The sequence below is a fragment of the Cyprinodon tularosa genome, unplaced genomic scaffold (genome assembly GCF_016077235.1).
Source record: "Cyprinodon tularosa strain WSP-4 unplaced genomic scaffold, ASM1607723v1 ctg273, whole genome shotgun sequence".
NCBI lineage: Eukaryota > Metazoa > Chordata > Actinopteri > Cyprinodontiformes > Cyprinodontidae > Cyprinodon > Cyprinodon tularosa.
In genome coordinates, this window is record NW_024038978.1 from 578,417 (window position 1) to 650,505 (window position 72,089).

The 72,089-nt window shown below is 37.8% G+C and overlaps 2 protein-coding genes across 2 annotated transcripts; both read left to right on the forward strand.

Moving 5' to 3' along the window:
• Window positions 1-331: 331 nt before the first annotated feature.
• Window positions 332-17,550, forward strand: ampd1. The gene is made up of 16 exons (XM_038289866.1): window positions 332-496; window positions 2,507-2,515; window positions 3,510-3,675; window positions 3,833-3,986; window positions 6,328-6,493; window positions 6,633-6,852; window positions 9,524-9,653; window positions 9,828-10,022; window positions 10,315-10,446; window positions 11,953-12,116; window positions 12,266-12,392; window positions 12,545-12,708; window positions 12,801-12,921; window positions 15,728-15,901; window positions 16,130-16,240; window positions 17,168-17,550. Exons 1-16 carry the CDS (start codon window positions 475-477, stop codon window positions 17,321-17,323), a joined length of 2,211 nt encoding a protein of 736 aa, XP_038145794.1. The 5' UTR covers window positions 332-474; the 3' UTR covers window positions 17,324-17,550.
• Window positions 17,551-20,410: 2,860 nt separating this feature from the next.
• dennd2c (DENN/MADD domain containing 2C) lies at window positions 20,411-56,352 on the forward strand. The gene is made up of 19 exons (XM_038289865.1): window positions 20,411-20,653; window positions 27,408-28,507; window positions 36,960-37,084; window positions 37,571-37,650; window positions 38,843-39,001; window positions 40,632-40,710; window positions 40,932-40,976; window positions 41,190-41,380; window positions 41,555-41,664; window positions 42,177-42,246; window positions 42,668-42,745; window positions 46,064-46,204; window positions 46,549-46,697; window positions 48,549-48,726; window positions 49,020-49,061; window positions 49,464-49,572; window positions 49,741-49,983; window positions 56,071-56,157; window positions 56,238-56,352. The coding sequence occupies exons 2-19, from the start codon at window positions 27,606-27,608 to the stop codon at window positions 56,267-56,269; spliced, it is 2,820 nt and encodes a 939-aa protein (XP_038145793.1). The 5' UTR covers window positions 20,411-20,653; window positions 27,408-27,605; the 3' UTR covers window positions 56,270-56,352.
• Window positions 56,353-72,089: the final 15,737 nt, after the last annotated feature.

The window sequence follows — 72,089 nt, forward strand, 5'->3', positions numbered from 1 at the left end:
AATCTATGAATTAAAGGAATTTCTGTGGAACAGAAAGCTTCCTATAGAAGGATTAAGGTATCTTCATCCTTTCTTTTTAATGGACACCAAGGTATACGTATCATGGACACTCCCTTCATCACCAACTAAGGACCAACCAATCAGGTTTGTCATAACGAACACAGCTGTTTGGATGTTATGTAACACAGACTGCCCAATCCACACTCGCCTATCTCTTTATAAAAACATTATGCCCGTCATTTAGTCCTGGGTGCTCATAGATGACCTAAAATAGATGCTGACACATATCAGGTCCCACCGCCTCAATTACATCAGGGCACGTTCATGTGGGCACAGCATGTTCTGACTACTCGTGAGGCAGAGGGAACTAAATAGTGCAGTCACCAAGGAGTGGGCTCCACTCTTCTACACGGCAGTGGTCCAGTGCCACCCATCACCGGTCCACAGGAAGCCTTTGCCTGCTACACCGCCACCATGCCTAAAGTCCAGGTGCCAGGTGAGTGTCAGCAGAGTGACCCCAGGCTTTCCTTCAGCAGGACTCCAGCTTTTTGAATTGAATTTTACTTGGATGTAGCCTCCTGCCCAAACAGGTTAAAACATATTTTATGATGCAGATGATGGAAACACCACAGAAAACTTCAAAAAAGATTAAAGCATCAACATTTGTTATGCCTGCTTACTTAGTAAATGCATTCTGCAAGCAGATCCTGTCTGGTGTTTATTGCTGGTTCTCATGCACCTAATTTAAATATAAAGATATCTTGAGTTAAACATCAATGCATACATTTGCATTTCTGATCTTAGTCACATAATTTCAATTTTAAGATAAAGTTCTTGGTATTTACTTCTGCAGGGAGCGGGACATGATACACCTCAGAGTTCGGTATTAGATTCAGGTGGAGCAGAATATAGAAACTGATTCAGTATCAGCTGGGAAGCCTCTTCCAGAAGGAATATGATGGATGTGACCTGTCAGCAGAGTCTTCCTATTAATATGGGATGAGAGGAGATCAAGCAGTTGGTGCTTCTTATCTGTGGTTATCTAACCTCTTCGGATATCACTTCACTTTTTTATTCCAGCTGCAGCATGAAGAAAAATTTAATAGTTTATTCTGCCAAAATGTATCTAATTACAGGCGTTCCTTTGCCAGGCATGAGGATAATTTCATGTCAAATTTATATTTTTTTAGTTTTTAGTGGAGAATGGTTAATTGTGCAACAAATGAGACCAAAGAGGGAGTTGAACAAAGGCAGCAAGAGTTTTAACTCATCAGATGAGTCTAAAATTTCCAAAATATTTCAAGTTAGACATAAGGAATCCCAATTCTTATAAGCAGTTAATGATTTTGATCATATGCATTGGATTGCTTGGTGGAAAGGGGGTCTGTCTGCAAAAAAAAAAAAAAAAAAACAGTACTACTGAGACTTATTTGCAGATTTAAAACAGTGTGAACTTCATTTAATCATCAAAATCTGAAATACTTCCGGTAGCTTCAAGCTCAGCTAAAAGAAATCTTTAAAGAACAGCTAGAAACTTGATCAAATCTTTATTATACTTAAAAAAGCAACGCACACTAGAAAAGGTTTAAACGCTTTGAGACCATAAGGTAAAAAAAAAAAACCCTGTATAAATGAATGGTTCAGACTTGGAGTCAGATATCCCACAATTACTATAAATAACTTTATTTTAAAATCCAGATAAAATCCCACAGATTTCCATAAACTTATATATGTATAAATATCTACATATTGTGTTTCACAGTAAACTGAAACCCAAGTGAAGCTTAACGAACAAACCACTGGGAAGTGCTTCATCAAACATCTATAAATGCATGTGCAGGTTTAGAGGCTTTAACAGAGCCAATCCTTTGCTGTATGTTTGCTCCACTTAAACATCAGAAATATTTTGCATGTATTATTAACCCCTTAGTGCCTAAATCTGTATACATATATATAAAAACAATATTTGGGTTTTTTTGTTTTCAAATTGTTGCCAAGTTAGGATAAGTACATTTCTAATTATTTATTCTGCAATGTTGGTATATTGCAAATTTGCAAATTAAATGATAGACCAGGGACCAGTCGTACCAGAAACAAGTGTTTGGCAAAGGTTCCAAAGTTCACATGGATGTTGAATAGCTGGAATTAGGAGAAATGCAGAATTTAATTTGGCTATTTTTGTCAAACAAACAGTTTGATGCATATTTGCAACAATAGGCATTAAGGGGTTAAGATGCAGTTACCAGTTCTTAATGAAGCGACTGCATTCAGCTGTTGAAGAAGCCATAAGATTCATAAAGGCCTCATCATTCTCCATCCTCACCTTCCTAAACCCTCATCTAACCAAGGTTCTCATCCCTGTTAGTAACTCTCCCACATGATCCAAACATCTATATTTCTTTTTTTGGCTCACATGATAATGACCTTTTCTAACCGATATGTTTCTAACCCTCTCTTTTTGTGATTTTATCCTTGTTGATGCTACTTTCCTGAATGATACAATCAGTTCAACAGAGTAAGTACTGAAGCTGAGAAGTGCTGGATTATTTGTGTTGTATTAGACTATGTTGGCTGTAAAGTAGGTGCATGTTGTAGGCAGAAACTGGTCCTTCTTTCCCATATCTTCTATCAATCAAAATCAGTTACAGCAAAAGTATCAAGCCATCCATTGTTCTCTTGTCTAAGCCATTCCTTTAGCCAATCATTTGTGCATTTCCTTTGGTTTCCAGACTTTCTGAATGAGATTCAGAAAGCCTGGAGACTGCTATGAAATGTCACAAAAAGAAATGAGACCAAAAGCAAATATATTTTTTGCAAGAGCTTTAAAACTGAAAACTGATTCTGAACTTGTGCATTGAAGATCTTGTATCCATACAAGCCCACTGCACTGGGAAAAATATCTAGAAATAAGTAAAAATTTGTTAAATTAAGTGTATTTACCCTTGATTTGAATAGGCAAATGAGATAGTTTGCAAATGGAATGAGTATTTTTACTCTTAAAATAAGATAACTGGATAATATGCACTTGGAATAAGACAATGCAATTGTGTTTTCTTATCTCAAATCTGAATTGTCTGAAATGTCTCTTTTATCTCCTCAATTCAAGAACAAATGCACTTATTTTAAGAAAACATGACTTATCTAGATTTCAATTTTTTCCAGTGTGTGTGTTTTTCGGTGCTTCATCTCTGTCGCTCCGCTGTGTGAAAAGGACACATGTTGGAGGTCAGAGTTGCTGTTTCTTAGTAGCTGAGTCGGTCTTTAGTCACATCTATTCAGCGCATGTTTTAGAGACTGTATGCATCAGTTTAAATGAGGTAAGTGCTTTACATGTCATAGATGTAGACCATTATGTCCAGCGCACCCTTGTCAGAGAGCTGGCATGTTTATGCAGAGTAGATTAGAAATAGTTCAGCTAAAAAGTCCTGGCTGCAGTTTGTCTGGTGTAGTTCAGTCATGGAGGATGCTTGTATGTCACTAAAAGCTCAAAACTTTGACCTACCTGGCAGAGACCGATGACAACATGAGGGCCTTCGCTGAGAAGGTCTTCGCATCGGAGACTAAAGATGAGCAGGTCCGAGATGAAATCTCCCTGTTTGATGTGGCTGATGACTGTCCCATCCTGCACCAGGAGATGGCCCACCACCTGCATGCTGATGATAACACAGAGAAACGGTGAGATGAATACTGTTTGGGATTTTGATGCTGTAAAGTTAAAAATAAACAAAAGATGAGGATAATTTCCAGGTTTCAGATTGTGGACGAGCTAAATGATCGCAGAGGCTGAGCAGAAGTTTATTTAAAACGTTTTTCATCTTTGCTTCTAAAACAGCAAGAGGCTCCAGCGCAGCCGGACGGTGGTCGTCCCCACTGCTGCGCCTCAGGCAGCGGCTGCCCCTGTGATGTCGGTGAAGGTGGACACCCCTACCTATCTGGAGGTTCCTGACTTCCAGAGAGTGGCCGTCATTGGAGACTGTGCTGCTGGGGTACAGTTTGATTTCTTAAATGATTTAAAAGAGTAGCACAGTAGCTCAACTGCTCTATTATTCCTATATAAGTCTTTAAAATAAAAATTACAATCAGAGACTTAATATACGTTTCTCTTCAGGGAACAGAAGAACTAAATCTTTTTTTTCTTTTTCTATAATTTTACTGTCTTTGACATTGAGGTTAAAGATCCAAATCAAACTTAAATTTTAGGTATTCATGACTGGAAGGCCTCCTTACCATTACCCTAATCCAAAACATAAATATTATTTCCAGTTAGAAGAAGCATAAAATTAAAACTCTACGAGAATATTCAACCCAAATCTTCCAAAGGAATTAAAACATTTTTATCTCAAAAGGCCAAATATGTTCAAATAATAACAATAATGATGATGATAATATCTGTTATCTTAAAGGTTACTGGCTACAACCTTCACATCAAAAATTATATATATCTATAAAAAAAAAACATCCGCCCACAGAATGTCTAGGGTTGTGCAGAATATAAGTATTAATTGAAACTGAAAAACATTTATATTAATTTGTGATTAGTCCAAAATAGATAAATTGTAATTTTAACTTAGAAGGGACCCAGTAATCAGGAAAGACAGATAGTGTTTATTAATCCAAAAAGTGTTTATTAAAGCTACGACAGATGGTTTGTGGATCTGCAGCAGCAGTGGCTAGGGCGACCGAGGCAGGTTACTCTAGCGAGAGGAAATACAGATTAGTGACCATGAAAACCTAGCGGAGGATGATCTGAACGTGGAGTTACTAACCTGGTTTAGCGGTCACTCCGAGCCAAAGAATGAGGTAGATGCGAGCTGGTCAGCTGACAATACGCAGCGCTTGCCGCACAGAGAGTTCCAGACGCCGAAGCCTTGAAGGACACAGAACTGAATGGAGATCAGATCTGAGCAGATGACGAAGGAAGGCAGGATAATCCAGAGGGCGAGGTCAAGAGGCAGATCCGGATTCAGTCCACAATAGAATCCAGCAGAATCCGAAGACAGGTCAGGCAAACAAATAAGTACAAGGGCAGGTAGGCTCAAAGGTCCGAATACAGAAATAGGTCAGGGAGTCAGAACACAATTAGAAACGCGACTGGGAGCAAGCAGCTTAAATAAAGGCAGGAGCAGGTGAATCAGCTGCGCAGTAATGAGGAACCGGGGCAGAGTTAGACAGGTGAATGAAATGAGCAATTAAGACACTCATCAGTGCCAAGATCATGACATTAATATTTACATTTGGTTAGCTTGCCAATGTGGACACAGTATTCTGCACCAGTAGAAATACTAGGTTAAAGTCTCATAAGATGGTGCTGAAATAGGCAGACAAGCTCAGATGGCACACAGCTGTTAATGATTTACTTTTGATCTGGTGAGTTAAATGTTTGATTTGGTTCACATTAGCATTGGCAATATTTTAGAATATTTAACTAGCATTTATATCAAATTTGAAAATATATGCTAGTTTTTAAAAAAACAAAACAATACATATATATACATACATACATATATATATATATATATATATATATATATATATATATATATATATATATATATATATATATATATATATATCTTAAATGTTGTAGAGATTTTACTCCAAATTTTTTGCTGCCTATAAAATCATATCTGTTGCTTGTGTCTTAACTTGAATTTCACTGACTACATGTTCCTCTGGCTGAGCCCCCAGGCCTGCTGCTATTAGCAGAGACACGGGGGTGGGACTGATGTGAGAGCGAGCCAGAGTTCAGGTTTCATGGCGATGAGTTTGCCATTTCCAGTTCCTGGAAAGGAACACTTTAGCTGAGCTGGTTTATTATATGCACTGCAGCTGAAGGTCTCACAGTGAGCATGACCTCAGCAGCTGATTAAAAACACACATTCTGCAGACATTCTTGTAATTTGAAAATTTTTTAGATCAACCTTTTGTTAATTCGTATGCAGCTTTTTAAATAAAAGTTCTGCAACTATTATTTTTTAATCAAATTTTAAAAAATATATTAATGATACACTTTCACAGGAATTCTGTTTTCCCAAAATTACATTAAATTGATATTTATTGAATAAGAAACAGATTACATATCATCATTCTCTAAAAAAAAAAAGAACAAAATCAAAATGGCGCTACTTCAACTGGAAAAAGGAAAACACTGACCTCATTTTTTGTGTTCCTTAAAACAGTGAGTCAATAACAGACAGTATTTTGTTTTATTGAGATCTTGGTCCTTTCACTTTCTACTTATTATTTTTTCCTTATTGGGGTTTCATATACAGTAAGGTGAGCTCTACTTTATATGTTCCATATTTCTGTTTGTTTTTGTCTGACCAGGTGACCATGGATGACTTTGAGCTGTCGTGTAAGGGTCTGTACCGCGCCCTAACCATCAGGGAGAAGTACATGAAACTTGCCTATCAGCGCTTCCCAAGAACCGCCTCCCAGTTTCTGCGTCAAATAGAGGGAGAAACATTTAAAATTGACGATGAGGTGCAGCCAGGTGACAAGAGAAAAGCCACATCATGCGTGATGATGACACACTATGATTTTTTTTTTACCCTAACACTGACAAATATCATCAATTAAAACAATTAGTATTCTGTGTGTTTTTTTTTTTAACCAAATCCTTTTTTTCTCAGTTTTCAATGCTCCTCCAAAGGATGGAGAGGATCCTTTTGACACCAAACTCCTGCCGAAGGACCTCGGCTATGTGGCCCGAATGAAGGACGGTCTTATGTATGTGTATAACGACGCTGCAGCTGCAGACAAGCACCAGCCCAAAGATCTGCCTCATCCAGACTACAACACATTCATTGATGATATGAACTTCCTCATTGCTCTGATTGCACAGGGCCCAACGTAAGTATCGTTTAATTTATTTTTCACTTTCTAATAGTTATTAAGATAGAAATTCATCTGACAGGAGATCACAGAGAGTGCAGGCTTCTGTGGAGAACCAGATAATTTCAAATTAAACAATGACATATACTGTTAACCTAAAGCTCATGATCCTTCTCAGGTTTAAGGATGTGTAATGGGACATGATTATTAAGTCATAATGGTTACAATATTTGGATTAATGCAGGCTGAAGATGATTTTGCTGAGTTTGATTTGAAATTTTGAAATACAAAAGTTGTTATAAAAGCAGAGGAAAGACGTTCTTGTTGGAATAAATGTGAACTTTGATTATTACTTATGAGCTGAAATCAGATGTTTACTTACAGTCCATAAAATTATGTACTTTGTTTTACTTTTACGCAGCTTTAACTTGGAAAGTTTAAAGTCATTTAGGAGCACTATTTATTTCTGTTCGCCAAATGCCACAAATTGTTAAAGATCTTAAAGTTATTTCTAACCTTATTTGAAGATAAAACATTACATTTGTAAAAGGAGTGAGAAAGTAAGCAAGAATGGACCCCTAAAAGTCCGGTTCTTCATCAGGTCAAAATTAAAGATGTTTGAATTCAGTTGGTAAAACAATCATACCAAAGTATAAAGAGCAGGGATGTATCCAACATCACACTGTTCAGGAGGAAAATGTGAAGAAAAGCAAACCAAACGATGCTCGCTGATCCTGTTAGGAGAGTGAGGAAGAAGCCATTGATCCAGCAAGTTCACAGTTGGCAAACTCTGGTGCAGACACTTCGATTTTGGAGACATTTCCTGTCCAAAGCTGTGTTTGGAAAGGCTGCACAGTGATGCAGTGGGAAGCGCTGTTGCCATGCAGCATGAAGGTTCTGGGTTCGATTTCTATCACGGGGTCTTTCTCCACGGAGTTTGCATGGTCTCCCTGTGAATGTGTGGGTTCTCTCCAGGTACTCTGGCTTCCTCCCAAAAACATGACTATTAGGTTAATTGGCTTCTTAGGTTTGAGTGTGTGGATGAAAAAGGTTGTTTGTCCTGTTTCTCTCTGCATTGCCCTGTGACAGACTACCGGTATGTGCATTGCAGATTGACTGCCGGAGATAGGCACTGGCTCCACCGCAACCCCGACAATAACTAAGCAGGAAAAAAGTGGATGGATGAAAGATTGGGGGAATATTTTGGGAAGATAAAAATCTGAGATCACTATTCCCACACAGCTGAGTCATATGGTAGAGGCTGCATCATGCTGTGTAGGTGTTTTACTGCAGGGGGACTGTTGCACATCACAAACTGATGCCAATAAGAAAAAAGAACAACATTGACATTTTTATAGGCTGAGATTTGATTTTTATTAAGTATTTGTCACAGTATTGAAATAGAAATGTTATAGAAATAGAAAATAAAATAGAATAGGTTAATCAGGACATGGACCAGTCTGAGATAACAGGATGAAGAAAGGAAGGATTGTAAAAGGGTAATGAAATAAGGAGCTTAAATACTGAGAAAAGAGGTTGAAAGCATAAAACAAAATGAGATAGTAAAACATGTGGAAAAGCTGTGAAAGAATAAAAGCAGGAAAGCAAGGGTTACAGCTTAAATTGAAAATTTAAAGACTCCAAATACAGAGCGTTTAATTCTCATCTGAAGATTTGTGCTGTTATGTCATTAGAGGATGATCTGCATTTCAATAAAGGTATACACACATAGAAGGTTTGTATTAGCTGCTGGTTGAATTTAACAGGGAAATCACTTTTCCCCTTTTTTTGACTTTCTGCTCTATGAAGGCATGTTTTAATACATGCAAACTGGCACAAAGAAACTGCAAGCGGAAGTTCACTTCCATTTGTAAAGACAAAGGAAACTTTATTACCAATAAAACAAACAAAAGAAGTAAAATTATTCTTGCTATATCTAAAAAAAAAAAAATAAATAACAAGAAATTAATAATCTACAAATGAAAACTGAGAAACCCAAAGATTGTAAGAAATCTGTTAACAAGCTTGTAAATTAATGCTTCTACACAAAATTGGTATTCCAAACCATCAGACCTGACTCTGGGGCTCTGGTTCTGTTGGGAAGAATGAGCCAAAAGCTCCCTCAACCGCCAAGAAAAGAAAAAAAAATCTTACAGAAAACATTTGACCTGAGTCACACAGGTTCTGAAAGCAAACATAGAAATATTTGCTTAGATTTACTGTAAGATGTTTAGCTAAAAAAAAAAAAGGATTCTGCATCTTTTCATGCATTGCAGGTAGAAACACTGATATTTCTCTACTTACCTGGACATTGCAGAGTGTTTTATGTGTGGTATTGTATGAGAATTGAGTGCTCAACATAAATCAGATTTGATCAACCAATATGGTAGATAAAATCCATCATTTAAGCTGCTTAAACAGGAAATGTATAATTTCAGTTTTATATTTTTTAATAATCAGTAATTTTAGTAATTCAATTGTAAGGGTTTACTGATATGCATCTACAGCAGTGCAAATAACAGAGAACATACAATTAAGTAGATCTGTTCAGAGCTGCACTGCTTATAGTTGCAGTTAAAGATACATCCTATCACCAAATATAAAGGCATTTTGCACGAACACAGACTGGAATTAGTTGATTTACCTCAATGTTATACATACTTGTTTTTTTGTTTTTTTCTTTTTTCAGGAAGACCTACACTCATAGGCGCCTCAAGTTCCTCATTTCCAAGTTTAATGTGCATGAGATGCTGAATGAGATGGAGGAGATGAAGGAGCTGAAGCTGAACCCCCACAGGGATTTCTACAACTGCAGGAAGGTATACAATACAATACATTCTTAAGGGGAAAAAGCATAAATTAGGGCAATGATATTGGAAATGGGAAAGTAGGTAGTTTAGCAAAAGGTGCCACTGCTGTAGCGCCCTCTAGAGACGACTAACAGGTGTCACAGCAATCAAAACAACTCAGTCTGTTATTACTGTGTATTTCAGGTGGACACCCACATCCACGCTGCTGCCTGCATGAACCAGAAGCATCTGCTGCGCTTCATCAAAAAGTCTTACCGCGTCGATGCCGATCGAGTCGTGCACATTCTTAAAGGGAAGGAGGTCACCATGAGGGAGCTGTTTGAGAGCCTCAACCTTCATCCCTATGACCTTACTGTGGACTCTTTGGATGTGCACGCTGTACGTTACCTGACTGATACAGATTGGATTAAATGGATAATGATTTATCAGTCAAATTAAAGAAATAAAATACTAGTAGAATGGATGTTAGGGATCTTAAACTTAAAATATATATTGTCCTATTGCAGCTGATAAAGTTTGTATTGCTTTCATTGTTTAATCTCAGAATGTAAAGTCATTATACATGAATATTTAACATGAATACCTCGACTATTCAAAGGTTTTTAAAGCTGATGTTCTAAATTAAAATCTATTTCTTCTTCTTTAACAACCTTTTATTTTTTCTCTCAAGGGGAGACAAACATTCCAGCGTTTTGATAAGTTCAATGCTAAATACAACCCTGTTGGAGCCAGTGAGCTGCGGGATCTCTACCTGAAGACAGAGAATCACATCAGCGGAGAATATTTTGCAACCATTATTAAGGTTGGTTTGTACAAATCCTATCCTAAAAGGCAATCAAATTCATTTATATAACTTTTCCCAACAGAATAACTATATAGATTTATGCAAAAAAAATGTGTTTTCAATTTAGGATTTTAGCCTATGATAGCATATTAAGATAATAATGATGTAATTTGCATATAATCAGATATTTAAACTCTTATGAAACCTAACAATGGCATCAACTGATATAATCCTAGAGGAATATATATGTACCTTGTTATGCAGGAATTTTGCTCTTCTTTGTCATTTTAAGCTATAAATAAGGTAGACTTCAATTAGCATCTTTACGAATTCATTATTGGGCCAATATCTTATTAAATATGCACATAACATATGTAGATAATAACTGTGTATTTGCTGAAGATACTCTTATTATAGATAGAAGTTTGTAGATATTTAGATAAAGTTAATTACTCTTTAGGGTTTATAAAATTAGAGTTAGTTTCAATTGAGCTGAATTGGAAGTTAGTTAAAACTTTCACTTTGGGTCAACAAGCTTATTTTAGAATAGCAGCCAAGCTTAGCATGTATATGGAGCAAATTTTGTTCCATTATTGTTGCAAGCACAAATTTTTGCAAATGGAAATTATATTTTATTTTTTTAGATTTTAGATTTTCATTTTTTTATTTCTGCTTTTCAGATTGAGTTGAAAGAATTGCAATCCTTTCAAATTACATTTTCACAGATAACATTCTCTTCACTTCTGAGGACGAGCTTACATTTGGATTAATGAGCAAAGACGCATTTCCTTTGTTCTGGATGTGAACATACAACTTAATCGGAATTTACTTTGAGGACAGCTTTTTCTTTTTGCCTTTACAGTACAGGCTGCACAGTCAGACTGTTACACAAGTTTTATCTCTTAAAATTTCTTCTGTCTTATGTGAAGGTTTTGCCATTTTTGTCTGCTCATATGTTTAAATTAGTGTTGCACCGATGTCATGTTTTAGCCCCGATACCGATACCTGGCTGTGCAGTATTTGCCGATACGATTCCATACCGACACAATCTGTTTGAAATTGATGTGTGTGTGTATATATGAAGAACTGCATGCTATTTGGATGTAATATAATTGCCATCATGGCTTTGTCAAGCTGCTGCCTACCTTTGTGAATCAGGAAAAAAATTATACAAAGTGAATCCAGTAGAACTTTTTATTGCCTCCCTGGAATGGTTGACAATAGTTGAATAAACATTTGGCTCTCAAAATGGTATCGGCTCCCTATTTGTTGGCCAATACCAATACCACCATTGTATTGCTGGATAGGAGACCCGCCTGATACTGGTATCGGTGCAACACTAGTTTAAATAGAAATAATATTTTATTAATACACTCGATTAAAAAGGTATCATAACCTGAGAAGTTGTGTTGTTGTTACTTACACACCATGTGCAGTTTCAAGAACTAAATTTAGATTTTGTTCACTAATCCTTTATAGATAAAATCTGTAAAATATAGACCATATTTCCCTTTGTTTTTCTAGGAGGTAGCCAGTGACCTGGAGGATGCCAAGTACCAGTATGCTGAGCCCCGTCTGTCTATCTACGGCTGTAATCCAAACGAGTGGGGAAAACTCTCTAGCTGGTTTGTAAAGCACAGAGTCTTCTCTCCCAATCTCAAATGGATGATTCAAGTTCCCAGAATCTAGTAAGTTTGCATCATTTTATTCCATGGACCCGACTATAACAGTATAACTTTTCTGTAAAAAAAATGATTATTTTGGGGTTATTATACAAGTTTGTGACTCATCCAGAAGGCTGAGTGAAGTTTTTATTTTTGGATTTTTTCCACCTCAGTGACATCTTCAGAGGCAGGAACTTTGTACCACACTTTGGGAAGATGCTGGAGAACATTTTCCTGCCCATCTTTCAGGCCACAATTGACCCACAGTCCAACCCAGAACTCAGCATCTTCCTCAAGCATGTGAGTCAGGACCAAAATCAACAAAGTGTTAAACCAAACCTGCAAAAAAACAAAAAAAAAGGTGTAATTATTCTGAGAATATCTGTGTGACCCAGCAGACATATGAGCATACTCTCTGTTATGTTATGAAATGTTTTGCTCTCGTTGTGCAGGTGACAGGATTTGACAGTGTGGACGATGAGTCCAAACACAGTGGACACATGTTTTCTACAAAAAGTCCAAAGCCAGAAGAGTGGGACATTGTCAAGAATCCCTCCTACACTTATTATATCTATTACATGTACGCCAACATTGCTGTTCTTAACCAGCTGCGTAGGTGAGAACCTTTATTCCTAAAACACAATCCCTCTTATCTAACAGTTTGTATGGCTTGCTTTATTGCTGAAATATGATGTTTGTCTTTTTTAGACAAAGAGGAATGAACACATTCACATTCAGACCTCACTGCGGTGAGGCCGGGGCCATCACCCACTTACTGGCGGCTTTTATGACTGCTGACAACATCTCTCATGGTCTTAACCTCAAGAAGGTCAGTCATTCAGCAGCATACTTTAGAATAAGTTCTCTCAGCTCAGCTCTAACCTTCTCTCAGTAAGGGAATCGCTGTTTAGTGATAGCAGTTTGAACTGAACTAAATTCAATTCATCAGACATCTGTTGAGGAACTGAGAGTTAAGCTGAAGACTGGCTGGGATTAAACCTGATTCTTTACATAATGTTCCAACTGAAACAGCGATCATCTGTTTGATGTTCTGTTGAGAGATTGTGAGCAGACAGTATATTCAATGAATAATTTAGGTGTAAAATTAGGTGTAGTAAAACAATATAATAAAATTTCTGTCTGTTCTGTCCTGTTACAGTTGTTTGGAGATTTGACATTAATATAATGTTAACCAGTTTCTATATTCAGTTTTAAATACAAATATGCATTTATAGTCCTGTTATTAAAAATATGCATGCTAATTTGCTAAAACAAACAGTAATACTATTTATGTTACTCAGTTAAATATATATATATATATATATTTTTAATCAAATCTGGATGTAAATGATGTTGAAGGAAATGCTATACCTGATTTGAATTCATGACAATTGTGATAGAAATCACTCAAGTTCATCCCTGAGTGAAAGTGAGGTCAGTCCCACAGCACATCTCTTCCTTTTTAAACCAAAAATGTCAGTAGATTTTAATATTAGCCAATGGTAGTAGAGATGCTGTTTAATAGACTTCATTGTAACAATGACATGGCATTTAAAGCTACAGTGTGTAATAATTACAGGGATATACAGTCATAAATGTAATATATTATACATAACTATGTTATTTATCATCATCTACGAGCTCAGCCTCTTAACCTTAATATTTGCGTTGCCTTAGAATTCGTTATTTATAATTACATAGGAGCGGGTCTCGCAGCCATGGAGGCAGACATCTTTGCGCTACGGCAGCGCAGAGCCAACAAACTAGTGATTGCGAGATCGCCAAAACGTCACAACGATGTAGAAAAAATAACGGGTATATTTATTATCTTAAGTCTACATGAAATCTATACCCTACACAGACTAATGAAATACTATCTGTAAAATTATCTATGTAAACAAACCTCTTCACTTGAGAAGGTAGGTGATGCGGACGTCGTGGAAGACATTTTGTCCCGTAACACTCGCCGTACTGTTGGGGGGGGAGAAGCGGTGGGGGGGAGATGTTCATGTTGCTGCGGTCTGCAGTCTGACCGCTAGGTGTCGCTAAAAGTTACACACTGTAGCTTTAACTAAAACATATGAATATATTTGTTATTTCTTATCTGGTTATCGCCCATGTTTACAGTTCGAACTACCCTTTTTATAGCACATAGTAGTTAGTCTGTCGTGGAAAAAAAGTATTCAACTATTCATCCTAGTTAAATAAATGGAGATTGATGGATTTCACCCAGTCAGCACATTTATTCATATCTTTGCAAAGAGAGAACAGTTCATCATACAGCCCTTATGGCACAGCATTCTACCCTGTTCAGCATGAGCAGCAATCGTTCCCCCTTACTTACAACAATGGAAAAGTAGTCAGAGTCAAAACAAATTACAGACACTTTGGTTAAACAGTAACATGTTATGAATAAACCTTGAGAAAGAATCTGGTTTGTAATGGGAAGAAGCTCTGTCTGGTCTACAAACACCATCCTGCAGAGAATTGTGTGGCCTTGAAGGTGAAACAGACTGAGTGAAAACTTTTATAGTGAGTAAATAGGATAAATTAATATATAATAGAAGAGAAATCGAAATTTTCCGACAACAAGTCTGACATGGGAGCTGGCTCGGAGCTCGTCTGCCTGGCTGTGTGTTTCCTGGATGGGGTCGCCTTTAACAGCTGCTTTTTGTATCTCTGCTTCTGTCTCCTTGAACCCCAGTCAGCCTCAGCAGATGGCCGCTCACACTGAGCCTGGTTCTGCTGGAGGTTTCTTCCTGTTAACAGGGAGTTTTTCCTCTCCACTGTCGCTACAAGCATGCTTAGTGTGAGGGATTGCCTTCAAGTCAATGAGTCAATGCAATCGACTGGTTTTCCTTATATATAGAAAACTTTGAATCAATTGAATTGAATTACATACATAATGAATTAAAACAATAAGCCTTAAAATCCTAACAAAGTACTTTTTTAAATAAATTCCACCAAGACTAGAAGCATTTAGCTTTACTCGCTGATTAAATCGCTCCCTGATTCTCCAAACTGCTGACTACAAAATTAGACTAAATGCTACTAAAAACATGAACCATCCTTTGTAGTATTTTTCTTTTTATGAAGCATTAGTTCCATTGAAATTATCACAGTTTTTCAAAGGCATTTCTTTGGTTTAAGTAAGACAAAGACTATTTTTGAGGGATTTGGGACTGCAGTATGTTTCAGGGCTGCAGCTAATGATTATTTTGCTTACTGATTAAACTGTTGAATATTTTATTGACTGACTGATAATCACACAGAAAAAGGTTCCTTAAAGAATATTTTATTTATAATTTAAATCAGATCAAGCTAAAACTTTGCCACTTCAGGAGTTCTAAAAATAGTCTGTTGATGGACAAGAAAGGTTTTCCAGCTTAAATGCTAAATTTTTATATATCTTTTACAATGTTTGTATAGTTACTGCTCTAATTGAGTTATTCTTCTGTTATATTTTAGATTCTCCATCCTGCAGTAAAGGATTCATGAATTACCAAATAAATTAAGGATTATTTGAATAATCAGTTAAAGGTTAATTGGATCAGCCTTAATATGTTAATAGGCTTGGATAAATTACATCTAACCTAGTAAACTCATGAGCCTTATGTTTTTTCTTTTTTAAACAGAGTCCTGTTCTTCAGTACCTGTACTTCCTGACCCAGATCCCGATCGCAATGTCCCCTCTTAGCAACAACAGCCTGTTCCTGGAATACGCTAAGAACCCCCTGCTGGAGTTTCACAAGAAGGGCTTAATGGTGTCCCTGTCCACTGATGACCCCATGCAGTTCCACTACACCAAGGTCTGAGCTTCACATCACAATGACACATTCATCGCTGTTTACAATGGGTATTGTGTGCTTCTATAGATGTTTAAAAGTCTGTTTTGTATGATCAGAAGTTGTGTTCAATGTTTTAAAGACCACATTGTGAATTGCCCCCTCCAACAAAAACATCAGTGAAAAAGGACTGAATGACTCTAAACTGGACAAGCAGAACAGATGTACTAACCCTTATTTTAATGTTTACAGGAACCCCTAATGGAGGAGTACGCCATTGCAGCTCAGGTCTTCAAACTAAGTACTTGCGACATGTGTGAGATCGCCAGGAACAGTGTAATCCAGAGTGGCTTGTCTCATGAGGTAACAAACAATAAACTTTATTCTGTCACAGCTTTCTTTTTTTATCTAGAACCATGCAGGCTTGTTTTGCATCATCATACTTAAAGGGGTCAAAGAATGCAAAACCAGGTTTACATTGTGATAGATGAATAACGATAGTTCAGTGGGTGAAATGGACGTACAGAGAAGTTCAAACCACATCAACACCCCCTTTCTCTGCAAATCTCACAATTCTAAACTTCCACCACGAAACGGGCGAATCCAAAGGAAGCACAGAGTTGACGTAAACTCAGCTGGGCTTCTGACTGGACCGGTCCTCGGCAGAGAGCCATGAGCCGCCCAGGCCAGCGGGAGGAGGGGGGCTGGGGACAGATAAGGGGGAAAAGCACATGGTCCCCTGTGTCCAGGCTACCGTCACCGGGTCGGATTCGGTCGCTTCGTCCCCCGCTGGCTCCCTGCCCTCGTCCGCTGGGGTCCCCAAAAGACCAGCTCCGGAGCTGACGGCTCGGTTCGAATGCCCGGTGTGTTTCGACCGACTACGTGTTGCACTGTAGTCGACCAAAACCCCGGACGATTTTGAAATTCCCACCAGACATTTTTTTAGGTATGAAAAGTAGAGCAAGTCAAGGAAAAAGAGGACGTCTGGTCACCCTACCATATCAACAATTTGATGTTTTAGTGAGTGAGTGCTTGTTGCTATGATGCGTCTTTGCTCTGCAGCTTCGCTATTTGTAAACCAACCAATCAGCGCACAGCTCATCTAAATATTCATGAGCATACCATAAAAGGAAGAAAACCTGTTGTTTCATTCTAGGGCTTTTAACCAGGCTTGCATTAGGGCTCATAGAACAGCAAATATGCCATTTTCAGCCCAACCAATGTTGCACACACCAAATACCCTATAGAATCATTCTATCACCCCTTTAAATGTTGGTTTCTGTATTACAGGAAAAGGTTCACTTCTTGGGCTCAGATTACCTGAAAGAAGGCCCAGAGGGAAACGACATCCGTAAGACCAACGTGGCTCAGATCCGAATGGCCTACCGCTTTGAGACGCTGTGCTACGAGCTCAACCTCATCAAGGAGGGCTTGAAGTCAGAGTGAATGCTGTGAAAACATTCAAACTTTTTGTCAAAACCTATCTGTAATGGGATGTAGAATGGCTTCTACAAATGTTTTCTATAGTACGACTAGGAGAAGTAAACCTTAAAGCAACGGAAACTTCTGATATTCGTCCTCAGAAAGGACTGTTTTGATGAATAGGTTTCATTGTGTTTTCCAGGAGAAACATAATTTATAAGAATGTATGGCAATAAAATGTAAAAAGAAAACATCTTGTATTCATTTATTTTTGTAGTTTGTATTCACCTGTCTGCACTTCCGTTGATTTGATCATTTTAAAGTCCCTTAACCTGAAACAGCCATTACATCTTCAGATGTCTGTGAAAACAAAATATTTAAGTGAATATTTATTCTCTTTATTCTTCACAATGCAAGAAAGTTTGTCATTGGAATTAAAAATACACTGATAAAGAAAAGGGTTACCATTAAATATGTTGGTTGAAAGGTGCCAAAGGAAGTGGGAAGAGGCATAGTAGAAATGCAATAGACATAACAGTAAAAAATAGTAAAAGGAATGACGCTACACAGAGATAGGCTTCGTCAAAGGTTGTTGAAATATTCAGGTAATGATAAGTACATGAGGTGCGATTTCTCATTGAATGGTATTTAATAAAATAACTGGTCAAATATGCATAAATGGGGTTCACTGTCACTATCTCCAATTGCATAAAAAAAATTCTTAGATGTTTAAGTCATTTTTATCAACATATATTTTTTACTGTGGTACATTTAAGGAATTCTGAGGAACCTTAATTATTGTTCAAAGTTCAGCTCTGTCTGCATTTTGTTGAATCAGCACAATGAAGAGGAACTATGTTGTTGTAAAAGGCCAGTTTTATGTTCTAAGTATTCTGGTAAGTCACTTTGTATGATAAAGTTGTTTGTCTCTCTTGATATATAACATAGCATTATAATCTTTGACAGAAATTCCATAATGAATGGCAATTTGGGTGGAAATTGTGACAAAAATGACATCAGTTAAGGGGTTCATCATATACATATCACATTGAAATTATTCATAATAGATGGTGACATTCATAATTGTTCCACTCGCCAATCAAGTGAAAGACGTTTTTGGTTATCTGCCTGTCGAACAAATTAACTTCAGACAACATCGTGTTAAAGGGCAATGGTGGTGTGGAACTCACTCATGCAATTCTTACTTTCAGAGATGTACAATGTTAGCTTTTCCAAAAGACTTAGACTTTATATATTTACTTTGGAGTGACTGTAACATTTATGGATAATGAGTTCTAGAGACCGAAATGTTTTGTAATTTACATAATACCCAGAGATTGGTCATGTTTTGTATGCAGAAGAGCTCATACTATATTGTGTGTATCTGTGTGTATGTTATGTAAATGAAGTTGTATTGTTTTGTGTGTGTGTGTGTACCTGTCTAGCCCTCAGAGTGAGGACAATTTTTCCAATTTCCCCATCAAATTGAGGGCCAGTTGTTGCAAAGTGAGGACATTTTGCCGGTCCTCACATGCTGTTTTGCTAATGGTTAGGTTTAGGGCTAAGGTGTCAATTGGTTATGGTTAGGGTGACATATGCATGGGTAATGGTTAGGTTTAAGGTTAGTTTTAGGGTTAGGGCATAGAAAGGGGTTGAAAATGACTAAAAATCAATGGGAGTCAACGCATGGTCCTCACCAGTGGTGTCAAAATTACACACATCTGTTACTTAAATAGAAGTAAAGATACTGCAGTTTAAAAACACTCTGGTAAAAGTTGAAGTGTCAACTTGACCTCTTTACTCAAGTAAAAGTCAAAAAGTATGTGCTCCAAAAACTACTTAAAATATAAAAGTATAAAGTAACCTTTAAAAAAAAAACAGCCAGATGCCACCATATGAATTTTAAAGCTCAAATTTTTTTTTTGACTATTTCCAAAAATTCTTTGAGATAGGGCCAAGGATGAGGAAGGTCTTGTTGGTCTCCATCTCCCGATACATTCTCTCCTGTGTCCGACCTTTCAGACATTCCAACATCTTTTTCTGAATCCTACATTGTAGCATGGCATAGACAATTCATGTTTACAGTTTGAAGAACACCTGCTTGCTTCTCATGATTTCCTTTAGCTAACCAATGAGTGTTGCATTATATGACTCATCCAATTACACTAGTTTCCTCTAGATGTGGATGGCGCCAATGGTCTGCATTGGATGGAGCACATGATGGGAAATAAATACTTATAAACATTAAACTGAAGCCAAGAGTAACAAGTAACATTAGGTTTAAAAATGTAAGAAATAGAAAATACAGATACTAGTGTGAAAATGTAATGAGTAGAAGTCCGAAGTAGGAAGAAAAAGAAGTAATGGAGTTAAGTATAGATACCTAAAAAGTGTACTTAAGTACAGAAACCAAGTATTTGTACTTATTTACTTGACACCTCTGGTCCTCACTACGATGGAAGAACGAGTATGGGTGTGTGTGTGTGTGTGTACTTCTGTATTTGGTTTCATTGTTACACAGCCCTGATATAATATCTGTTATAAAATGTTAAGAACACAGGAAGAATAGCTACTGCTTTGACTCAGTAGCTAATGGGGAAATAAATAAACATAACAAACTTTCATTTAAATAAAACATAATTATTGTAATATAATACAAGAATTCTCCAATTCACACTAACAAACCTTTGTCTGGAAATAGACATATAAGGTTGGGTTCCCAGCAAAATAAACGTATATTTTGTAAGGTGGTGCAGATGTGGACCTATGGCACGTGAAGACAGCAGCGATTATTCATGTTGACAGCTGCAGGAGTTGATAGGGTGACGTATTCCCACTTGCGAAACTTGAAAAAAACTTTCTCACAGTTCCAAACTTTGTAAAGTTAACAATAAACACTTAATATAAAAACCCAAATGCTAGCCGACTAACATAATAAACGCTGAGAAAAGCTCGTTTCGCTCTGAGAGCGTCGATTAATCGGCGGTTATGTATGAGTTCCGGGTTTTATTTTGAAAAGCAGATCCGGAAGTAGTATCTTTACATCCAGCTTAGCTGTTATTGTCCTTAAAGCAGGGCGAAGGAGTGATTTGCTTTATCTGCTTTTCCATTTTTTTAAAAATTTTTTTAGTCTGTCGCAGCGTCTTTGAAACGGTTGTTTTTCTTCACCGGTAAATGAGTAAAAGTATCCGTTCCCGCGTCTTCATGAGTTGCTTTTGTTTGGAGGAAGTTTGCTGTAACTTTTCCTTTGCTCTGATTCCCACCGATGGACCGACGGGATTTTATCTTTATCATTTTTTAGGAAGAAGCACAAGTAGACCACATGGATTATAATGACCGTTATTAGCCAAAATGGTAAGCCATAGATTTACACAGAAATAAAAATTTCATATCAATATATTTTTAAGCTTTTTTTTTTATACCAAAGTTAATAACCGTTTGACAAGTTTTGCTAAATTAAAGTTACCTCGATGCTAACTGTCATAAACGAGCTCTATATGGGGAAATTAAAGCGTTATTAGCTCCTTATTTTGGCTAATTTTACAGAAGTGATTTAATACTTTCAATATGAACATTTTTAACAAATTTGAGTTGCCTACTTTTTACAAATATTTTAAGATTTATTTGATACTGCGAGTTTAAATTAGCGCCATGATTCAAAAGCTAGCTGCTATAAAAGCTTTTTTTTTAGTTAATATATTCCCTGAATGTATATCTAAAGTATCTGTAAGTTTAACCTTAAAGGTTTAAATCTTTTTAATGATATGTGATAAAGTGACCATCTTTAGAGGAATCCTCTAGCTGAACCTAAAGCTGTATTAGTGTTTTCTGTTTGATCAGTGATCTAAAGACTCTATCTTAGCTCAGTCTGTTTCAAACCAGCAGTTTTCCTTTATTACAGCATTAACTGTCACCGTTGATGATAAGCTTTTGGTTTCTTACAACACCTCACCTACACAACATGTCCTGTCATGCTGCCCATCTTTAGGAGGGCGTGTTGGGCTTGTTTCTGAAGGTACAATTAGCTTTAATTTACTTACCCAGTGATGAAGGGGTGCTTTCAACCTCTATGGTATCTGGTATGAAGGTTAAAAAAAAGCTGCAGAATATTTTACGACCTTTTACAGAGGTGTCACACAAAGGGGACCCAGATTTCCCTCACCTTTGGCTCCAGACTTACAGAGACAGTTAATGTCTACTTTTCCCTGACATACAGGAAGACCAAATACATTAAAACACAATAACAGGAGCATTCCAAAACAAAGAAAATTTGTTTTCCAAGTTTCAAGACGTTTCGCTTCCCATCCAGGAAGCTTTTTCATTTCAAAATGTAAGCAATAGCGTTGAGTTGGAGGTTTTATTCAGTAGCCCAACGAATATAAAGTATATAGCATCAAACTCAGCATTATTCCTGCCGTTTTGAATTGAAAAAGCTTCCTGGATGGGAAGCGAAACATCTTTAAACTTGGAAACAAAGTCCAGGTGATTGATTTTAATTTTCCTTTTTTGGAATGACTATGACCTGGATGACTGGGAACCAGCACAATAACAAGAGCACACTTTTTTAAATAAACACAGTTATTAAATTACAATATACATGCTACAAGTGATTTCTGTTAAGCAGCAAACTGCAGGCTAGGAGCTAGAGCAGTATGTTTAATTAACAAACTTTTGTCATCATATAAAACTGGTTTTATATGAACACATACTTACTACATGCTGTATAGTAAGTATGTGTTCATAAGTTGCAGTTTTATGGCTGATTTAATGGCCTGACATGCATTTTTCATTAGCTGTCCATCAATTTTCCACCTTGCTTATCCCAAGTGGGGTCGCTAGGGGTGCTGGTGCCTATCTGCTTAGCTGTCTACAGGCGAGAGGAAGGTTACATCCTGGACAGGTCGCCAGTCCATCGTAGGAAAACACAGAGACAAACAGGACCTAAACCCTAAGGAGAAGCCATTAGAGAAGCCAATGAACCAAACAGTCATGTTTTTGGACTGTTGGAGGAAGCCGGAGTACCCAGAGAGAACCCATGCATTCTCAGAGAGAACATGCAAACTCCATGCAGAAAGTTCCCAGGCCGGGACTCAAACCCAGAACCTTCCTTGTTGCAAGGCAGCAGTGCTACCCACTGTGCCACTGAGCAATGGGTAGTGGGTCACTAATCATCAAATTGTAAATAAGAATTGAATTAGCTAAATGGAAACACAGCAATTTTGAAAAAAAACTTTTTTCAATAAAAAGTTTTTACGCATCAGTGAGGGTTTTTTTTCCACCTCATATCAAAATTCGTATATTTCGCAAAACTGCAATGGAAACAACTTTCATTGTGTTTGCTACGTCATGAAAACATCGTAATTCCACAAATTAGCATTTTCCTAATTAGCAGAATATCAACATAGTTTTGCGCACGTTTGTAATGGAAATACTGGTACTGTCTTCTGTTTTAAGATCGCAAGAGATCTTCAATATTTCAATGTTATCTTTAAAGAATATAATCAATGCTGGTGAAACAATAAAAACTTCTCCAGCAACTGCAGTCAAATATGAATCAAAGTTTAGCGCATTCACAGTCGCTGATTTTCAGACCATTGCAGAGGTATATAGGATTGGTTTCATATCTAAATATCAGCTCATCCTTATCTCCCAGAATTAAGGAAATTAAGCCTTATTGGTCAGCTGATGAATTGGACAGATATTGTCCGAATCGAAATAAGCACTTGAAAAGTTTAGAAAAGCGGTAGGTATTACTGTATATTATTATTTCCCTTATAAATAAAATTATATAATGCATTTTAGTTTTTAAACATTTTGTTCAAACATAAAATTGCATTTAATTTACTTGATTTATGTTGTTTTGATTAAGGATATCATACAGTGTGAACCAACCCATGCATATTTGCAACAATTTCAACCGACTATCATACAGCTGGTTTATTTCTTAGTTTTTCAGCGATTGGCACTACATGATGTGTGAACGTAAACAGTCCAAACATAGCCGAAATCAATGGTCACAAATCACTCTACACCGTAATTACAGACAGGCTGGGATCCTTTTTCCTGCTGCTCAGGAAACAAAACTTCTGCGTTCCTGTTTAATACAAACAAGTGTTACAAAAAAAGAAAAGAAGTATGTCAGTTTGAGAGATGCATTGTCATCTCCAGGTCTGGAGTTTTTTAGGGCAGCATTCCAGTGCAGACACATGCATTTAATTTAGGTCAAACCGAACAAAAGCATCACTTTTTTCCCAACCATTTTTTGCTGTCCCTCCCGACCCTCCTCTCTTCCTAATGTGTAGGAATGCAGCTCATAGAGTTATGATGATGTTGAGCGTTGCTGTGGAATTTTACCATGTGTCTGTCTTTTCCAGATCCTCTCAGCTCGCTAATGTGCAACGTGTCCTAATAGTTTGGTTCCAGTGAGAGGGGCCGCTGTGCATAAGCATGCAGCGGTTGCGTTGATGTTGACTCAGAATATGAGTCATAGCGGATCCAGATCTGAACTGCTTCACGTCCAAGAACATTTGTTATCGTTTTATTTACTACAGATAGATGAGGCAGTTCATTCCATCCTATTTATTTATGTAGTGGTTGAACCTCCTATATTCCATCATCATTCTTGCATCCAAAGGTAGATTATCAGTTGTCTCTGATTCTTTATGTTCGCTCTGGGATTTATCTAGATTTTTATCGGTTAAAACTCCACATTTGTTTCTAGGGGTTCAGATTAGAGTCTGTAACACCTTGACCGAGGTTGTAAATTAACATGCGCATAAAATACCAACAGTGGTAGTTGTAAATCAAGTTTGGTCCCCCTGTGAAATAAAACTGGCTGAGACATGCATGTCCCAACATGTGTGGAAAAGGAATTTGGATATGACAAAACCAAATCCGCGTCACTACACAGAGACGAGAAAATAGAAGTGCACTTACAGGTCTGGTAAACAAGAGAAAACATGAAACAAGTGTTTTTTTTTTACTTCAAATCTTTGGTATGGCAGTATTTTATTCGGTAATGTCCTTATTTTTTTGTGGGGTGAGCTTATGGTAGAAATGTAAAGCTGGAATTTTGTTGCTGATGTTAATGTTTTCTGTAAAGCTGCGTTTTAATGATGACAATTAAATTATAAGTTACAGCGGCAAGATTGAGTAAAACAGTGTTTTAATAACATTTTAAGACAAAGCTAATTTTTCTTTTGAACAGCTTTTTCATTATTTTTATTTTTATCAGTGTTTTTTTGTGTATTAATACAGAATGCGAAACATAAATCATTACCTTAAAGTTGTAGGGACGTCATATTTAAATTTTAAATAATTCTGGCTTAAAGATGTATATAAATGTACTCTTTATCAGACAACTTCGTCCCTCCTTTCCTTCTCTAAATAAAAAATGTATGACGGAGGAGACTCATCCATGACCTCCGACACAAAACTCTCCTCCTCTTGCATGTTTCCGCTGTCCATAGTGTTCCTTGACAGTGTCGTTTCTAAGTCACCAATTTAGTGCTACTTGGTCCCAATGGAATTTGACATTTGGAACCTACTAGCACTAAGTTGCTAACTGGTTAGCAAGATGCTTCAGAGACACCGGCCATCACGGAACTTGCTTGCGAACCTTCCGGCAAAACAATCCCGCTCCCTTGATAATTGACCAATCACATTCACTTTGTTCACTAGTGTGAAGTCGGGCACCAATCGGGAGAATACGGAAATGCAACGGTTGGAAGAGCCGCTTTCCTACGACTTTAACTGATAGATCTTTTTTAAATTCTGCAAGGCTTTCAAATCATGTTTCATTAAACAGCCTTCTTGTTATCTGCTCAGTGTCTCGCTCTCTCTAACCCTCTTGTAGCTTCCATGAACCCATGTTGTATATGATGCCATTATCTTAAAGAGCTTCTTGCAGCTCAGTTTCCTCTGAATTCAGTTTAAACACCTCTAGGGCTGCAACAACGAATCGATAAAATAGATAAAAATCGACTTTTAAAAGCGTTGGCAATGAATTTCATCATCGATTAGTTGTGTCACGCGATTAATGCGTCATCCGCCGCCGCAGTCATCATATCCACTTGACTGAAACGGGGGAAGAAAAAAAAATACGGCAGAGCGACTCGGCGCCGCAGGTGCAGTGTTGCCAACTCAGCGACTTTCAGACCCCTCCAGCGACTATTTTTCAAAAAAGCGACCAGCGACAAATCTGGCGACTTTTTACGGTGTCACTGGCGGCTTTTGGAGACTCTTACGTGAAAGCATGTATCGTTCCTACTCTGCCGTGGGGCGCCTCCCCCATCCCAACCCCGTTCTCCCTCATCCCAACCCCGTTCTCCCTCTCAGCGCTGCAGTCAGAGCCGCAGGATGTTTACCCTCAGCGTCCAGACTGCAAATGAAGCGCGCATGCGCCGGGATTGACGGCGCAAATTGATCACATTAATTAAAATAGCCTGCGCTTTGTAAAGTGAAAAAAGTCGTAACATGCAACTTTTGTCAAAACAAATTAACATGGCACGGAAGCACCATGTTTGTTTCGTTTTAAAGTGGGGAAACGTAACGTTAGTTTCTCAGGTAGCTCATCTGATGCTTTCCTTACCTTGTTAGTAGGTTACAGACAGTGATAAGGTTGGCTACTTATTTTACTTTTAATTTCATTTGAATTAGCTTAAGCAGCATTTAAATTTACTTTATAAATAAATTAACTTGCAAATTATGAGGGCAAGGCTTTTAAAGTTTAAATCTTCTGGCAAAGATAAAGTAAAGAAGATCCTGCAATTTATGGAAGTAAAGCAGAATAAAATCCAGCAAGATCAGTAATATGTCAATTAATTATATGCCACATTCCCATGTAAATATCTGTCTTTGGAGGATGTGTTTTTTAGCAACCCTAGTTCTCTCATTTTTATTCCAAATACAATTTATAATTTGAATCACAGGGCTATTTTTATCTAAAAAATAATCTGCCAATTCATCGATTTTTAAAATAATCGTTAGTTGCAGCCCTAAACACCTCATAGATGCTGAACTCTTACGACGGAGTATTAGGGCCAAGCTAGAGATTTTTTTCTTCTATTTCGAGAATAAAGTTGTAAAATAACGAGAATAAAGTCATAAAATAACAAGAATAAAAAATAAATTATGTGAAGTTATAATTTGGCTCTGGTTTGAAAAATAAGGAAATCTTTTAACACCAGCATCAAATTGGGAATTAGGTCAAAGTGGACTCAGGTTGCTGTTTGGTTGGTTGCTGGTCGACCGTCACATGGTGGTCCTAGCTTGAAGCTTTCTTTCTGAAACAGGTTATTTTAAGATGACTTCATTCTCTTAATATTGCAACTTTATTCTTGTATTGTTACTGCTTTATTTAAAAAAAAAAAAAAATCTCTAGCCTGGCCCCAATACTCCTTCGTAGAACTGGCCACTACTTCCAAAACTGAGAAGTATCCAGTTATAGCAACATAGAAGCTTTGATCACTGATCAAAAACACATTTTTAAGTGTCCTCGATAAAAGCTGGTCGAGCTGAAAGTTGTTCAGCCTGACGCTGATGCTCCAGACTTCTGGTGCATCACAGATAGGGATCAGAAAAGCCCAGGATTTTCTTTAAGAACACATATACAAATAAGTGAGAAAGGAGCAATGTTTGATGCCTTAAACTTGAAGTTTATCTAATTTACAAACCTAAAGTTCTACTTCAGCTTCACTTCCAAGAAGCTCGGTTGGAAATTCCTGATTGTGGAATCTTTTTGAACATTATCTCCCTGACTCAGATTGGAGCCCATACTTTCCAGTCCTTTGAACAGCGGCTTTGTTCAGCTGCAGGACTTTGTTGCATCACTGGCATTTCATATTTAGCCAGCAGTGAGGTTTTCGATGACAGCGGCGCAGAATTCCCCTCAGGCTGATGGAGGGTTTGGACAGCTCAGGCCACAAACCAGCTGCAGAAAGTTCTTCTAATCTTGCTCCTTGTCGCCATCTTTCTTCTTTAGATGTATTTTTTTGCAGCTGGTTCCCTTAAATCCTAGTTTTAACTTTTAAATCCATGTGACCCTGAAATGTGATGTTTGGGTTTACGTTTCTAAAGCACTGAGTAATTTTTTTTTCTTATTTTTTAGATTGTTTACATAATGAAGCAGGAAGATGTGACGTTTGGCTCATACCTGAAGACACCTCAAGGCTATAAATCTATTTGTTATTAACGTCTGGACAAAACAACACCTGATCAAGTGGATCTTCCCCTCCCTGTTTGTTAAAAAGCCCTTCATGTGTTCACTAATGGTCAACTGGGGGTGAGCTGATTTCTCCCTCCCAACATGCTGGCTCTGAGAGTGGAGCAGGCCAGGCGGGAGCTGGCTGAAGCTGATCACCTGCCAAAAGAGGCCACCCCTGTTCGGCAGGGCTGGCAGTCAGGGAGGCCGGTCTTGCACAATTGTATAAACATTAAGGAGAAGATCTCCCAGTGGGAGATTCGGAGTCAGCAGAGCGGCAGCCAGGACGCTGGAGTCAGAGCACATCCACCCATCATATCCAGAACCCTGTCAGGTGACCTGCTGGGCTATGGCTGTTCTAACAAAAGCTTGGGAGTCGGGATTCAGGCTAAAGACAGCCGCTCAAGAGCAAAGAGTACTGAACTGGATTTTAGGGAATCTCCGTCGCAGGTTGGGCACAGTGTTGCCGGTCGAAAGTCGGAACCATTGAGGAACTTTTCCGCTCCGTTTTCAGCCACATCCCCTGGAAAAAACATAACACAACATTTAGCATCTTCTAAATTAGAAGTGGACACCCTTTCTTCAGCCGATCCGGTCTTCTCAACCATCACAGATCCCAAAGTTGATCGTATTCCAGACGTCTTAATAGTCTCCAAGCCTCTACCTCCATCAGCCGGCGATCAGGAAGACAACATGCCTGCTGGAAACTTCTACACTTCTCGGGGGTTCTGGCGGAAGCTGGAAGGGGACAGACTGCTCTGGGAGAGCGGCAGGAGCAGTGTAGGTGAAACCCCGCCCCCTCCCAAACCTCAGCGGACATTCCAGTATCGTGGAACCACCATCAACAACAACAAGATGAACCATGCGGTGCAGTGGGACGGCAGATCCTCTCATAACGACAACCGCTCTACAGTGAGGAGCAGGAGGGTCGTAAAGCCGCCGAACTTCCCACCCCCGCCATGTCCTGTTATACAGATCGAAGGGCTATCAAGGCATAAAAAGAGCAGGTAAGGCCAAAAAGCTCATTACAGGTAATGGTTAGTTACTTTAAAAAATTGTTTTATTTATAACTTAATAGGAAGAAAGCTTAACCAGGCAGCATACTGGTTTTACTATTTAAGTAATACAATCATTTCCACTATATAATCATCATTTAACTTATTATTGATTTTTCGTAGTTCATTTATTATTCATTATAAATAATTGCTCTAAAAAGATAGCTTATTTTCACTATTCCTATTGTTAATCTGGATTCTAATTGTCCAGGTTTTCTATCACAAATACCTCCTAAAGAAAGGTTAAAAAGTGGTTAAAAAAGTATTCGACCTACATCCCTTTTAAAAATGTCTGACTTGCATAATAAATGTAGAAAAAGTTCCAGCTATAAAGTCTTTATTACCACTTAAAGGCACACTATGCAACATTTTTCAGTTAATTAATGTGTTCCATAACGTTTTGGATGATTAAATGAGTCATTTCAGGTTGAACAAAGGTATTCTCGGCCGCCCTGGTGGTCTGTGGGGGAAATACTGCACTTGCAATTGCAGGAGCACCGACCCGCACCCACAGGCTCAGAAGTCTCGTGAGAGTCAGTCTTGCTTTACGGCAAGAACTGCTACACGCCCCCAGTTAAAAGCATTCTCGTTGCTAGCACAGTGGCGATCTTTGTGCAGTTATGCTACGTTCACGCAGCAAAAGTAGCAAAATCGCGTCTGCTGCTTCATTTTTGCTGCTTGTACCAGTTTAGTTCTGTCGCGCGGCTGAAGCAGCTTTGCTGCTCTGGCTGCGCGGTGCAAAAGTGTGTCTGACGCGCTTTGGGCGGAGCTTCACTATCCTTTCTCTGCTGCTTTGCTGTGATCAGTGGGAATAAAGTAGTTTTAATATGTGTTTAAGTGAGAAAATACACCTGAAACATAATCAGTGCAGTCAGTTCATTCAGATTATTATCCTGCCTTTAATATTTTTTCTGTCGGAGCCGCTCAGACCCCCACATACCAGCGCCGACAGTAGGGATCCCTTCATCAGCAGCCTCTGGCCTGGTCGCCTCCTCGCGGTTCACCGCAGCAGCTGGTAGGCGTTTTTCATCAAAATAATCCAAACTGCATATTCTGCTGGCAGATTTCTGCATTTTAAGTTAATTTAGGCGTCAATAAACTGTTTGAGAGGAGTGATCATCAGCGCTGTGTCTCTCTCCCTGCGTCAGATGCTTAAACACGCCCGATGCGCTGCTTCAGCTGCTCAGACGTGCTGCGCCTGCTGCTCAAAACGCGCCGCGGGACCTTTTGCTGCGCCTTGACGTTACGTTGCATGTAAACTTGCTGCTTCTGTCGCGCCAGCTGCGGTGTGAACGCAGCATTAGTCATTCGTTGCGTTCGCCTGTCTGCTAAGCTCAAAACAACCGCGCCTGGCTTGACGGAGAAACCAGGAGAACAGCTGTGCATATTTACGACAGTGCACTTTTACTTTCGCCCTCTGGGGGGAGCCTCGCTGGAAAATCAACACCGGTTGCATAGTGTACCTTTAAGATCCTGTTAAAACCTACATAAATGCATCTCTGTTCAACCTCTTTTTGTGAGCACTTTGCTTTATTGTTTGACAACAAAAAGATTACAAGACATCATTAGTTTTCAGTTAGTTGTGCAGGTAGTGGGTTGGACCACAGCATTTACTAAATCTCACTGGTTTCCCTATTTTCTACTGGGATTTGATATAATAACATATACAGCTCATGGTTCTAACTTCTGGGTCAAATTAAAGGTTGGATATGTTTCCATTTTGAGCCCCTGAGGCCATGTGCCTTAAGCTTGATAAGTTGTATAATTTCTGAGATGTATTTTAAATAAGAAAAGATGTAGTTCTTTATTTTGAGTTCTCATGTTGGCTGTGTTTCCTAAAATGTTATGATCAGCTGCGCTTACGACATCAGAGTATCCCCCACTTCTTTAGGACTGTTTAAAAGCAGACTAATAAGATGTAATCAATTTGTCATCAACTGGATATCAGACATTTTTTTAAAATGTTAAAAGCGCAGGTTGTTGTGTTTAGTTAAAAACTGGGCTATTTCTTCAAACCAGGAAGTGTATTAGGGCCAGGTTAGAGATTTATTTTACATTTTGAGAATAAAGTCGGAACATTACGAGAATAAAGTTGTAATATTGCCGGAATAAAGTCGTAACATAACGAGAATAAAGTCATCATACAACAACCCGTTTCAGAAAGAAAGCTTTGAGCTCCGACCAGCATTTGAGGGTCGACCAGCACCACCAAACAGCAACCTTTATTCTCGTAATTTTATGACTAATCTCGTGACTTTTTTCTTGTAATGTTACGACTTTTTTTGCATAATTTTATGACTTTATTCTCATAATTTTACGACTTTAATGTCGTAATTCTATAAATAATCTCATTGTGACATTTTTCTCGTAATATTACTTTATTCTTATAATTTTACGACTTTATTCTCGTAATTTTACAACTTTATTCTCAAAATAGAAGAAAAAAAAAAATCTCCCGCTTGCCCTAATACTCCGTTGTACAGAAGAGAGCATTTTACACAAAGCGTGATTTTAATCCTCCTCCTCGATTGACGTCATCCATGGAAGGATGCTAACATTAGCCCGCCAAGCTATCACCAGGATTTCCCCAATCAGAGACTTGTGAAACTTTTAACTTAATGTGTAAAAAACCATAACTCCATGATAAACACACCATGGCTTACTGCTGATGCTGCTAATGCTGCAGCCACATGAACACACAAACAAATGAATTTCATGTGCATACAGTAACCTAACAAGGAAAGTAAATAATAATTTTATCTTTTTTTTCTGCAAATGATTCATTTTTTTTTTAAAGCTATAGTGTGTAACTTTTAGCGACATCTAGCGGTCAGACTGCAGCAACATGAACATCCCCCCCCCCCCCCCCCCCCCCCCCCACCGCTTCTCCCCCCAAACAGTACGGCGAGCGTAATGGGACAAAATGTCTTCCACGACGTCCACATCACCTACCTTCTCAAGTGATGAGGTTTGTTTACATAGATAATTTTACAGATAGTATTTCATTAGTCTGTGTAGGGTATAGATTTCATGTAGACTTAAGATAATAAATATACCCGTTATTTTTTCTACATCGTTGTGACGTTTTGGCGATCTCGCAATCACTAGTTTGTTGGCTCTGCGCTGCCGTAGCGCAAAGATGTCTGCCTCCATGGCTGCGAGACCCGCTCCTATGTAATTATAAATAACGAATTCTAAGGCAACGCAAATATTTAAGAGGCTGAGCTCTTAGATGATGATAAATAACATAGTTATGTATAATATATTACATTTCTGACTGTATATCCCTGTAATTATTACACACTGTAGCTTTAAAGACAATTTCAGAAGGATTTTTTTAATGTAAAATACCCAATTATGGCTCCGTTAAGAAGGTAACAAAATTGTAACTTGCTAACCTTAAGCTGCTAAAGACTGAACACTGTTGTCTACTTTGAAGCTTCTTGTATTTAAACTGAATCTTGGTTCCTTAAAAGGACGGTTTCAGATTAATCCAACTGTTTTTTTATATTGGCGAAAAGAAAAATAATTTATAGTTGTTTTTTTTTTTCAAAAAAATAGCTAAAATCTTGATAGTTTTTTAATTTTTATTTTGTATCATCGTATTGTTCCAGCCCGAAACAAGCATGGCGTTAGTGTTATTCATGGTTCACTGAGCATATGCTGTTATTAAATGCATGCTTCCTTTTTTTGTGGCTGCAGGGCTGTTTGGGAGAGGTTCTATTGTCAGATTTTAATTACTGTCTGGGGTCAAAATCTGCTTGGTAGTTCTCTTTTCTTTTGTCTAGATGTGGCCTCATTCGTCAGCACCAGTGGGTCCAGATCATTATCTTTATTCACATGAACAGATCACAAAAGGCCCCGCAGAACTACATTAGCTATGTAGTTATTAAAGATGTATATTTATATCCATCTTCTTTACTGTAAAGCACCAGTAGAATATTAGCAAAGATACATTAAAACTGTACAAATTAAGTATTCTCCTTTTTCTTTCCTTAAACTAGTAATGAACTCCATTTTCATGATTGATACAAGCTTACTGGTTCAAATGAAGCCAGTATCTCCTTCCATTTTTGTGCATCAGAAAACGCATCCACCAGGAGACAATATTGCATCACATTTAGGCAAAATTTAGAAATAGTTTCTGCAATTAACCAAACTATCACCACACTGCGTTACAGAAGCATGTAAAATAAGAGATTGGGACATTTTTCTTTGTTAACCTCAATATTCTTGTATTTTATGCCATGAATATTAAACGTTGTCTCTCACGTTTTGCATCACAAAGGAACTTTTTCTTGGAGGCCTGAAATTATAGAAACACACCGGTCAGGGTTTTACTGATTCAGATTAATGTCAGCATCTGACCGTTTCCTTTTCTTTCTCTCTTTCTGTCTTGAGAATTTTAACACAAAAGAAAAACTTTATGTTGCAGAAGATTTTACTTTTGAGTGCATGTCTGTAACCTTTATAACATTTTTATTAAACTTAGAAAACTGTTAAAAGTTGTTTAGATAAAAAGAAATGTAACTTATTAAATTCAGTTTGCAAAACAAAAAAGTGATTTATTTTGTTCTTACTATATTACCTTCCAATAACTGATCGAAGTCAATCATTTGAAATTTGGGATATTGGTTTGTGTTTTTTATGCAGTACAGACCAAAAGTTTGGACACTCCTTTTCATTCATTCCCTTTTCTTTATTTTCATGACTATGAATACTGAAGATTCACACTGAAGGCATCAAAAATATCAAAAAACACATGTGGAATTATATACTTAACAAAAAAGTGTGAAACAAATTAAAATATGTCTTATATTCGAGGTTCTTCAAAGTAGCCACCTATTGCATTGATTACTTCTTTACACACTTAGCATTCTCTTGATGAACTTCCAGAAGTAATCACCTGAAATGGTCTTCTAAGAGTCATGAAGGAGTTTCCCGAGAAGCTTAGCACTTGCTGGCCCTTTTGCCTTCACTCTGTGGTCCAGCTCACCCAAAACCATCTCCATTGGGGTCAGGTCATCTGGCGCAGCACCCTATCACTATTCTTCTTGGACAAATAGCCCTTACACAGCCTGGAGGTGTGTTTGGGGTCATTGTCCTGTAGAAAAATAAATGAAGGTCCAACTAAACGGCAAAATCAGATGGAATAGCATGCCGCTGCAAGATGCTATGGTAGCCATGCTCAGTATGCCCTCAATTTGAACAAATCTCCAACAGTGTCATCAGCAAAGCACCCGCACACCATCACACCTCCTCCTCCATGCTTCATGGTGGGAACCAGGCATGTAGAGTCCATCTGTTCCCCTTTTCTGCATCGCACAAAGACACAATGGTTGTAACCAAAGATCTCAAATTTGGACTCATCAGACCAAAGCACGTTTTTCCCACTGGTCTAAGTCTCTTCTGCTTGTTGCCTGTCCTTAGCAGTGGTTCCCTAGCAGCTATTTTACCAAGAAGGCCTAATTCACACAGTCTCCTCTTAACACATGTTCTAGACATGTACGTGCTACTAGAACTCTGTTTGGCATTGACCTGGTCTCTAATCTTAACTGCTGTTAACCCGCGATATCTGAGGCTCGTGACTCAGATGAACTTATCCTCCGCAGCAGAGGTGACTTTTGGTCTTCCTTTCCTCGGGTGGTCCTCATATGAGCCAGTTTCTTTGTAGCGCTTGATGGTTTTTGCGACTGCGCTTGGGGACACTTTTAAAATTTATACTAGGGATGCACGATATTGGGATTTTGGCCGATATCCGATATGGCGATATTTTAAAACTCATAAAGCTGGACAAAAATAAAAAAATAATTGAAAATAGCAGTTTTGTTATCCATTTCTGACACTTTGAAAAATAATATACGGTACTATATATATTTTCATATGCCGATATCAAATTGATTTTTAAAAACGCGGTATCGATCTATTTTACTTTCAAAATCTCGAGAAATTTCATCGTTCTGTTACAAACTCTCGTGATATTTTGCAAATTCTTGTGAGATTTTGTTAGTAAAATAGATCGATACCGTGTCAATATATCAACATATAAAAATATGGCAAAATTGCGATGACATATAGCAATATTTCATTAGTAAAAGAGATTGATATGGTGTTTTTAAATTGCAATATATCAGCATATGAAGATATTGTGATTTTTTAATGTATCAATATTTTTTCCCTCGTCTTTAGAAGTTTTTAAGTCTGTGAAAAAGAAGTTTTTGAGGAAGAAGAAGAAGTAGTATTTTTATTTTTTTTTAGACTTTAGAAACTCAGATGCTGATAAAATATCGGGTTTAATATCGGTGGGGTGGCCGATGTCCGATATTCAGTTTTAAGGCCGATACAGGCCGATACCGATAGGGGGCCGATTATATCGTGCATCCCTAATTTATACATATACATATGTGTATATATATATATATATACATATATGTATGTATGTATGTGTGTGTGTGTGTGTGTGTATTAGGGTTGTCACGATACTAAACATTTCAACTCGATACCATAAGGATAAAACAAAGACTCCAAAATTCTACAGAAATATTTTAATTAATAAATAAATACAATAAACAATAAGAACAATATTTTGAGGTTGTTTGCTGTGTACAATATTAAGCAAGCTTGATAAAAAGCTTTCCTTACTTGGCTATGCTTTGCACACATAACAATGACACTAGCCAAACCTGTTAAAGCTACAGTGTGTAATAATTACAGGCATATAAATTCAGAAATTTAATATATTATACATAACTATGTTATTTATCATCACCTATGAGCTCAGCCTTTTAACCATAACATTTGCGTTGCCTTAGAATTCGTTATTTATAATTACATAGGAGCGGGTCTCGCAGCCATGGAGGCTGACATCTTTGCGCTACGGCAGCGCAGAGGCAACAAACTAGCGATTGCGAGATCTCCCATGACGCTCGAAAATAACTACGGCAAGTTGAGAGAGATGAACTGAGACGGTACTGAACAGTAGATGGCAGTATTATGCCTGAGAAGCGTTTAGTCTGCCTGAAACCAAAGAAGAAGAAGAAGCAGGTATACTGCGCCTCGGTAACAAGAAAGGTAAACAAGGCGGCAGGCGTGAGTGACTTTGCAAACTGTTTGGCACTGTTTGGCCAAACATCAGACGAATGGAGGATCATGCCTACTCTGTATCACAACGAAAAGCGGCGGACACCGAACCCCCGTCATCTAAGAAGCGGAAACACGACGAGAATAAACGCAAGAGTGACAAGAAACGACAAAAAACACGGATCAACATTGGCACGGCATTTACACGATGGAAGTCACTGATGGAGGAAAAAGGTTTTCAAAGTGACGCTCAAGTTGCCAGTTTTCTCTTGGACAGGTAATTAATCCTATACACACAATTGTCTAATATCACTGCAGTTTTTGGAGTACAGGATGCTCAGACCTGTCTAAAACAATAACATGCTGCGTGATGATGCTGTTACTCTCCAGTATACTTATTCAGCAACGTCCCTGACGTTTCACAGGTAATGATTCAGTAATTTTCTGTAAAATAATTTTCTGGATATATACCTCGGTTACTTCTCTCCGGCTCCTTTGGAGATCTTCAAGCCTTTCCTCCTCTGCTCTCACCCCGCTGGCTCCCCTCTCTCGCCTGGCCCCAGCTGCACGCTCACCCCGGCCTCTCTGCCCTCTTCCTCTCCCTCTTCCTTGCCTTGTAACCCCCGTGCCACAAACAAGACTTGGACTCTGTAAACGGGGAATATATATTCTTCCAGCGAACACAATCTCGCTGTTAAACTAATGACTACAATTACTTCGTCTGTTTATATCACCATGCAAAGCAGCTCACCAAAACGTCACAACGACGTAGAAAAAATAACGGGTATATTTATTATCTTAAGTCTACATGAAATCTATACCCTACACAGACTAATGAAATACTATCTGTAAAATTATCTATGTAAACAAACCTCATCACTTGAGAAGGTAGGTGATGCGGACGTCGTGGAAGACATTTTGTCCCGTAACGCTCGCCGTACTGTTGGGGGGGAGAAGCGGTGGGGGGGAGACGTTCATGTTGCTGCAGTCTGCAGTCTGACCGCTAGATGTCGCTGAAAATTACACACTGTAGCTTTAAGAAACAAAAATAATTCTCAGCAGCTGCACCTGTTACAAAAAAATTCTGAAACTGAAAAGTGCACAGAATTATTCAATCACACAGTGTTCAGAAAGTGCATTGTCCTCTATTCTGCACTTTAGATGAATGACTGTTTAGGTGCCACCAGTGGTGGCACTGTACAACTATATAACTATACAACGTTTCAGTATCGATACTTTTTTGAATATTGATACTTTTGACGACCCTAATATGTATATGTATTTGTTAAACACTATGTGACCATATGTTCTGTTCTGGATACAGGAAGTCCTTTGAGTACGAAGACGCATCCCGTCTAACAGCCCAGCAGGGTACTGTGGGAAATGGAGACATCCACCCTGACCTTTACCATGCCTACTCTGATGACAACATTTATGAAGACATTGTGTGTAAGCCAATTCCTTTTTTTAATATATATCTGCAGTTTAAAACAGCAGGGCAGGAAGTCATGGACTAGTGGGTGGCTGTCAGTGATTAGATGGTTATTTTTAGTATAAGCTTTCCTGGAACTCATGTGGTAATTTAACGATTTCTGACTTCTACTGAATGACGTTAAAATGCATCTCTTTTTTATAAGAATAAATATTTTTGATTTAGATTTTTGGCCTTTTCCACGATAACAGAAATATGCTTCTCAAAAAGTCACTTTTTCCTTTTTTTGTCTCACATAGATTTTATATTGTTCAAGATATTTAAATGTGTCATTTAGAAAAAGTAAAGGTTCAAAATAAAACATCTTTATATGTTTCAGATTGTGCCTATCATCTTAAAGTATTTGTTTTATTGGCCGGATTCTAACCGGCTCCACTTAAATTGCTTTAAGGCCTGAGGTTGCAATCATTAAGTTTAAGGCCATTTTAATCTTGCACCTGCAGATGAGGGAACCAGGGATTACCCCTGTGACGACGTCAAGCTGTCCACCATGTGTCTTCCTGCAAGGCCCCCTCTTCCAAAGGTACGAAGAAGGATTTTTGATACCTTTTGGAGTTCTTTGTAAGAATATCCTAATTGGTATTTTTATCAGACACGTGTTCCTCTTAACACTCTTAGCAATGATATATAAGATAAAAGACACATTTTTTTTCCTTTGCAGGGCATGTTGTGCCCACAGGATTACTTTAAGAGAATTGTTTCATTTATAAATACATGTCTAACTAGTCATGGACCTAAAGTCCTTGGTAAACTTTATGTTTTGTATTTTCATTTAGTTTTCCTGAATGCTAAACTAACAGTACCATATTTGTTTTGATATGACTTGTTGATAATTCAACATGTAGTATATTTAAAGGCCATCCCAGCTGTTTAAGAACAAACCTGCAGAAGAAGCTCTTCTGCTTCTTAACTCTTTATTTTCTGTGTTCTTTTAAAGCTTTGTCATATGAGGTTTCCCAGTTTTCCCTTATACGGTCTGTGTTTCTAATAGGTGAAAAATATTATCACTTGGGAAATATTTGTTTAAATAAAGCAAATAAAAGAAAATAAAGTTTGCAGCATATTTACCGATAGTTGCTGATAGAATCACATTGAGAGTTAAGTTAACTCAGGGAATCTGATACCTGGGCTAAACATCTCTATTCATAATGGTTAGCTGTTTCTATGGGTAAGTTAAAATGTTAACTAGGCCTGAAAAATTTAATTGGATTAATCGGGATTAATTGATTATTGAAATAATCGTCAACTGATTTAGTAATCGATTTATCATTAGCTGGAATATAAAGACTCTAAAACATGCCTTTAGCTGCCAGAGTGACCCACTCAACTTTGAATCAATTTGACTGGATGATCTGGTGAACTGAAAAGTGCCTTGAGATGACATGTGCTGTGAATTTGAGCTATATAAATAAACTAAACTAACCTGAACTGAACTTGGAGCAGAAAAAAAACTTTTTCGACAGTCAATATGCTCTATCTGGAACTCCTCAAGTGGAAATGTTTTAGTTTTAACTGGTTTAAGTTTGTAAAAATCTTTGCAGATCTTTTAGCTATCCGATTATTAATCAATTAATTGAAAAAATAACCAACAGATTAATCATTTTGCAAAATGATCATTAGCAGCAGCCCTGTTAGTGTAACACTCCTTCCCTGATCACTTCAGGAGAAATGAATTGTCATAAACCTGAGTCATAATTCCACATTTCCTGTTTCAGTTTCCTCCCAAACGTCAAACAGTGCAAGGATACACAGGAAAGGTGGAGAAGAAAGTATCTCGGGCTTTTTCTGCATCCAAAGCCTCAACCTTTGCACAAGCTCCCAAACAAGCAACACCTCGAAACGCCAGCTCTCAGAAGGTCCACAGGACTCCTCAGGTAAAGCTTCCTATTTTCATCTACATACTTCAGCTGGGTAGGAAATATAAGGCGGTGAAACGTTGAGTCATGCTTTAACTGTCAGAGCATGGATGAGGCGGTAACTTGCTGGGCAGGAAGGAGAGGATGCTGAGAGAAACAGATAGGAGCGTTCTTCTGGCACACTTAGAGGGCACATTAAGGGGAACGCTAACCTGGAACTCATGGCTTTAGGAAGTTACTGGTCAGGGAAAAACTTTAACTGCAAGGTAATCTACCAAACATATGAAAAAGTTTGCGGCTGTCTGTCACTTTAACTGGTTTACTGTCTTGTTGGGTTGATACCAGTTGTTTCTTTTTTAGATCTTGTTTTAAAATATTTTCTGTTTGATTCCTTCGGAGACGGGAGATGAAAATGTGTAAAAAATATGACATAAAAATCGCTTTATTTCAGTTCTTGTAGATTTGATCATGTTTATTTCATTTAGAGCATTGATTCAGTAATGTCTCTCTCCTAAAATTGCATCTTCTGCCTTTAAACAGCAGCTCTCCTCTAAGGGAGCTGTTTCTACTTCCCTTTTCTGCTTCTCTTCTTCTAAAACTGTGGTAATGTAGATGGTAGATGTAGATAACTCACGCTTCTTTTCGTTCTTCTTCTATTTTGCAACATTAGGCCTCAGAAATGTGCAGTAAATGCATTTTACTCCACATTTAAAGTTGTGTTTTGGCATTGGGTTGTTTTATGTCCCATTCAGGGTAAAAAAAAAAAAAAAAAAGTTTAAAGTTCCCGCAACCCTTTTTATGGCTTTCTGTCTTTTTTAGTCATCATTCTTAGACAACCATTTATTTGTAGGTTTTTGAAGGTTATCATAAATGTATTCTTAAAATTATGGCAGTCTATGTCATGTAAGGAGTTATAGATTAAGATACTTTTAAATCGTGTTTATTTTCCTTTATCCTCATTTTTACAGCTACGTCTTTTGTGCGTTTTCCATCTTAGCTAACAATTTAAATAGAGGTGAAACAATTAATCGGATTAATCATGATTAATCGATTATTGAAATAATCGTTAAGTAATTTAGTACTCGATTAATCATTTGCTGGATTGTAGAGACTTTAAAACATACCTTTAACCGACAAAGCAACCCACTTAGAGCAATAACTATATCCAAATTGTAAAAAAAATATGTCAAAATTTTGCATTTAACATTAAAGTATGTTTTCGTCTGTCAATATTCTCTGTCCTCAAGTGGAAAAAATTTTGTTTCAGCTGATTTAATTGAATAAAAAGTATTCTTTAAGGAACCTTCTGCTATCCGATTATTAAACAAAATAATTAATACATTAATAAATTTGCAAAATAATCGTTGGTTGCAAGCCTAAATTCAAATGAGCTGAGATTTATCTAAGGTTAATGAGATTCTTTGTACTTTAATTCAACTGTAAAAATAGAGAAGTTAAATGGAAAATATAAATGAAAAGGAGCTTCATCCAAGAATTTACTTTTATTTATATTTAAGGGAATCCTCTCAGAAGGTGTTACCAGAGGAATTATTGCTTTTTTCAGCTTGTATTCAGAAGCTTAGACAGTATTATCCTTCTCGGTGGTGATGAGGCTGCGTATTAGATGTCTGTTTGTACTTCTTTACAGTATATCGCCAAGATCGAGACCATTTTTGATGACAAACGAGGGAGGAAGAGAGTGAAGAACCAGGGACCTTTAGCACGAGGTAAGACACCAAAACACACACAAAATCAGATCATCAACAACTTTAAAAACAAGATTGTCGGTGGAAATAAAAACAGCTTTTGATAACACACTTAGTTAAGCACAGCTGTTAGAGGCTGCACCAATGATTATAAAAGAATGGTTTCCTGTCTACATGTGGTTATGGCTTCTCAAGGCTTTTTCCTCCCTCTACTGCTCACTAATGTCTCTTACTCACGGCAGACGAGACCAGTGGGACGGAGAGCGACCCTGAGGACAACACTGAAGGTATCCACTCAAAATGAACCTGCGGTTTGCTTTAATAACATTTATCCAAGGTAAAACATAAAGGTAATCGTCTAGAGGTCAAAACTTGTTACTGAAACCCAGAGTCTGCGTAGCATCAGGAATGTGAGCAGCTTCCTTCTTTAATGGAGTGCCCCTTTGTTGCAGATTAGCATTCTGGAACATTACCACACTATCCCCCCATGTGTTTGGCAGGTTCCAGAAGATCCGTTTACATCCAGTCCACGCTGAGACGGCGGCCGGGATACCGCACCCTGGAGAGAGACCTGATTCAGCTGCAGCAGCAGAAGCAGCAGCTTTTCCAAATCTTCGTGGTGGTGTCGCTCAGAAAAAGCTCCACAGGAAACACTTACTCCCCAGAAATTACTCAGCAGTTCCCAAAATTGGTTAGAATGAACCTTTAACAGTAACATTACTCAATGCTGCTCCTCTGTTAGCATGTTGTTAACATTTAAGGACATTTTGTTTTGTTGTCGATGAGGGAATTTCCCAGGTTGGCCTTATTATTTATTATTATTATTTATTTATTTTTTTAGTTACAGACTGGTCTTCTTTTTCAGTTCGAGAAGTCGTCCCGTCCGTCCAGAGAAGTTGAAGATCAGCTAAATGTGATTCCTAAATTCTGCTTCCCAGATCCACAGGACTGGAAGCCCTCCGCCCATACGCCAAGGTCAGCTTTTACACCGCAGTAACACTTAAAGAAATGAACTAAAAAAAACCCTGCAACAAAAACACAGAATGCTAATAAAACAGTTTAATGTCTTTTTCCTCATCTCCTGGTGTCTCATACACACCTTTAATGTGATTTAAGATACTCTCCATTATGTTTTTTTTCCAACATTAAGCTTATTACTCCATTCCCTCTTTTTCTTTTTATGTCCTCAGCTGTCAGACGTAATCCCTTAATGTTTCTGCAACCACTCAGATCACCCACAGGGATAATTAAAGGCTGTCTAATTAAATAGTGTAGAGTGTTGAGGGGCATTGGATGTTCTTTTTATTTTCCCAGGGTGTGATTTATCGTCCTGTTAAAAGTTCTGATCTCAACTTCTGATGATGTTTCTTGCTCCTTTTTAGCATAATATTTTTTCTTTTATTTCACTATAATACATTTATTACAGCTTGATTTAAAATAAATTCTTCCTAAAAGTGTCTTCCAATCTATCCCTGTTTCATTAACAGTGAGACCTTTTCCTTTGTGCTGACCGGAGAAGATGGGAGCCGCTGGTTTTGTTACTGCCGTAGGATCCTGGTGAGTACGGAAGTGTGCGGATGATGTTTCAGTGGAAGCTATTGCGTCCTGACCTCATGTGATTCTGCGTTTAATGCTGGCAGAACGCCGCGTGCTTACTCACCCTGTCTGAGAAATCTTACTGATTACCACTGAAGAAGTGACATAGAGTAAAAAGAATTTCATAGCTTCATCCTTCGTTCTGTGGTTTTATTTAGTGCTTTAACCCATCTGGTGTTCTTTACAGATTTAGATTTTCTAATGAATCTGTTCTATATTTAGTAACGGACGAGTCGAGAAACGCAGCTTCAGCTTTCTCCTTTTTAAAAGCCGTATGTTGATATATAAACTGTGCTATAAAAGAGAAGTAAAAAGGGTTGTAACATTGTGGTATTTTATTTTGCAAAACCTGCTGTCTGACTTGTGAAACTGTGTCTTCAAGCCGAGTGGAAAGGGGAAGAGGCTTCCTGAGGTGCATTGCATTGTCAGCAAGTTGGGCTGTTTCAACCTGTTTGCAAAGGTAAGGTAACTCAATCCAGAGCCTTCAAACAGTATTATTTCTCCTTTTTTTCTTTTTTCTTTGGCATCTTATTACAACACAACTGCATATTTAATGAAATTATCAGAGGAACAGTTTAAAATGACAAATGCAAGGATTTTAAATCTATGCAAAGCTGTGTTTGAAAAAGCTGATGATGCCTTAATTGGTATTAAAATGTCTTGAATCAGTGTTTTGTAGGTCTTAAAATTGTCACCAAGTCATAAATAGGATTTATTTTGGATTTAAATAATTCTCAATAAGTTTTTGACATTTACCGACGGCTTCGCTGGAACCATTATTAGTTCCATCCTGACAGCAGAACCAATAAAAACGATGTTGCAAATAGACCTTTGGGTGATGCGGCACTAACTTTTTATCTGGACAATGTGGGGAAGTGTAAATTTAATGCAAATCGGCTATCCAGCCAAGAGTTTTCTGCATAGCTAAAAACAGAACCAGGTAATGTATATGAGCAATGGCGTATTTTGAGCAAGAAGTCATTGAAGCTCGGCACAATGGGAATCAAAGCTGTGGAGTCAGACGTGAAGAGTGAAAAACAAAGCGCTAAAATCAAGTTACAGAGAAGCAGCAGCTGTTCCTCAGTTCTGTTCCAACCTTGTCTCTGCAAGGCCTCTACAGCATCTCCAACGTCAAATAAAGCACCAGTAGCAGCAAACCTCCGGATTTATCTATTATAGACTTTGAGTCGGGATCAAAACAAAGTTTAATTCCATTTATTAGTTGTTAAAATGTATCTGTTATAAGTGTGTTTTAAATTTGTCGCAGCCAGGTTTCTGTTTATTGTTCTGTTTTAAGTTTAATTTAAGGGACAAAAAAGTCTTAAAAAGTCTTGAATTTAACTTGCCTTATGTTGTAGGAACCCTGAAAAGTTAAATTCAATTCAGTTTATTTCTATAGCGCCAATTCACAACACAAGTCATCTCAAGGCACTTTACATTTCAACCAGATCATCCAGTAAAATTGATTCAAAGTTTTCTATCTAAGGAAAACCAGTTGATTGCATTGACTCAAAGGCAATCCCTCACACTAAGAATGCTTGTAGCGACAGTGGAGAGGAAAAACTCCCTTTTAACAGGAAGAAACCTCCAGCAGAACCAGACTCAGTGTGAGCGGCCATCTGACGAGGCTGACTGGGGTTCAAGGAGACAGAAGCAGAGATACAAAAGGCAGCTGTAAAAGGCGGCCCATCCAGGAAACACACAGCCAGGCAGGCAGATGAGCTCAGAGCCAGCTCCCATGTCAGAGGATGAAGAGAGCACATCCAGCCAGTCACGGTCAGAGAAACAGGACTACACTGAAAAACAGGCAGATCTCCTGCATCTATAAACAAGGGTGTTGATAGAAGCAGCACAGCTGATATTTCTATCCAGGATGGTGTCACAGCCAAACAGGAACAGACGAGGCAAAGCTACTCTGAGGAAAAAGCAGAGAGAGCAGAACGTTAGAGATTGAACTAACAGATTCTGCAGAATAGGAGAATAGAGGGAGAATGAAGCAGAATGATAATATGGGGGTCCCTATGTCCTCCAGAAGTCAAAACCTTTAGCAGCATAACTATAGAGATTGCTCAGGATCATTCATTTCAATGAACATGCACACCTGCACAATTATCTGATATAAAAACTTTTTAAATAATTAAGCCACTCTAACTATAAGCTTTATCAAAAAGGAAAGTTTTAAGCCTAGCCTTAAAAGTAGGCAGGTTGTCTGCCTCACGACTAAAACTTGTAGTTGGTTCCACAGGAGAGGAGCCTGATAACTAAAAGATCTGCCTCCCATTCTATTTTTAGAAATTCTAGGAACCACTAGTAAACCTGCAGATTGAGAGCGAAGTGCTCTGTTAGGAACATAAGGAACAATCAGATCTCTGATATCAGATGGAGCTGGGCCATTTAAGGCTTTATATGTGAGAAGAAGGACAGGAAGCCAATGAAGAGAAGCTAGTATAGGAGAGATATGATCTCTCTTTTTAATTTTCATCAGAACTCTGGTTGCAGCATTTTGGATCAGCTGAAGGCTTTTAACTACAGTTTGTGGACTTCCTGATAGTAAAGAATTACAATAGTCCAGCCTTGAAGTAACAAATGCATGGACTAGTTTCTCAGCATCACCCCTGGACAGGAGATTTCTAATTTTTGCAATATTCCGCAGATGAAAGAAGGAAATTCTAGAAACCTCTTAGATATGGGATTTAAATGACAGGTCCTGATCAAAGACTCTGGTCCAAAGACTATAACTTCTGTTTTGTCTGCATTCAGAAGGAGAAAGTTAAGAGTCATCCAGGTTTTTATGTCTTCAAGACATGCCTGTAATTTATGTAATAGGTTAGCTTCATCTGGATTTATAGACAGATATAGCTGGGTATCATCAGCATAACAGTGAAAATTAATCCCATGCTGTCTAATAATTTTACCGATTGGGAGCATGTATAAAGTAAAGAGAATTGATCCTAGCACTGATCCCTGTGGTACTCCACAGGTAACCTTTGAGTATGTGGAAGATTGGTCATTAAAATGAACAAACTGAATCGATCAGATAAGATTTAAACCAGTCTAGTGCTGTACCTTTAATTCCAACTAAATATTCAAGTCTTTCTAAAAGAATATTATGGTCAACTGTATCAAATGCAGCACTAAGATCCAACAGGACAAGCACAGATACAAGTCCATTATCTGAGGCCATGAGAATATCATAAGTTAGTTTAACAACAGCTGTTTCAGTGCTATGATGAGCTCTAAAGCCAGACTGAAACTCTTCAAAAAGTTCATTATGGTGTAAGTGATCTCGCACTTGTTTGGCAACTACTTTCTCAAGAATTTTAGATAAGAAAGGAAGATTGGATATAGGTCTATTTTGACCAGGTCATCTGGGTCAAGAGACGGTTTCTTAAGCATAGGTTTAACTACAGCAACTTTAAAAGCCTTAGGTACATATGCCTGTAACAGAGATAGATTAATCACATCTGAAATGGAGGAGATCAAAGGGAATACCTCCTTAAATAACCTGTTGATTCTACAAAGTATTTATGAAGTGTTGGATATAGAGCCTGCTATGGGGAAAAACTTTCCTTCTACTTCTCAGCTATGCACTGTGTTGTTGGTCTAAAACATGACATCCAGAGGAAAATCATGGTTGTTTGTAGCTTTGATGTCTCAAAATGTGTGAATTACTTTTGCCCTGCATCGTTCGTCTGCACACTTTTATAAATGTGAGCAGGAATAATTAAGTACTGAGACAGTAAAAGTTTGATCAAGCATATTCTTCCTGGGGTCACAGATCCTGGAGGAAGTAGAGCGGCGCAGAGAAATATCTTCAGCGCTGGTTCATCCTTTCATGCGGAGCGTGATGGAGGCCCCGTTTCCAGCCCCCGGACGCACCGTCACCATCAAGAGCTTCCTTCCCGGCTCTGGGAATGAGGTAATGCTGGCATCAGAAAAGGAAGTCTTGATTAGAGGCCATGTGTTTCGTAACCACTCCCTCCACAGATCCAGAATGACTCAGGCCACATGTGGAGGCAGTAAGGGTGACTTTTACAGCTTGGACTGGTCTGTGTTGGGAAAGCCATGTGTTAACATTTAACTGTAATCTACTTTGTCATTGCCAGTAACAGAATACATCAAGGAAGTTTAATATCTTTCAATAAAAATGCTAAAAAAGTATCAACTTCTGTCTAATGCAGAACTTCTGGTTTAGTTTTCCAATCAGTCCAAAGATCGTTAACTTTACAGCCAGGTTACAGTCAGTCTGCTGTTTGGTTGCAGGTCCTCACTTTGTGTCGGCCAGTGGACTCCAGGCTGGAGCATGTGGACTTTGACAGCCTGCTGCAGTGTCTCAGTGTCGGGAGGCTCCTGCAGGTGTTTGCTTCCCTTCTGCTGGAGAGGAGAGTCATCTTTGTTGCTGACAAACTCAGGTAACAATGTGGTCATCCTGAAACTAGCAGGTTAATGAGCAACACACAGAGCTGTGGAGAAAGATTTACTACCTTAAAGGGATCCACAGCTAGTTTTTTTTTATTTTCACATTTCCTTAACAGTGGCAGCTTATGTTAAATACAACTCATGATTGCTTCAAAAGCAACATTTCCAATTTTTAATTGGATCATTTTTTTCCAATATTTCAATTTTCAAATAAATATTTTTATATTTTTCATCCGTGAGGGGTCAGGATTTTAAAAAAATTCACTTTGCATGCTGGGATGATGACACATTAGGTCTCACATGCCGTTTCTCAATATGTGTACTTGTGCGTTCTCGTGTGCTCGTGAAACGTCATCAGCCTCAGCCCTAGTACTGTTCCAATTCACAAGAACACAAGACAGAGAACGGACAAAGTCCCTGGATGTTCTCGCCCCTCCTTCTTTACCCAGCATGCATCAGAGCAGACTTGTGCGTTCTCGAGATTGACAGCGTTCCCAGCATGCACCGCTGCTGTAGCAGCTTCCAGTGGAGTAGTGGAGTATTAAGTTAAATCTTCTCTTTCTGTTGTTATTGTTCTACAAAAGTAAGTTTTAAATCATTTGAGGTGAAAACATTACACTTTTAAGCATCAATACGTAGCCCATTCACTGATTTAGTGCATAATAATAATTAAAAAAAAATTCAGATGTTAAGAGGTCCGTGGCAACTAGCAGACATCCGAGGCTAGCCACAACCAAAGGCTAATGTTAGCCCGTCTGCGAAATACCGCTGTTCTGATGACGATTTTATTGTTTCATTTGGAAAATTGTTCATTTGATTTGTGTTTATCTGACTGTGCTCATTACTATTCCCCGACTTAATTAAGAAAGTAAGAGTATATCATTATCTAGAGCAGCGGTCACCAACCTTTTTACAGTTGAGGGCTAATTCAGGGGCACTGAGTCACAGGAAGGGCTACCAATACTGACCTATGAATTGCAAGGGTCAATGTTAACCTAAACTTCATACATTATAAACATATCTTTATCGTTTCTTTAAATTTCTAATTTTCTTTTAGACATTTTCTTTTTGAAATCTCTATAAATGCTTAAATGCCATATATGATTAAATGATGAAATGTTCTATAACTGATTAAAAAAAGAAGAGCCACAGAATACAATGAAATTTCAAACATAGCTCACTGTTGAGTTGTTCTATTTTCAGAAGACTCTAAGGGCACCCCTTGTGGTCCTTGAGGGCCCCTTGGTGCCCGCGGGCACCATGTTGGTGACCCCTGATCTAGAGACTATTTATAAAAGTACGTGAAATGCAGCTTCTGACTAGCTTTGAATGTGGTGATGTCACAGTTCAGTTTGTGGCTCTTCAGGAACTGGAGCTTCTACCTGTAAAAATTAAATAGAAACATTTAAACAGTTTTTTGCTCTTCTATGATTTATGACATTTAGAAGCACAAAGAGAGATGAGCCAGACATTTTTCTGACTCATTTTTGATGATGACGTTTGATTTACTGCTGTCCTTGTTGCACTGCAGCATCGCCTCCCTTCTAAGACTCCCCACTGCGCTTCTCTATGAGCTCTACATATAAGATTTAAATTTTCTAGGAAATCTTGTACATATTTTTATTCTTAACATCATTCTTTAGGCTGTAAGTTCAACCTTTAACAGTAAATTCAAAATAAACCTCTGCAGCAGGTTTGTTAAACTAATGGGAAGTTTTTCTCATAGTTTCTCCTGATCAAAATAAGTCCATCATTCTTATCCAGTGAGTCAAACCCGATGTGTCTCACATGAAACGTTTTAGAAATTAGCTGTTTTTTTGTTTTTGATCTCTCTGTTTCCGCAGTGTGTTATCCAGATGTGGCCACGCTGCGCTAGCCCTGCTCTACCCATTCACTTGGCAGCACACATTCGTCCCTGTGTTACCATCGAGCATGCTGGACATCAGCTGCTCTCCGACCCCGTTCCTCATCGGCGTGCTGGCACCGTGTCTGCCAGAACTGCGGGAGCTGCCTATTGAGGAGGTACATCTGTCTGAAGTCTGGGGGAAAAGAAGCTGAGGTGGCTTTCATTTTTTATATAAAAACAGTCCAGTTTTTATATAAAAAAAAAACATGGATGTCTATTAATATCATATAGAGAAAAACATTAAGCTTTTTTAAGCATTATTTTTGTTCCATATTGCCCAGCCCTACTTCATCTGTCAGTCACTGCTACTCTGACTCACCTCAGCTTTTATTACTGCACCTTGTTTTATACAGTAGCTCGTTATGAAACTGTCGGTAAATGCCGTTCCTCTTTTCTGTTCTCTTCCCAGGTGCTTATCGTGGATCTGTGTGCGGATAAATTTGTCATACAGGTGTGTACACTCTGGTATAATAGGAAAGGAAGGTGCGGTTCCTCTGGGAGAGATGGCTTTGCCTACACTTGTCGCCTGATGGGTGGAGCACCTTTGGGTGACAAAGGATACTGTGCTGCGAACACAGAGACAGCGTAGTAAGAAAACTATACAGGATATAAGCCCAAACAAACATGTTTGAAATAGATCCATAGGATCCTAACTCTACATAAAGTCCTGACTTTAGTCTGTATAGAGAAACATGTTCTCAAGTATCAGTGTTGCTTTTATTGCTAAACGCATTTTTAAACCAAATCATAATGTGTTCATTCATCCAGAGCTTCATACATGATTAAAGTATCCAAATGTCAGCTGTGTGAGACGGATTTGACATTTTTCTGCCTATTTCTGTATTTCCGTTAGCTTGGTGATGAAGATTGCATCCTGCCCAGTAAACTACAGGCAGCTCTGCAGCAGATCCTGGAGGACAGAGAGGATATTCTGAGACAAAGCAATGGAGACACATGTGGAGGTTAGTCAGACTGAAACTGTTCTTCATTAGAGCCTGTTAAAACAGCAGGCTTCAGGGTAAATTTCTACTTTGATTTAAAACAGAGTTGGTGTTTTTGCAAAGCGCAGTAATAAAAAAGATAAAACGTTATCTTTATCTGAAGTGTTTCTGTCTTAATGTCTCTTTTAGACCAGCAGGCCGACCTGAGCTCGCTGGTGTCTGAGGGTTTTGTTCGGTTTTTCGTGGAGCTGGTCGGCCACTATCCTCTCCATCTGGTGGAGGCCCCCAGCGGAAACAAGGAACTTCAGCGAGAGAGCTTTCGCAAATCTCACCCCTCACGCGGCGTGCGGCAGTTTCTGCAGCTCTTCATGGACACGCAGATGTTTGCCGGCTTCATTCAGGACAAAGAGCTGCGCAAGGGAGGAGGAAAAGGTAAAAGATCGTAACCATCTACTTTATATTTCTCTTTGGCCGGTAAACTTATTTCCCAGGGTGCAGTTTTTTTATCTAAACATGGGTTCATCCAAAAATGGAAGGAGTGCTTTCAAACTGCACACCTATCAGGACAGGACATTAATCAGAGGCCCAGCTCAGAGGTCCGTCGTCACACTGGAGGATCTGCAAGGATCAACACCTCATCTGTGGACAGGAAAAACATTTATGTTGTCCAGCAGATGAAACCATTGGTTTATTTATGTCAGTCGACAGCAGCATCATGAAGCGCCTCTTTGAGCATTATTTACTTTAAGAGGAAAGGCAAGGCCTCACCATGAGTGGAAGCGAGCGGTCAGCAGAAAACAGCTCTCAGCACGGCCGTCTTAAAGGTACACTATGCAACCGGTGTTGATTTTCCAGCGAGGCTCCCCCCAGAGGGCGAAAGTAAAAGTGCACTGTCGTAAATATGCACAGCTGTTCTCCTGGTTTCTCCGTCAAGCCAGGCGCGGTTGTTTTGAGCTTAGCAGACAGGCGAACGCAACGAATGACTAATGCTGCGTTCACACCGCAGCTGGCGCGACAGAAGCAGCGAGTTTACATGCAAAGTCAATCTTTGACGCGCGTCAAGGCGCAGTAAAAGGTCCCGTGGCGCGTTTTGAGCAGCTGAAGCAGCGCGTCAGGAGCGTTTAATCAGCTGACGCAGGGAGAGAGACACAGCGCTGATGATCAGAGGCTATGATCACTCCTCTTAAACAGTTTATTGACGCCTAATTTAACTTAAAATGCAGAAATCTGCCGGCAGAATATGCAGTTTGGATTATTTAGATGAAAAACACCTACCAGCTGCCGCGATGAACCGCGAGGAGGTGACCCGGCCAGAGGCTGCTGATGAAGGGTTTCCTACTGTCGGCGCACCGCTGGTATGTGGGGGTCTGAGCGGCTCCGACAGAAAAAATATTGAAGGCAGGATAATAATCTGAATGAACTGACGGCACTGTTTTCAGGTGTATTTTCTCACTTAAACACATATTAAAACTACTTTATTCCCACTGATCACAGCAAATATAGCTGCAAGGCAGAGAAAGGATAGAGTAGCTCCGCCCAACGCGCGTCAGACACACTTTTGCACCGCGCAGCCAGAGCAGCAAAGCTGCTTAAGCCGCACGTCAGAACTAACTGGTACAAGCAGCAAAAAGGAAGCAGCAGACGCGATTTTGCTGCTTTTGCTGCGTGAACGTAGCATAACTGCACAAAGATCGCCACTGTGCTAGCAACGAGCATGCTTTTAACTGGGGGCGTGTAGCAGTTCTCGCCGTAAAGCAAGACCGACTCTTGCGAGACTTCTGAGCCTGTGGGTGCGGGTCGGTGCTCCTGCAATTGCAATTGCGGTATTTCCCCCACAGACCACCAGGGCGGCCGAGAATACCTTTATTCAACCTGAAATGACTCATTTAATCATCCAAAACGATATGGAACACATTAATTAACTGAAAAATGTTGCATAGAGTGCCTTTAAAGCTCAGTGTCTTATTTTAGCCATTAGCAGAGTTAGCATTGCTGTAAAAGTTTCTTTGTAGGGTTTTATTTCGGCATAATTGAGGTTTACAGCAGACTTTTGCCATTTTTCAATCCCAGCGTGCTCCAGAAGAGAGTATAACTAATTAAATGATAAATACAGCAACTTTGTTGTCATATATTCAGCTTCTTGTTTGCTACTGAAGTCTAACTGCCTGAAGGAACAGCAGGAACGTAGAAAACAAAGTTTTAGTTTAAACTATGATTTCAAAGTTTTAGCCTGACTAGTTGTTTCTTTTCAGTAAAGTATGGATGGTAACTTGCCCAGTACCAATTTCCACACTGAAGAGTGTTGTTTGCATTAGCAATTAGCCATTGGCACCAACCGGTTTCTCTGTCAGTAGGGATGATATTCATTCAATAGCTGTTCAAAGGTTTCTGAAACAGGCTTTCTGTGAAATAGCAGTTTTAAAAAGGGTAGAGAGCGACTCTGGATGTGGCTCTGTCCTCCCTGCTGTGATTTCTACCTTCCAGAAATAGCAGGAAACACAATGGCTGCATAAAGAGAATTGATCATTAAAGAAACATAGTTTAAAGGAATCATGTCCAATTCATTTCCTGAAAATGCTAGTTTTGCCATAGACCATCAACTGCTGATTTGAACCTTAGATCCCCAAAATCCTGCTCAAATCTACTTTATGTTGTTAGTTTTAAGGTTAAAATGATTGCCAGAAAAGACCATGGCTGTATCATTAACAGTTTTTATGGTTCTGGGTCATTTCCATTTGCTATAGTTGCTTTCAAGCTGAAGTGACACCTGGGGAGCTTCATTATACTCCACTGTCTGGAATATCAGGAAGTGACCCTCTTTAACCCACTGACAAACTAACATGCTTGCTTTTTAAAAATGAAATTATTATTATTTATCTTGATTAGTTCACATTAATTTCTTCAGTCCCCCAAATTAGATTGGATGATAAAATAGTGGGAAACGGTTCCCTTCAGAGCTGTCCGGTGCTGAAGATTTTTTACTTCCTACATTACAATAGAATCGAATAGAATAGAAAATCCCTTTATTGTCCCACAATGAGGAAATTCTGGAGTTTACAGCAGCAACAATTATTATAGAAAAGAAAAAAATGGTTACACAAATATGGACCTTAGAAAAGTGTATAAGAATAACGTAATAGTGAAGAGTTAAAAGATAAAAAATAAAATGTTCTGTAAAGTGTTTTAAATAATATATTTAAAAGAAATATATCTACTTTCTCAAAACTGGGTCGCTCCTTCTATAGATATTGATAATCTAGAGTCTGTCCAGTTGGAGCTCAGTTTGCTTTTAGAAAAAACTCTGATAGAGACATAAATAAAGACAAGAGAGGAAAACAGCAGATGGTGGTTCTGATTCTGAGATGCAAGTAATTCCTCATCCTTTCTTTCTTTATTAGATTTTATATTTACATTTTCATCATGTTTCAAGTCCTTTACACATTTAAATGCTGTTTGCAGCTTTAATACTGGAGCTCTAAAAGTACCGAGCTGCTTTTGCAGAACATCTGTTTAGTTTATCTACATTATCCTCTTTGATGTTTTAATTTAGAACAAAATTAGACCTAGTCAGTATTTATAATGTTTTCTTTACCAACAAAGTGAACAAAAGAGGAAAATTGAGCTATTTTCTGGGCATAGAAACAGATTTTTAAGATTAATTTCTAAAATTTATCTTGAATCATTTGATGCAAAAACTTAATTTTTATTAATTATAAAATAGAAGCTGTACTTTTTCACTGTAACATAAGTAAATTCTTTATTCTAAACTTCAATTGAAATATTTCTAACATTATTTTATGTGACTGATCAAAGTAGTCTGAGCTGGTTGAAATGAAGTGGGAAAATGATCACAGAAAATTGTCATGTGCATATATGGATCAACCCTCCATGCTGTAACGCCCATGTAAAGTCCTGGTGAAACCAATAATCTGAAAACCCCCCACATCCTGAAATAAAATCTACATGTGAGCATCGGTCTGAAAGTAGAAAGGCATTTTTTCTGAAAGGCCCCTGAAGCTGTAGAACCACTTAGATAGATGCAGAGAAATATAGACCCATCAAGACCAAGGAGCTCCCCAAGTAAATCAGGGACGTAGAGAAGTACAAGGGAGGGGTTATTAAAAAAACAAAATCTCTAAAGTTCCCCCAGAGCAGAGACAAATTCATCACCTTCAAATTGAAAGCACATGGTAGCACAACAAGCCTGCCCAGAGAGAGCTGCCTGCCAGAACTCACAGGCATCAATCAGAGAGGGAGCAGAGACCCAGGGTGACCCTGAAGGAGCTCCACAGTGCAGCAAACCTGCTCTGCACTGCTTAGAGTGGGACTTTATGGAAAGGTGGCTGGAAGGAGGCCATTAATAACTGTAGAAAATAAAACAGGCTCTTGGGTTTGCCAAAAGGCTGCTGGGTGATTTCCTAAATGTATAAAGGAAGCTGCTCTAATCAGAAGAAGCCAAAATGAAAATGACCCAAAGCCACTTGCAGCTGCCTCAAAGGTTGCTCTACAACAAGGGTGTAACTTTGTGATGAAAGTTGGTGGGGGCGCTCTAAGGGTGGAGGCTGATTGACCTACAGTTACTCCACCCCAACGCTTTCATTAGGTTTTTGTATTTTCCAAAAATGAGCTCAAACATATATTTATTGAATGCTTTCCTATTGTTAAGAACACAAGGGAACTAGATATACACTAATATTTATATTTATAGATAGAGAGATGCCTTTAAGTGTATTACAGATATAGGGCCCAAAAACATTAATGTATAAAAAAATGATTAACAGCCGATTCCGATAAAGTATTGATATATCATGCATCCCTAGAAGTACAATTTCAATTCAATCCATCCAGAAAAATATGGATATGGTGCATTTTAAATATAGAATAGCATATTTTTTCTTGTAAACTTTCTGGTAAACTTGGAGATCTATTTTATTGCGTGTTGCATATCCCAGTAAATCTGTTTCACCTTTAAATCTGCAGCTCTCCCTTCTTCTCTCTGCTCTGTTTAAAAAGATTTATGTACTTATTCACTAATATAATGATGCCAGAAACAAAATTTGAAGATATGCAAAAGCTCTGCTTCTATCTGCACAATAAGGAAACATGTTAATTTTAGCCTGTAACTATGAGTCATGGTCCTCTGAGAAGCCCAGCTTTTTTCACTAGTAAAGAAGAACAATCTGTTTTCTCAAGCTTCCTGCATTATAATACTAACTTGTATAAACTTTCAATTTGTTGCCATTTTTAGCTGAAAAGGCTCCGTATGTCTAAGAAACTGATTTTTAAGTGGTATGATCTCTAATTTTTTTTAACCAACCCGTCTCCTAACTTTTACTTAAACATCAAAGTAGCTGCTGGTTAATATTCACTGAGTGCTGCTGTGTCTCTCCTCTAGAGTTGTCACTATACTAAACTTTTCAACTCCAATAATAAACACTCCAACAGAAATATTTTGAATAATAATTAAAATACAAAAAATAAATAAATACAATAAACAAAAAGAACAACATTTTGAGGTTGTTTGCTGTGCACAGTATTATGCAAGCTTGATAAAAAACTTACAAAATTAAAACTAAGTTTTCCTTACTTGGCTATGCTTTGCACACATAACAATTACGCTAGCCAAACTGGTTAAGAAACAAAAATCATTGTCAGCAGCTGCACCTCTTACAAAAAAAGTCTGAAACTGAAAAGTGCACAGAATTATTCAATCACACAGTGTTCTGAAAGTGCATTGTCCTCTATTCTGCACTTTAGATGAATGACTGTTTAGGTGCCACCAGTGGTGGCACTGTAGCGATACTTTTGAAAATGAGTATTGTATCCGGATACAACGTTTCAGTATCAAGACTTTTTTGAGTATCGATACTTTTGACAACCCTACTCTCCTCCTCCACGTAGTTGTATGCATTGAAATGCGACTGCAAATCCGATGTCTGAAAGCAACAGATCCGATGATGTCACACAGGAGGCGGGACACGGGAGCAGCGGGAGAGAGGAAAAAAAAAAACACGGACTGAAAACGCTCTGAATACGGATAGCTGCACTCAACCTCTGTTACCTTTGGCTAAATTAAATGAGTGGAAAGGGGGGAAAAAAGCGGATATTATTGGTGGGGACATGTCCACACCGGTCCTTCAGAAAGTTACGCCTTTGCTCTACAAAGTGCTATCTAGAAAGAGTTGTTCTATGTGCTTTAGTTTGCTGTTATTTGAAGGGGAACTACTAGCTGAAGTAATTACAACCTTTACATGCAGTCCACTGGGATTTTACTAGATGGATCCTGACAAAGTGGAGATAAATGCGTAAGAATTTGTGACATTTTTCCCCTCTAAATCGCTCTTTTATCTTAACGTGTGTCTCTCCGTCACAGAAAGTTTTATATAAGTAACCAAAGTTTGTGGTTTTTACTGTAAAGCAATTTAAAGGGAATCAGCAAAACGGCTGAAAATGTCTTTAAGTTCATCTCTACTTGCTGCAGATCTGCTTATATTTCCCCCCTCCTCTTCCTCCTCCCAGGACTGTTTGAATCCAGAGTGGCTCAGTATCTGGATTCCTCCTCGGAGCCTGAACCCAGCGGTGTGAACAAATTTCTCAAAGGACTGGGTTGGTGTCGCTCTTTCAAACCTTCACTTTCCTCTGTCGCTTTACAGAAGCTAAAACTACTTTTTTTTTCTTTTTTTCAGGAAACAAGATGAAGCTCCTTCAGATTAAATAAATAAAGCTCAGTTCCTTCACTCATAAAGGAGAGAAAACATATTTTAAAAACAGAACAGACTGGAGCGGTTTAGGGAAACGTGGTAAAATGTCGGTGTTTGGATGGAACGACTGATGTCAAGTTTCAGCTCCGCTTGTGTGTCAGTCCTGCACTTCGCTTCGGATAACAACTGGAAACACCTTAACTGTTTTGATTATTTTTAACTAAATCAGGTTTTGTTTCTTTATTAATGTCCAACAACATTCCAGCTGTTGAGTCTCAACTTTAACCTGTGGTTGAAATTATGATCTCCATTTAAATGGAAGCTGTTTACTCTCTTTTACCTTCTGTTCGGTCAGGTAACTTATCTTTTTTATACTTTCAAATTGTGAATATTATTCCTGTGGTTCCAACCTGGAGGATTTTATACTCTCTTGTAAATGTCATTGTTTCCTTTTTTTTCTACTAAGACATTCATCTCTGGTTCAGTCCATGTATTAACTCTCAGCAGAACATTTTCTATGAATTTTTGTACCTGCTGTCCTTGAATTTCTACAGAATGACTGGACTTTTTTCTTTTTTTTTACGTTTTGCACATTCTTAAAACTGTACAGTGTTTGTAAAAAAAAAAGTGTTTTTATTAAAGTTGGATATAGTTCTTTTATGAGTCTCCAGATTATTTAATTTTAGTAACTGATGATGACATATTAAATGCTATAATGTTTGAATAAAAGCAGATTATTGAATAGTTATGCTAGTTTTTACACTAACAAAGGAAATGCAAGAAATTTAAAAACTGTATATTTATTTAGCTTAGGGTTTTCATTAGTGATTTCAAAGGCTGTAAAGTAAACATGTTTTTCTTAAAAATCTAAATTTAAGCAAGATTGAATTATTTCTTGTCCATCCTGTTTCATAAAGGGAAGCCTCTATAGATCTATCACCACAAAGTGAAACATATCTAATCTTTATCTCCTGTAGTTTGATGATTTCTGGTCACAGATAATGAAAGATGATAAAATCTAAAAATGATCTGAAATGTATGAAATCTGAAGTGATCAGATCTGTAATGTATCCTAATTTTTTGCCTGAATTTCTGCGTCAGTGAAGAGCGGCATGAAGGACATTGGCCTAACATTCTGCTCACTCTGCTTTTTCTCATAGTAGCTTCACCTCATCTGTTCCTGTTTGGCTGTGACTCCATCCTGGATAGAAATATCAGCTGTGCTGCTTCCATCAACACCTTTGTTTATAGATGCTGGAGATCGGCCTGTTTTCCAGTGTAGTCCTGTTTCTCTGACCGTGACTGGCTGGATGTGCTCTCTTCATCCTCTGACATGGGAGCTGTGTGTTTCCTGGACAGGGCCGCCTTTTACAGCTGCTTTTTGTATCTCTGCTTCTGTCTCCTTGAACCCCAGTCGGCCTCAGCAGATGGCCGCTCACACTGAGCCTGGTTCTGCTGGAGGTTTCTTCCTGTTAAAAGGGAGTTTTTCCTCTCCACTGTCGCTACAAGCATGCTCAGTGTGAGTGATTGTATTTGAGTCAATGAGTCGATGCAATCAGCTGGTTTTCCTTAGATAGAAAACTTTGAATCAATTTGACTGTATGATCTGGTTGAACTGTAAAGTGCCTTGAGATGACATGTGTTGTGAATTGGCACTTTATAGATAAACTGAATTGAAATCTGCTGATGCTTTAATGGCGTTGTCTCATGTGGACAATGCTCCATATATATTCTGTTTGTGGTTCAGGTCTCAGCAGTTTGCTTGCCACTCACTGCAAAAAATCTGAATCTAAGTCATTTTTTCTTAAAATAATTGCTTTTGTTCTTGAATTGAGGAGGTAAAAGACATTTTGCCAATGGAACAAGACAATTTACACTTAAAATAAGAAAACACTTGCATTGTCTTATTTCAAGTGCATATTAGCTAATTATCTTATTTTAAGAGTAAAATTACTCATTCCATTGGCAAACTATCTCATTTACCTACTCAAATTAAGGGTGAAAACACTTAATTTAAGACATGTTTACTTATTTCTTGATCGTTTTTGCAGTGCTTGAGGACAGTAACACAATGGTCATTGAACTAGCTTTTGGTACCTTTGACAGGGAGAACAGGTGCAGTGACCTGTTTTAAATAAAATCAGCAACTCTGTTTACATTATGAAGATTTAATTGTAGACTTTAGAAATCCTAGTGAACCAGAGCCAGCAGATGACACGGCAGCACAAATCCTCTCTAGCTGTGCATTATGTCCAGTAAAGAAGATTCTGTGTCTCCGGTGTTTCTCCAGACTCTGTGACCTTGATTTCTCCTTAGCTCAGGTAGGATAACTGATTCAGGATGAAACAGAATAAATCTAGCCCCCCTTAGCTGACTGGAAACCTTGATTTGTCTTGATAAACCTCTCAGAGCTTTGTTTATCCCTGTTGTTTTCCTTTGTCTGTTACAAATTTAGGCTAAAACAACCTTTGCAGATGTTTTGAGCTGATAACGTTATTGGAGCATGAGATAGATTTGCAGGATTCAATTTTTCTGAGACACAGAATTTAGAGTCCTTTTAAATTCAAACCGTAATCATCAAATTACAAATTAAAACAGGATTGACATATTTATTTACCATGTAATAAAATAAATCCATATATTTCATAACCATTCCAACTATTTAAGTTCTACCCAGGCACTTTTAAAAGATGTGTTTAAAGATTGAAATTGGTGGATGTTCTTAGATTGGATGGTTAGACTGAATAGGGAGGGAAGCAATAATGTTATTGATCAGACTTGCAAAGAAAAACAGATTCTGCTTTCTGGCTGTTTGGTTGATGCATCTCTAACTTCTAACCTGCTATGACATGGAAGGTATGACTTTTTTTAAAGGAGTCTACTTTAAATATGACAACTTTTTTTGGTCATTTTTAAAAGAAAATTATTCCTCCTCCAAAGATGATAAAAGTTCTCAGCAAAAATTACAACAGTTAAATGAAGACTTTCTATTTATTTATTTGTTTTTGACATTTGCAATCTATCCAGCCACACAAGCCAGAAACAGTTGCAGAGAAATCCTTATCTGAACAAATTGAGAAAATACATCTTCTGCTTGTTTCTTAAACGATTTGCTCTCTGAATTTACCTTTCAGGCATTTTGTTTTTTGTTACAGTGAGAATGAGAAACAGCCTTTCTTTATTGTAGTCTTTTATTCCAAACCTAACTAACTCGTTTGGCTGAACAGATTATAGTTAAATTTCAGAGTTTTTTTATGTTGTTTTCAAAAGGTGATTTTAATGCCACACTGGAAAAAAAAAATCAAAATCTAAATAAGTCATTTTTTCGTAAAATAAGTGCATCTGTTCTTGAAACGAGGAGGTAAGCGAGACACTTAAAATGTTCATTTAAAATAAGAAAAAACAATTGCATGGTCTTATTTCAGATGCATGTTATTTTAAGAGTAAATATAATCATTCCATTAGACAATCATCTTATTTACCTACTCAAATTAAGGGTAAATACACTTAATTTAGGAAATGTTTAATTATTTCTAGAGATTTTTGAAGTGCATGCACTTCAACAATATCTTAGCAATGCAATAAACAACCATGGCCACAAGGGGGCGCTGGCTCTGTATCTCTCACTGCACAAACGTTCTGAAAATAATTAAATATTTAAAATAAGTGTATTTACCCTTAATTTGAGCAGGAAAATAAGATGATCTGCCCTGTATGTTTACCCTTAAAATAGGATAATTAGATATTATGCACTTGAAATAAGAGACTGCAGTTGTTCCTTATTTTATTTTAAATGTAAATTGTCTCATTCCTTTGGCAAAGTGCCTCACTAACCTGCTTAAATTAATAAAACATGCACTTATTTAAAGAAAAAATGACTTACTTAGATTGACATTTTCTGTACAGAAAATAAATGACATCACAGGAATAAAATATAACAGAGAAATTAATCTTTTTGTGCTTCTTAATCTGTATGATTGCAGTTGATAAATGTTTTAGGGATGAAACTAAACAGCTCTTCATGTTTTCTTCTACTTTCTTTACAAATTACATGTTAATCTAAATCAGGTTTGTTTAAAAAAATAAAAGGTCAATTGGTGATTAAATGAAGCTGCTGGACCAAATAGTTCATGTTTAGTTGTGGCATTTAAATCTGATTTCATTGTATGATTCACTATCTTGTCTCACACTGTTGGTGTTTTTTAAATCACTGTAGGAAAAGTTTTTATATCTGTTGAAGCAATAGACATTAGCAATAGCTTCAGTGAAAGCTGGGACTGATAAAAACTCAATAAGAAATGATCTTAGAAAAATAGAAAGGCTGCAACCTGGGAGATACTAACAGCAATCTAAACCCAAATTATCCATTTTTACTATTATAATATAATGAAACAAACTAATCAACCAACTTTAGTTCAGTATAGTTATAATGCCTGGAGGAGATATTTCCTTCTGAGGTTAGTAATGATTACCTTCAGAGGAAATTATGCAGCCCTTTGCATCAAAATAAATTCCTAATAATATATAGTAATGCCTCCAGGTCAGAGGCAAAGATCCCGGAGATCCAGCCAGTGCCAAACATTTTCACCTTAAAAAGGGCCTTAGCAAATTGTTGCCACCGGTGCAGAGCTTGCTCAACACTGAACTTCAAATGGCCCCGTAGAAAACCACCTCTGGTCCAGAAAATCCCACAGAAATTGAAACTCTGGATAGAATTTCAGCTTCTTTGGGATTTTGCTGTACATGACTAGAGCTCCTTTCTAGCAGTTTGTAGAACCGGGAGAATTGGTTGACGTCTGCTTTTAAGTTTCTTAATTACTTGTAGCAGTTTGATTCCCACTGAATGTGACCTGTTTTTAGCTTCTTCTTTGACTCCAATATGATTACTTATTTGAGCTTGGCTTCTCCACCTGCTATGTTTTTTTTATCCCTCCTGGCCTAAAGATCCAAAACTGCTATGTTTAATATTTTATCCTGTTCATTGTGATATAATCTACCATCAGGCTAAAGAATTAACAGAACAAAGCATCGCCAATCTGGGTGTATTATATTATATGTACAATATTTTAGTGTAAGGTTTGGATTTTAGTGTAATGAGTGTGAGGTAGAACAGCTCTTGATCGACGTCCAAATATAAGAAACAATATCAGACAAAGATCTTATTGGGATCCATGGAACAGGACTTACTGCCTGTCTCAAAATAAATAATCACAAAAAAAAAGAACACTAAATACCGGATAACCACACGAGGTTGTATGTTGCATGGATCAATATAACAAACGGAACTAAAGATTGTACAAGATGCTTTTTGTGAACAGACCAACTGTACATTCTATATGTTGTTCTTAATAAAAATTGGAATAAAAAAATATATATATTAATCACAAGTCATTTTCCAGCAGTCCACGATAGGAGGAATTAATTTTATATGGAGGGAAATTTGTTGCCTTCCGTTTTGTAAATGGAAATAAAAAAAACAACAAATTTTGTAAATTGGAAAAAAAAATACAGTCCGAAATAAAACCTTAAACTTTTTAATCAAAAAGGTATTGAAAGCAAATGCTGTTTTTTCAAATTCATTACTTTTCACTTTTAAATTATTTTTTTATTTTTATTTTTTATTTATTTTTATTTTTTTTACAGCTCTTATGTTTTTAAGGTTGTTTTTTCAAAAAAGAAAATGAAAAGATATGAATAGATTTTTATATAGTCTTTTTTTTTTTTTTTTTACAGATTTCATATTTTAACATCTAACATTTTCAAAAAGTAAAAAGAAATCTTTTAAAAATATTTTACATTTTTGGATTGTTCTTTGTCAAATTTCTGTTTTCCAGATTGAGGTTTACGGATTGCATTGTTTTCAAGTTGTGCCTAATCTTACAGTCTCATCACATCAAGGCCAAAACACACAAGACAAGTGATGAACGTTGCTGATGTTCGTAGAGACAAATGCTTCTTTACTTGTCCCCACAGAGGAAAGTCCACCCCAGAAATGAAGAGAATGTGATCCATAAAATGTAATTTGTAAAGAATGCAATTTGTAAAAATCAATCTAAAAAAAACAGAAATTTGAAAAGCAAAAAAAAAAATGTATAAAATCAGTAAATGAAAAACCTTTTGAAAACATTTATTTAAAAAAACATGAAAAAATGTTTTTGAAAAAACAAAATTGAAAAATGTAAACATAAAAAAATCAGTTAAAGACAAAAACTATTAAATGAAAAAATTTAATCTCAGAAAACAAAAAAGGTCTCCTCAAAACCTTTATTTTCATAAAAACCATTATTCGAGGATTTATTTCTGGATTGCATTTTATTTCAATATACGAGATGTTTTTAATTACAACAATGATGGACCAAATTTCACTCCATAGTTGATTGATTGATTGATTGATTGATTGATTGATTGATTGATTGATTGATTGATTGATTGACTTTATTGATCTCACAGTGGAGAAATGCTACATCTGCTCAAATAGTCAAAGGAGAAGAAATAGGAGCCAAAGGAAGAAAAACATCCATGGGATATATAGAGTATATACAGTGTCCACAGGTTTTTGTTTTGTTTTTTATAGTAAGATTATTATACCGGGTTATTGCACAGGGTGTTTTGATATGTATTTATTTAGATGGATATTTATATTTTTATATATAGTTTTTGCACCGGGTATCAAATACACTTTAACAGACTTTATTGTCATTTTGCACACAGAGAGTGTATACAAAAATAATTGTTATTCAGTGTAGCTGTCAGACATTTCCATTTTCAAAGTGCAGCACAGATAAAACATAAGCAGCAGTGATAAATGTAAACATAAGACTGGTATATGATTTACAGATTACAACATTCAGCGTTTAGTTTTTTTTTTTTTTTTTTAAACCCATTTTACATAACATTCAGCAGTCTAATGGTGGTGGGGAAGAAACTGTTGCAGAACCTGCAGGATCTGCATCGGATGCTCTATGTCATGTATTTGTTCTGACCAGGTGAGTCCAATCTGCACAGGTTAAACCAGATTGGACTCACCTGGTTCAGTGGCTGGGTAGAACAAATACATGACAAAGAGATGACTTGTTGACTCCAGATCCCCCATCTCTACTTCTCTATAGATAAATATAGAGAAAAAGGTTATTTCACACAGTATCAAATATTAAATTGCACATTACACATTTCATAAACAATCAAGCCAATCCTCAACCATCAGTCTTTTTATAACCTGCAGATTCTTAAAGTTTTTCTCCCCTGATCTTCTGTTCCACACACCTAAGTCACAGTGACGCCCATCTGCTGCCAAACTTGTTCAAGCTCTCCAATGGTGTGAGCAAAATTCTGTGTAGCTCATTCTGGGCTGTAGTCATGCTTTCTTCTCTCCAACTGAACATCTTACTTTAACACTAAAAACACCTTTAATGGAGCAGAACAGCTGTTTTGGTTGATGGATCCATACTTCCCTCATAACTGAGAAGAATGATGATGCAGCTCATTGTAATGACCTGAGATGAGCTAAACTAAAAAAGGTCAAAGGAAACTGAAGCTCCAAAACCTGCAAAGCATGTATTTAATATTACCAAAACATTTGGCCATAACACTATTGCAGGTGTTTTATTTCTCAGCAGGATGAAATCATGGCCTTTTGTGTTAAAACAGTCATAGATGCTGCTTTCCTTTAAACGTTTTGCTTTTATTTCAGTCTATGTTCTGTGATCAGCTGAGGGAGCCACTCGTTTAAAAACCATTTCTCCTCTAATTCATGGTGGGCTTCAAAGTAATAAGGTTCAGAGTGAAGATAATAACTTCTCTTACTCTTCTGATGAACGGCTGTCCTCGGGTAAGAGGGGCAATCAAGTGTGGCTGTATAAAGATCTATTCTGATTGATTAAATCTAAAGCTGGACTAAACAGACAATTTATCAGGAGCTTCTAATGGTGAGGGAATGTGTTAAAGTGTGAGCTTATCTGCTGCGCAGTGGTAAAAGGAAACAGACTGAAGTAACAAGCTGCTGCCATGCATTTGCAGAATTTACTTTTTATGTTTTTTGCCTTCAGAAACATCCAGGATTTCTCTCTGACCGACAGCGGCTGAGACAGTTTAACAAGTTATTTAACCTTAAAAAGACACAAATGTGTAACTTTATAAAGACACGTCCTTGGTTAGTAGACGTTAAGACTTTTTCGTAGAAATCCGGAGGCTGTGGTGTTACTTTGTGGGAATAGAAAGCTATTCTAAGACTCTTTAGCTACAGTGAAGTCTCTGCTTATCTATCACACCACCAGATATTTTACAAATGAAACATGCAGCATTTTTTAAATGTCCATATTTGAATGATAATCTCATTTTGTTGAGAACAGCATGTTTATCCACTCAGTCTGACTACACGCATTAGGGCTTTGAGATGTAGGCATGTGAGACATAAACTATAAAATAATTTCTCCTGTTTCTGACCTTGAATGATTTGCTTCTTATTTTCAGCCTCCTGTCTCTTCCAGCCCATCTAGCTGTATTTGTAGAGCACTTTTCTTACAGGCAAGTGTTACACAAACTGGTTGAACACAGGGACAAACACATAAAAATTTATGATCCAAACTAAGTAAACAGACGAGGAGGGGGGTTCAGTCAATGAGACGAACCGTCGGATCGGCCTTAAACTTGTTTAACAGTGACTTTTAACAATTAACTTTCTTACAAAAAGAAAAAAAAAATCTCTGTACTAATTAAAAAAGAAATTAAGTAAAATCATTGCTGAACTTGATGCCTTACTATAGAAAACTTTTTTTCAGTGCAAAAAGAACTAGAAAAACAGACTTTCTCTCTAAAACTGGTTCTTTTTTAACATCCAAGTGTGTCTTTTATTCGGCCTTGTTTTGTCCTCTAACTGCTTTCTTAGACTCTTTATCTCCTCCACCTCCTCCGCTCCACCTTGTGTCAATACATCTCCTATATCTTAACCTTTACTTTACTGAGAAACATTTTTATAGATTCTGTCTGTATCTGCATGTTTGCTTACCTTTTCTGCCTGCATGTCGATTACCTTTACCCAACTGCAGCTTTACACCATTAAAATACAAACGACTCACTGAAATGAACAACAAAAACTCAACTGTTTCTCGGCTGATTTTTCTCAGAGGGAAGATTGAGTGCAGGTGAGGATTTTTAATCTCTTTTTAGTCCTAGTCATGAATAAAGACCTGAATTTCAGCTTTTCTTCTGTATTCCAGTCTGTTTGTGGACCTGAATGAGTTTATTGTGACCTTCTAATAGGTCACTCTATTGACGTGCATAATTAATTATAAACTTCTACGTACAGTCACCCACCTACACTAACACTAATATAATTTTCCAGCCCCAAATGACAAATAAATATTCCTCAGATGAATCAGTCCCAGTCTGGGATGTTAGTTCATTTAAAAGAGTTTACAGAAGGTTGACGCTCATGAAAAATTGTGTTTTTATCCTCAAAGCTCTTATTTTGACAGGATTATGTCACCATTCTCAGGCAGAAGCTTGGCCTCGCATGATTCGACATGATTTGGTTCGGAACGCAGTACCAAAAGGTCGACTGAAAGCTTGACCTCCGAAGGTTTGAGAGGCCACATCATCAAGGCGTTATTGCTAACAGGTTTTAATTTGGAGAAGAACGTGTCGGTTAACAATGGTTTTACTTTTTTATGAGCAGCTTTTTGTCACAGATCATCTGCTGATGTGTTCTGAAATGAATCGATTCATCTTGGCCTCTCGGTCATGTGCTCTAACCCTTGTGCTGTCGTCCCACCTGTTTTTCCTGCTCTGCTTTTTAAAAATGTCCCTTTCCATATAAAGTGAAACTTCAGTATTTCGTCTGAATTACATTTCCTCAGGTTTACATTTTTAGGGGCATCTTGTTTTATCACAATCTTTTAAATTGCGAATATGACGCTACACTCCCCGCCCCCTTCCAGGCTGCAGCGCTTTGTCTACTCCACCCAATTTGGCAAAAATGTTTTAAAAGCCTAAAACTTTTAATTCCAAAAATCTCTTAATAGATGTCAGTGACGTTATGCTATCAAAACAATAGACAGTAAATAACTTTTTATAATGACTGAGGTTGCTATAGTAGTTTTCCCCTGAAGAGTATCTGTGATGATTCTCAGTCTTTCAGGTTATGGTCAAGTTTCAGTCACATGTCTCATTGAAATGTGAGTCAGGTGAAGGAGGGTGGGAGGTGAATCTTGTGGTTATTGTTCCTAAAAGTGAGTAAGTGGGTAAAAGTGTATGTCTAACCACCTCCTCTGTTTAGAGATTGACTTTCCAGGTGAACAAAAATAGCTTCCCTAACCCCTCTCTCAAACCATCTTTCTTCCTTTGCAAGAAGGAAAGAAGAAGAAAGAAGAACAAAACCTCCCCTGGAGTTCTTCGTGCAAAGATGACTCTCCGATTGATGTCAGCATTTTTCCTTTAGAAATTTACCAGAACTTTGAGGGGTTTTGAGACAAGGGAATGCTGCAATGACTTCTGTGAGTTAATACACCCAAACAACTTAACATTTTACAGATTTATTCCCTCGTTGTTTAGTGGGAGAAAATAAAGTTGGTGGATTTGTGACATTTATTTGCAACACGGTAATTTCCCTCCACTCCTGTAGGTGGCATCATATGCAACACTCCCCCATCTAGAAATATTGCTTTATTCCTGGACAACAGGGACCAGGTTGTTCTAAATATGCAGAAGTTTGGTGTCCCTGAACAGTAGGCAAGGCAAGGTAATTTTATTTGTATCGCACAATTCAGTACATGGACAATTTAAATAGTTTTACATGAAACAGATAATACAATAGAAGAAAAAAAGCAGAGTAAAAGCAAAAACATTTATAAAACAAATAAAACAACTGGACCAAAAAAAAGAAGAATAAAAGCAAGAAAAGGTAGAAAAAAATTAAACGGTTGGAGCACAACCTTAAACTATTAATACCTCAGTTAACACTTTAACTTCAACAGTCAAAAGCAGCTCTAAACACATTGTTTTTCTAACTTTGACTTAAAACAACTAAAGCTTTTGGCACTTTTAATTCACTGGAAGTTTAATCCAGATCAATGGCGCATAGCGACTAAATGTTGCTTCTCCATGTTTGGTTCTAGTTCTGGGTGAACAGAATAGGCTAGAACGAAAAGACCTGAGTGGTCTGGGAGGCTGAAACACTGAAAACAAATCTGTTATGTAATGAGATTCTGATCCATTCAGTGATTTATTGACTGACAGAAGGATTTTAAAGTATATTCTCTGAACTACAGGGAGCCAGTGGAAGGACTTCAGAACCAGGCTGATGTTCTCTACTTTCTTAGTTCTAGTGAGAACCCGGGCAGCAGCGTTTTGGATCAGCTTTCCGACGGACTTTTTAGGTAAACGTATGAAGACACTGTTGCAGTGATCAATTCTACTTTAGATAAATGCATGAGTCATACATTAGTCCTTTAATCCTGGAGATGTTCTTCAGGTGATAAAAGGCTGACTTAGTAGCTGCCTATATGAGCCTCTAAAGGTCTGGATCCATCTTGGCACCAAGATTTTAGCTATAATCATTGGTTTCTAGCTGTAACAGCTGATAAATAACAAAACATAAAGGTTTTTACAAAACATCTCCTTAAAAAAGGGCCTAGGGCTTTAAGTTGAAATTTTTGGAAATATTCTTAATCTCTTTTTACAAAGCGACAATCAAAACCAAGATTAGTATGAAGCATGCTTAAACTGAAGGAAACCAATCTGAAGACATTTCAACACCGATCCAGGAGTCTGTCAGTTCTGTCAGGCTCTGTTGGTTGTCAGGCTGACAGTATTCCCTCATTTGCAGAGGGGAAAAAAACACAAACATGTCCAAAAAAACACTTGAAGGATGTGGTTATCCAAACTGGGCATTTCTTAAGCCAGCCAAAAAAAAAGAATCTATCAAGAAGAGAAACTCTTTTTTTAACACAGAAGAAAAAACAGAGATACTCAAAAACATTGTAATTCCATTAATGTCAGGAGTTTCTGATAAACTCAGGACTTTTTATTAATTTTCTGTAAATATAACATAGCAGTGGATTTCAACAACACACTCATATAAAAAGGACAACTGTTTTTTTATTTGCATCTGCCTTGGGATGTTCTTAGGGGGATGGATCCCCAGGCTGCTTAAACATCCAACCACAGATTGCTCCTCTGAGAGCCTGCAGATAGACAAAGACTTGAGGATAGGAATTGCAACATCTTCAGGATTTATATGGTGTTCCATTTGTGCTCAAAATGTGTTCAAGCGTGTTTTGACATGTCCCTGTGTCTAAGGTGTCGGACATGATTATGTAACAGAAGCTGCATATGTAATGGGTTTTTGTTTATATATCAGATGGATATTGTGGTTGCAATTGTGCTTTAAGCTAATCTTCTTTATAGCCTGTTGGTGTTTAAAAAAAAATTAAAACTATCAAGATAATTTGTTTCATCCAGACAATTAATTTATTTACTGCACCAACTTGTTGTTCCCCACATACCAAAATAAATAGTTTTTCAAGATGAGGCAAAGTCAAATTTTAGACTGTTGCCATTAGTTATGAGATAATTAAGTATAAGGAAGTTATCGCCGTAATTGTAGAAAAATGTTCCTTTAATAGGGTAGTGCAGTAAAGAAGTCGATACGATTTTTTCCTGGATTACTTTTACTTTCACACATTTATCTTGTTCACGAATGAGGTGAAGATGGAGCGGGAGATCAATGGGCGGATTGGTGCGGCGTCTGCTGTGAAGAGTGCCCTGTACCGGTCTGTATTGGTGAAGAGAGAGCTGAGCCAAAGAGCAAAGCTCTCGATTTACTGGTCGATCTACGTTCCTACCCTCATCTATGGTCATGAGCTTTGGGTCAGGACAGGCTGGAGGAACTATGTTTCTCAGCTGGCCTGAGAGCGCCTTGGGATTCCCCCGGAGGAGCTGGGGTACTTTTACTTTACACTTTAGGTCAGGATCCGGACCCACCTGCTGGCTAATCCAGATTCAACCTGATTTCAAGCGTTTATAAATTACCGCATGTTTTCCGACGACATTGTCTAACTTCACTTGAGCCGCTTCTCCTGTTAATATGGTAAAGCCCTGCGGAGCGTCTGGAACCAGGCTGCACGTGATCCAAATTAGCCAATGAGCTGCTGTCAGTCTGGGTTGCTGCTGATGCTACTGTTAGACACAGCAGACAAACCTGTAGCAAACCGGGCAATGGGAAAGAAGGAGAAGATGATGAGAAAAAGAGAGCAGAGAAAGTGTGGACTACTGGAACAAGTGTGGTGAACTGTTGACAAAAAAGTGAAAGCTGACCCTGCACATTTAGAGAATGTTTGGCTCAACCTGCTGCTGTGAAGCAGGATTCTCCACCATGAACAGAATAAAAATTAAATATGGATCCAGGTTAAAAATGAGCACCTTGATATGTGCTTTAGGCTTGGCTTTGTCTCCATTCAAACTTAGGTTTAAAGCCTTGCAGGGCAGCATAAAGCCCACTGCGAACATTAAGCCAGAAAAAAGAAAGAACGGACGAAAAAACGGTCAGTTCAGGTGTTTTATAAAATATGTGAATCAGGAAATTATCATATACCCAAATGAACGATTTTTGTTCTCTGCTTCAAAAAACTATTTAGATTTTAATATCGAAAAATTTTCCATTTTTTTATATTATTATATATTATTATATTTTTTTATTTATTTAAATATTCAATGTACAATGTAACATGAATGCATAAACACCTCATTTTATTTCAGCGTTAAATTCTTTTTAAAGTAACATTTTATAATTAAAAATGTCTCTGGACCTTTACTGGTTGAGGATTTTCTTCATTCGGACCCTGTTTATTTTTAATTGGTTACCCCTGATTTAGGTAGTTTTAAAAAGGGTACTTTTACACTTTAACTTGAGTAGAAAGCTTAAATAGATGCTTCTACAAAAGTGTTTTTTATACAGTAGTATTTATACCTCTATTTAAGTAAAAAACATAAATACTTTGACACCTCTGGAATTAATTTGAGTAAAATCAGTGAGCTGCTGCCATTGCTGTGTAAAAGTAAAGCGAACACAGCGGGACATAGCAAGGTGAAGGTGAGGACCAGAGGAGCAAAAAGAAAACATTCTGATCATAACGTAGCGGAACACCTTGGGTAGAGTGAAAAACACTAAAACGATGCATAACGGCAGAAATATTAATGCGACCTTCAGTCTTCAGAACTGCAAGAAACAAAAAAGCTTTATTTCTGTTGACAGACTCAACACAAATAACTTTATGTGTTAAAAAAAGGTTTGTAGAACTTCATGAAATCAATACTTGTCTGAGTTGATTTATCACATCTAAAAAATAAATTCTCACAGTGGGCCGTTCAAAGATGGAGAGAAGAAAAAATTAAACAAGTGGAAAAGTCGGGGGTTAAACTCTAAACAATCAAAAAATGAAAAGCTTCTAGGACAGAAGTAATGGTTATATAAGCATGTTTCAGACCACTACTGAAAAGACAGATGTTTAAAAATGAAAGGTCCTTACATCTCATTGACAGGATTTTAATTCAACTTCAAATGATAAATGTCTTAGAAGTAAGAAAGGTCAAGGATGTCACAAAGTTAGAAACTGTTTGTAGAACAAAACTGGCAACAATTCACTGCAAGAGACTAAAAGAGGGTTTAGATCTGCAATAAAGGTAAATGTCCTTGTTTGCAATAATCACAGATGAAGTTAAGAGAGAAACTGATTATGAAAAAATATAATTATCAAAACCTGATGAGACTATTTCTTGGTTTGCAGTTTTTGTGGGATGTGACGATCTGATGAACATGTCCACTGATTTCTAGAGACTGTGGAGATTTACTGGGTTTTGCTGTTTCTTGGTCAGTAAATTCTGTAGTTAGTGTTTCAGCTGTTTTCCATTATTATTGTTTAATGTTGATTATAAGCCTCCAGGATTAGATCAGAGGTCCGTTTCACAAAGCATGTTTAACAAACTCGGATTTAAATCGGCAACTCTAAATTGATCTAGCCCAGGCATCCCCAAACTCGGTCCTCAAGGCCCCCTGTCCTGCAGGTTTTAGAGGTTTCTCTGCTTCAGCACAGCTGGTTATAATGATTGCAGTAGACCAAAAGCCTGTTAATCAGCTTTCAGTTAAAATCAGCTGTGCTGGAGCAAGGAAACCTCTAAAACCTGCAGGACAGGGGGCCTTGAGGACAGAGTTTGGGGATGCCTGACTAGCCTAAAGTCAGGAACTCTGAGTTTTCGGTTTCACAGCGGATGCTATTAATTAGTTCAATCAACTCCAAGTAGAACCACTCAGAGTTTAGCACCATTTAGCACCGATTTAACCAGTCACCATGACAACAGGAAGTGCCTATTTCACTTTACTGGAACTAGAGATTTTAATGCAGAAATAATATAAAAAACTGAGATGTTTTCAAAAGACAGAGAAACAGCGCTACTAATACAAAGGAGAGGAAGATGGCAAAGGAGGTTTATATGAAGTGGCTTCATATAAAGCTTGGTCAGTAGATCAGCTTTGCACGTGCTATCGAATTTGCACGTGGTTTTTTTTACACTCCAACCTTTAGTAGGTCAGATTTATAGTTGTTTTTCTTTACGTTGCCCTTTGAAAGACTGGAGGCAAGTCTAGAGAACTCTCTGCCTCTAGCCCAATGACCGATTTAGATACTCACTGAACTCCCCAGCAAAGATAAGCTGCTACATTTAATGGGTGGATAGATGGACGTTATCTGCTGGTGTCGGTGCACTGGGTTTATCAAGTCCAAAGTCAGCAGCTGTCTTCAAGGAAAATTTAGAGCGATCCAGCCTTTTGCTGACAAGTTTTATGGA

Coding starts and splice junctions, on each gene's coding strand:
- ampd1 (XM_038289866.1), top strand. CDS start 475: ATGCCTAAAGTCCAGGTGCCAG. Junction 6,853..9,523: donor CTGATTGCACAGGGCCCAAC/GTAAGTATCGTT, acceptor TTCTTTTTTCAG/GAAGACCTACACTCATAGGC. Junction 12,709..12,800: donor GTTCTTAACCAGCTGCGTAG/GTGAGAACCTTT, acceptor TGTCTTTTTTAG/ACAAAGAGGAATGAACACAT.
- dennd2c (XM_038289865.1), top strand. CDS start 27,606: ATGCTGGCTCTGAGAGTGGAGCAGGCCAGGCGGGAGCTGGCTGAAGCT. Junction 39,002..40,631: donor AGGTCCACAGGACTCCTCAG/GTAAAGCTTCCT, acceptor ACTTCTTTACAG/TATATCGCCAAGATCGAGAC. Junction 46,698..48,548: donor TTTGTTGCTGACAAACTCAG/GTAACAATGTGG, acceptor CTGTTTCCGCAG/TGTGTTATCCAGATGTGGCC.